This window comes from Tasmannia lanceolata, unplaced genomic scaffold, assembly GCF_043159265.1.
Source record: "Tasmannia lanceolata isolate RefF3 unplaced genomic scaffold, GAP_Taslan_0.1 ptg000020l, whole genome shotgun sequence".
NCBI classification, from domain to species: domain Eukaryota; kingdom Viridiplantae; phylum Streptophyta; class Magnoliopsida; order Canellales; family Winteraceae; genus Tasmannia; species Tasmannia lanceolata.
The window spans coordinates 30463430-30535518 of NW_027518697.1; the positions used below are offsets into that span (position 1 = coordinate 30463430).

General features: G+C 41.3%; 3 protein-coding genes across 6 annotated transcripts; 1 reads left to right on the forward strand and 2 right to left on the reverse strand.

The window, feature by feature from the left end:
• Window positions 1-2283: 2283 nt before the first annotated feature.
• On the reverse strand, window positions 2284-18637 carry LOC143854167 (aldehyde dehydrogenase family 3 member F1-like). 2 transcript variants are annotated; one of them, XM_077363998.1, is made up of 10 exons: window positions 18374-18637; window positions 17548-17616; window positions 15388-15484; window positions 13205-13411; window positions 8293-8417; window positions 6590-6694; window positions 6119-6291; window positions 4732-4822; window positions 4174-4323; window positions 2284-2749 (listed from the first exon to the last, which is right to left on the reverse strand). In XM_077363998.1, exons 1-10 carry the CDS (start codon window positions 18566-18568, stop codon window positions 2516-2518), a joined length of 1446 nt encoding a protein of 481 aa, XP_077220113.1. In that variant the 5' UTR covers window positions 18569-18637; the 3' UTR covers window positions 2284-2515. The 2 variants fall into 2 exon arrangements, with proteins under 2 accessions (XP_077220113.1, XP_077220114.1); XM_077363999.1 differs by having other exon boundaries at window positions 17548-17635; window positions 18374-18479.
• A 7705-nt stretch (window positions 18638-26342) lies between these two features.
• On the forward strand, window positions 26343-58797 carry LOC143853710 (heat shock 70 kDa protein 17-like). Of its 3 annotated transcripts, XM_077363431.1 has the most exons (15): window positions 26345-27355; window positions 38428-38660; window positions 39356-39515; window positions 46631-46876; window positions 46990-47126; window positions 47536-47875; window positions 47958-48119; window positions 48689-48763; window positions 48948-49048; window positions 49129-49198; window positions 49511-49567; window positions 49698-49759; window positions 58011-58083; window positions 58185-58260; window positions 58327-58797. In XM_077363431.1, exons 1-15 carry the CDS (start codon window positions 26597-26599, stop codon window positions 58389-58391), a joined length of 2616 nt encoding a protein of 871 aa, XP_077219546.1. In that variant the 5' UTR covers window positions 26345-26596; the 3' UTR covers window positions 58392-58797. The 3 variants fall into 3 exon arrangements, 2 of the variants coding, with proteins under 2 accessions (XP_077219546.1, XP_077219545.1); XM_077363430.1 differs by having other exon boundaries at window positions 26346-27355; window positions 58185-58797; XR_013237281.1 differs by lacking the exons at window positions 49511-49567; window positions 49698-49759; window positions 58011-58083; window positions 58185-58260; window positions 58327-58797 and having other exon boundaries at window positions 26343-27355; window positions 48941-49048.
• Window positions 58798-69050: 10253 nt separating this feature from the next.
• LOC143853952 (uncharacterized) lies at window positions 69051-70202 on the reverse strand. The gene has a single exon (XM_077363647.1). The coding sequence runs from the start codon at window positions 70200-70202 to the stop codon at window positions 69051-69053; it is 1152 nt and encodes a 383-aa protein (XP_077219762.1).
• Window positions 70203-72089: the final 1887 nt, after the last annotated feature.

Here is a 72089-nt window from a genome sequence, read left to right on the forward strand (position 1 = left end):
TGAATTCGACCCGTATTTACACGATCCGTGCACTTGCGGTTATTTAATATCTCTAACAGTTTGAATTAGAGTTTGTAGCTGTAATGGTGAAAGAAAAAGGAAACAAAAGTAACAGAAGCTAGCAAAAGGGAAAAAACAAGTTGATTAAGGTGAGAATCCGACCGAAGATTGGCCGGAATCCGGTTGGATTGATCGGAGAAGAAGAATGGGAGCTACGGTTTGAGAAAAAGAAATGGGGAAGAAGACTCTCTCGGGGAATTTCTCAGATCTGGACCTTTTTTTCCGATGGATTCTTTTTATAATGAAGTGATAAATTCGACCTCTTTTTCTTATTTGGGCAACCACCTTTCGGATAATCCACCCCCTTTTGCGCATTTACACTACAGTACCGTCTTAGCTCGTTCGCTAGGCAAACGCACTCGGATTTCGACGAAATTTTGCGAGGAGCTAGATGGGACCCTAACCTAGCTAAGGGTAAAGTTTGGGACCCTAGCTCATTGATTTGACGGGGTTTTGCTCAAACAAGAGAGATTTAGGGCATGGTCAAAATGGGGTGTCTACAGTTAATATTGGGGTATATCTTCCTACTTGAAGGAGGCACCATTTTGTGAAAAAGCATAAAGCAAAATAGATAGCTTTTTCACTATGGAGGCATAGTTTATTGCATGCAATAAGGTAACTATGCGGGCGTTACAGTATTCTTATCTAACATGGAGTTTTTTAAAGTTAGAATTTTTTGAATCATCGAGTGACTACTAAGCACATTCTACTTTACAGTTGACAGTGGATTCCATGACTAAGAATTTCCGCCTAAGTTGTATGTGGAACATGTTGATCATATGGGTCTTGTAGTTTCCGGTGCTTAATTACATTGATGTCACTTTTGGTCGCAACATAAAGTTGATGATTCTGTTTATATGTTTTTACATATATTCTATCTTATATAAAGAGTATATACATCAAGGTTTTATAAGACGGACTGTCCATGAGGGTAAATAAAGTTGGACCCGAATAAGCATTTGTGGGCTTATTCAATAAAGTTTTAAACCACACATAAAGTGTACATTAGTGTGAATCGGTGTATGTGATACATAGAAGGTAACATTTTCGGTTGGAGGTGTATGCCGCTATGATTCGTACATTTGAGACATACTATAAGGGTGTACAATAAAGATAGAGTTAAGGATATTTTGATTGATGTTTTTCCAAAACAATGGCCATAAAGTTTTCAAGCTTAATATCTTAAGACTCTAAGTTACTTTGTGAATATATACCAATGTGGACCAAGTGGGAGAATGTTAGCTTTTTTTGGTGTGGCCCACATTGGTGGGACCCACTTTAAGTTAAAAACGTTGGCTTTTCTATTCCAAGATGTGTTCTATTCACAAAGGGAGTCTTAGGATAAATCCCAAGTGTTTGAAACTCTAAAACACTAAGGTGTTTGAAGTGTGGAATGACACAAATTCGTTTGTGTCAAAATCTATAAATATGGGTTGTGTTTGATGGTAACAACACTCATACGTTATAGTTAAAGTTCCATCATGAAGAGGGTCCCTAATCTGAGAGGAAAATTGTGCCTGCGATTCCATCGATCGAGCCCTAAGGTCTTCTACAGATTAGAAGAACACTCTTCCATTGTCAGAGGTGCAGTGGTGATCGTGTTCGTGGTTCGACAAAGCTCGAGAGTTTGGTGATCTTTGATTCCAATCGCCATGGCCGGAGGTATGTTCCGCATTAATTTAGAATTAAATAAAGTCTAACACTTACAAGATAAGCATCGAGAGATAAGTTTAAAATAGGAAAAGATAATCCTAACCTAACAAGCTTTTTAAGCACCAAATCTAACTTCCTAGACCGGACTGTCAGATTCACTAGATCTGATATACTCTAATTAGGTGCATGTGAACTAGCCCATGTGTAAAATACGAGATAAAGAGGACCCATAGCTCAAGACACAGCGCGATTTGAGTGGGAATAGAGGGTTCATGACTTTTTGCCCAAACGATTAAGGTGATCGTGGAATGTTGAAAATCAAAGTTTTTAAACTGAAATTGTTGAATTACATAAACAAAGAACAATACATCTTTTTTTATCAGTAAGCCGGGGTTAGGCGGACCCCTACCAATATTGATTAAAGAAAGATGATACAATAAAAGAAACATGACGTACCATACCCCAATCCTTAGAAAAAAATTGTAAGGAAGAGGCAGAACAACCAAGGACATGATACTCTTAATATCGAAACGCAAAACAAGCAAGAGAAAAGAGAATACACGTGATCTCTAGGGACAACCCCCGACCTTAGTGATCCAAATGTGTCTCATCTTCTGGCTAAACAACAATACATCATTTGCATAGGGGAAGCTCAAGTAATCCATAATGTGTCTTTTTTCATGAGATTACACAGTTGAAAATAAAAACTACATAGAAATAGCAGCTGATTGTTAGCTTTCCAGGCACATCAATGCCAAAATGTTTTCCTCATCGACCACTAACATTTTGGTCACGTATTTTATCATTTCTTCAAGCCCAAAAACAGAAGAAATAGTTTGAAGTAGTCCAAATTGTAAACAGAACGGAGGAACTGCAGCTTGTTATTGTTCCAGGGTGGGTACCTAAAATTAAAGTCCAAAAAGGGTCTTCTCATAACTGCCTTTTCATGGCTGAATGTGTCGAAAGAGAACTTCCCGTGGTACCTTCCAAAACCGCTTTGGCCAATGCCTCCAAAGGGTAAGGTATCACACACGTACTGCATGAACAAAAATAAGATTGATTAATGACTCTAAAGCTTACCTTAGGCAGTGCTTGGATTGCCAGAATTTTCTGAAGAAGAAAGGGAAAATATTTCTAAAATTTGGAGTCAAGAATTTTCTAAAAAAGTTGGGAAAGGAAAAATATTTCTAATGGTTTTATGCACAAGGTAAAAAAATATAACCTGAACCAACCCTATTCAATTTTTACTTACAGGGATCTTCAATTTAGGAAAAAATACAGATACACGCCCCACCTATTGCCAAATTCCACTTCTAACCCCGAGTTTCAAAGTTACCAAAGACACCCACTAAATTATCCCGGGGTTTTTTTTAACGTGACGGAGGGGATGGAGAGGAGGAAATGACTATAATGCCCTCGTCTTCCCCAACTAAAAATTAGGGTTCTCATACCTGAAAACTGAAAATTAGGGTTTGATTCAAACCCTTGTTTATTTATCAGCACAAACCCTTGATGTAGGAATTTTATCTGTTTTCATTCACATCATTATCATGCTTTGCACAGAAACCCTAATATTTTAGATTTTTTTTGTTTTTATCAGTGTTTTTTTCTTGAAATGTGGGGTTGATGTAGCCATGGAGTGGGGTTTCATTGTCTGTGGTGGAGGTGACGGCGGTGGCCGGACATGGCAACGGTGGCGGTGGGAAATGGCGTAACCCAAATCCCTCTGCAAATGGCTTAAAACCAGTGACGAGGGTATCTCTATCCTCAAAATATTAGCCATGGTTAGTTTTAGTCATTCCTTCAGGTTAAACTAACGGACCATCAACGGAGGGGGTCTACTTAAAATGTCAAAAAGTTAAGGCATCTTTCGTAAATTCGAAACCAAGGGGGTTAGAAGTGGAATTTGGCCATAGTTGAGGGTGTGTATCTGTCCTTCAATTTATGATGATATAGGAATGTTTGGATTGCAAGAAAAACATTTTCGATGTAAATTTTTTTACGATAAGTATTTTTACATATTTGCAGGGAATGAATTGATTTTGGTTCATTTAGAGGGATATCATCATAAATTTAAGGTCCCTCTAAATATAAATTGAGTAGGGTTGGTCCAAATTATCTTTTAAAAAGTTGGAACTTGTAGAAAAAAACTTCCTTCCCAATCTTTCCTACAAAAATTTTGCAACGCAAAAAAGACCTAAGGGAATGTTTGGATCACGGTTTATGGAAAAAAATATTCCATGATACAAAAAACACAGGACCCAGTACGAATAGATTTCTTAGAAAACAAGGGAACCTTTTTATTGGGGAAATCCAAACAAATGAATTAGCCAAACGTTCAAAAACACTTTTTGTGTAGAAAAGTTTTTCAAGGAAAAATTTCACCCAAGATCCAAACAGGTCCTAAGATTAAGGCTGATCAAAAGAACAGAGAAAGAGAATTGATTAATGAAACATTACTTGAATAACGGCATCATTAACTGTTACGCTTCCTGATGATGTTTCTGATATCACCCGTTTTTTTAGTGTTTCATCTCTGGTGAAGATGTATACAGCGAGAGCCTTTGGCTTTGAGTTTATGAATCCAATGCTGTCTTCAATTTTCTTCAGCTGTGAATTAACGCATGAATAAGTAAACTATAAATGCCGAAGTGCCCATAAAGAGAAAGGACCATACATGCACAGATATGGAAAAGTATATAAGAAATTAGGGTTCAGACTGTTAAAGTATAAAAGATGATAAATAACGCCTTTCTCCAACAGCTTAAGCTTTTGGAGAAGTTGGCAAGTTAACACGGTATCAGAGCCAAAGGTCTCAAGTTCAAACCTCCTAAATAGCAAAAATCCACATGGGTCGGCCTAAGGTGGGACCACATGTGCCATGTGTTTACCAAGTGGGCCACACGTACGGGGGAGTGTTAAAGTATAAAAGATAAATAACCCCTTTCTCCAACAGCTTAAGCTTTTGGAGAAGTTGGTAATTTGGTAAGTTAACACAGACAATGGATGATTTCTCACAGTGATTATTGGAAGCAAGGGACCAAAGATTTCTTCGATCATGATCTCCGCATCAAGCGGCGGATCCACCATGATCGTTGGCTCGATGTACCTAACAAAAGATTAGAGATCAGAAATTTCATTAACTCGTGCGCTCCCAGGCAATTTAAAACCTTATAAATATAAAGTCTCCTTTGACTATGAAATACATTATAAATATGATAAAAGTGTTTCTGCGCATGTGCGCATGGAGCTCCCTGCGCACAAGTGGCTTAAAAAGCCACCGTTTGATTTTAATGGCGGGTCCACCTCTGCGGGGTCCACAAAAAGCGACCAACCGGTGGCTTTTTAAGCCACTTGTGCGTAGAAACACTTTCCTCTCTCTCTCTCTCTCTCTCTCTCTCTCTCTCTCTCTATATATATATATATATATATATATATATCTATATATATATATATATATATATATATATATATTTATTTTTTTATTTTTTTATTTTTATTTTTAATTTTTTTAAATCTTGGTATACTTTTAAAAAAATTTATGTTCGAGATTATATTGGAAAAAATTGGAAAAAAATAAAATATATAATTTAAGAAAAAATTAGGATAAAAAATAGTATTGCCAATTTATCGTGATATTTTGTGGTAAAAAATAAAATATGAAAATATCTCGATGATATTTTAGAATCTCATAATCATTTACTAATTTTATCATTTTACACAAAATCATAAAATATCACAATATTTTAGAAATATAGTTGGGGCCCTAATAATTAATGCTCCATAAGTTTATAATAGCTTATATCTTACTGCGTAGACCACAAGCCAGCATTGCTCCGGTGTTGATAATTTATACTCTCTTATTTCTATTCCTTAGTACAAAAATCTAGTGATATAAGACATGAGTACCTTGTTAGCGAACATTGTTCAAAGTACATACATATGAACAACAATTCTATTCTAATTGCACATTATAGGTACGTACTTACAATATGGGTACGATCAAGGCAACGAGTTGAACTTTTTCCAAGTACAACGTGGCTAGGGGTAAGGGAGTTGTACAAACACATATCTAATAGTTAATACTCTATAATAGCTTATGTAAAATGAGGCAACCAACAATATTAATTATTAGAGCCCCAACTGTATCAGATATATTTGTGACTAAGTTTCTTTAAAGCTATTAAATATCTTATACAGATCAATTTTAAAAGTAAAGTTATTATCATAGCAATTATTTTATTTAGGTGCCATTTTCATGTTCTGATAATGCAGTTCCTACAACTGTGCTTCTTCCATTGGATAGAAACTATATGGGAGGGCCATTAACAATTTGGCTCACAGAGGATGCAAGAGCAATTTCCCCTTTTAAATAATGGAGTAAAGGTTTAGAAAAGTTACATACAGCTTGTCATCATCCACTACACCTCCATGAGCGATAGAAGCTGCAACCCCAGGGTCATTTAGGAGTCCCTTCAATCTCATGAAATGTTGCTTGTTCACAATCCTCGACAGGCTGTTGGACTCTCGAGGGTTTTCTCCATAGAACCTCTTTAAGGTGCTCTTCAACAAATCTACCTGAAATCACCAAAAAAAAAAAACAATTCAGATCAAGAGCACTAACTACTGAGCTGGATGTATATTGATGCACGATACATGGCTCTATCTAAACCGTATATGTAACGTAAGATGAATATAGGATGAATCTGACCATACATCTAAGCTGTTCTATGGTGTATGAAACAATGCCACACAACATTTGGACAATCTTCTCCAACGTACCCAGCTAGCATATTGCGTTTTTTTTTTTTTTCATTATTTAAATTAACAAAGGAGCAATCAAAGTGATTATTGAGATATGATAAAAGTTCCATACCATCGCTGTTGCGAATTTCTCCTCAACAAGTAGATAATCAATTGCGATACACCCTTGGCCATTGCAGGGTACCCATTTTCCCCCAATTATACGTTTTGCCACAACCTGATGATGAAGCCAAAGACGAATTAGAAGAGATATTAAATTTAGGCCCATTTTGTTTTGGATTTTGTATCCAAAACTGATTGTTGGACTCAAAATTAATTCCCTGTTCATATTAGATTTTGAAAACTGAGTGTGAGTCCTAAACCGATTAGTGGAATCAAAATCAAGAGTAATTTTGAGTCCAATAATCGGTTTTGGACTGACTATCGGTTGTCTAAATCTAGAATGAACAGGATCTAAACATAATTTTATGTCCAATTATAAGTTTTGAGCTCACAATCGGTTCTCAAAATGTGAAGGCCTTATTTGTTTTGGACTTTGAGAACCGATTGTTAGTCCAAAACTGATTATTAAACTCAAAATTAAGGTCCAATTTGTTTTAGATTTGAAAACCAATAGTGAGTCTGAAACTGATTAATGGTATAGAAATTAAATGTAAATTTGAGCCAATAACCAATTTTCGACTGACAATCGGTTCTCAAACTGGTCCATCGTAATTATGGATCCAATAATCAGTTTTAGATTCACAATCAGATCTCAAAATCAAAATTGATTGTCAGTCCAAAACCAATTGTTGCCGTCAAAATTAAATTAAATTTTCTGTACAATAATCAGTTTTGGACTCACAATCGGTTCTCAAAATCCTAAACAAACAGGGCAATGGAAAGTATATAATCATGTATTGTAGTACCAGGATGGAGTTACGTATTGTAGTACCAGGATGGAGTTCACAAGATGAATGCTCTAAATCACGCACACATGTTCCACTTTTAAGAGATCAAGTATACTATAAAAAGCATCTAACACTAGTGTTTAATTATAAAAGATTAAATAACACCTTCTCCAACAGGTCAAGCTTTTGGTGTAACTGGTAGTTTCACATGGTATCAAAGCAAATGCCTGGGTTCAAACCTCCTTGATAGCAAAATTGATATGTAATGGCCAAACCCAAAAGTGGGACCACATGTGCCAAGGTAGGCCAACCCAAAGAAAGAGGGGCCACACATGAGGGGGAGTGTCAAAGTATAAAAGACTTTTGGGCCACAAGTGCCAAGGTAGGCCAAAGAAATAGGGGCCACACGTGAGGGGGAGTGTTAAAAAGTATAAAAGATTCAATAATGCCAGCCTTCTCCAACAGCTTAAGCTTTTGGAGTAACTAGTAGTTTCACACTAAATATTTGAAATTGTTTTAGGAAGAGAAAACAGAGAATTTATATAATGGGCGGCCGTGAAAACACGTGAAGTATAAAAAAGTAGGTACGGCCCACTTTTTTTTAATGATCCAAACCGTTCATCTGTTTGGGAACGTAAATAGGTTGTGCCCCAAGAATCATTTCCATAGGATGATCCTAACCCTCCGATCTGAGCTGATCTGAATATGGAGATTTCCAAAAATCATATATGGAATCTTCTACAGATCGGAGGGTTAGGATCATCCTATCGAAATGATTTTTGGGGCACAACCTATTTACGTTGTGCCCAAACAGATTAACAGTTTGGATCATCAAAAAATGTGGGCCGTACCTACTTTTTTTAGACTTCACGTGTTTTCACGGCCACCCATCATATAAATTCTCGAGAAAACAAAGTGAGCTTACCTCTCTATCCTTTGAGCTTGTGAGGGTATCGACTATTGCAGGACATTTTCCGCCCAACTCGAGAGTTACAGGGGTGAGATGCTTCACAGCAGAAGACATGATGATACGGCCTATACGTGGACTCCCTGTTGTAAAGAAATAGTTTTTTGTACTTAAACTTTCGGTGGAAAATGTTCACTGTGATTTATAGTTTTTTGTACTTAAACTTTCGGTGGAAAATGTTCACTGTGATTTAAATTATAAGTAAATTTCATATTTGGCATTTGGCAACCACACAAAAAAATTCCATTAAATATTTGTTTACCCCGTCTAAGACAGGGACATAGAGAGCTGGTGGGAATGAAACCTGAGAGGGATGGTTGAGAGAGCCTGGGACAGGAACATATATAGGAGAAAAAGAAATACTTGTTTAGAATAGGCTTTTTATTTTTCCCCTTTTCCAGCCCATCACATGCTCTTATCACTCACCACCATCTCAAATCTCTCTAGAAAAATCAGGATTCTATGAATTTGTTTTTATAGTTGCCAAACATTAAGGGGTGGTTTGGATACACGGATTTTAGAATGTTGGATTTCCTCAAAACTGTAGATGGGAGATGAGAAAAGAAAGAGACCAACTGTTAGGGCTGCAACAGGGTCGGGTTGGGTCGGGTTTTTCAAAACCCTAGCCTAATCCTGGATCCCATTATCTCGACCCTGACCCGCCCTGACCCTGAGTCAGGGCCGAAAAACCTCAACCCATTGCCCTCCATACAGGGCTCAGCACGGCCTTGGCCCGCCCTGATTGGCCCTGATTGGGCCGGGCTGGCCCTGATTGACCCTAGTGCAAATACCTGTTAAGAGTGGCAAAAATAAAGCAACCACATATCATATAGAACAAAATGATCAATAAACAGAGAAAGGGAACAAAATAAGACAATATGAATTTAACAACATAACGGGCAACAGAGACAACTAATAATAATAATCTAAAGAAACATCAATCCAATATAATAGAAAACATTAGCAAAAGTAACATGCACAGATGGTTCAATTCTATAATTGAAAACTTAGGGTCGGGCCGGGTCGGGTTGAGCCGAGGTATCAACCCTGAACCCGACCCTGAGTCAGGGCCTAAAAAATGAACCCTGACCCGTCCTCAGGGTTGGAAAATCCAGCCCAGACCCTGTTCGGGCTCAGGGTGGGTCAGGGCTGACAGGGCCAAACTTGCACCCCTACCAGCTGTCGTTTTATGATTTCTTGCCCTTCTTTCCGACAGAAAGAGAGCAGGAAATCGTCCAATCCTGAGATTTCTAGAACTTGGATTTCTTACTTAAAATCCAAGAAACATTGTCAGGACAGCATACAATAGCTTGATCATGAACCCTGAACGATCCCACATCGGAAAGGGAGGAAAAGTTATTGGGCTATATATGTGGATTTTCCCTTTCCATATGTAGACGCGTTTTCTGCAAAAAAACAAAACCAGGGAGGGTTGTGACCCAGAACCGGACAATATCTACGCAGCGGGGCAAGGGCATGACATAATGGTATCAAAGCGGGACCTCCCATCCAATACGGTGTGCCAGCGAGGACGCTGGGCCCTAAGGGGGTGGACTGTGAGATCCCACATCGGAAAGGGAGGAGAAGTTCATGTGCTATATATGTGGATTCGCTCGCACCCTGTGTAGATGCGTTTTCAGCATCTCAAGGGGCAGCCCCGCGGAGTGGGTCGGGCACGGTTAGTACTGCAGGAAAACAAAACCGGGGAGAGTAGATGACCTAGAATCGGACAATATCTACACAGTGGGGTCGGGGTGTGACATAATGGTATCAGAGCGGGACCTCCCATCTAGTACGGTGTGTCAGCGAGGATGTTGGGCCCTAAGGGGGTAGATTGAAAGATCCCACATCGGAAAGGGAGGAAACGTTCCTGGGCTATATATGTGGATTTCTCCTCTCCTTATGTAGACCCGTTTTCAGCATCTCCAAGGGGCGGGCCCTGCGGAGTGGGTCGAGCACGGTTAGTGCGGCTGGAAAACAAAACCGGGGAAGGTCGATGACCCAGAACCGGACAATATCTACACAGTGGGGTCGGGGAGTGACATAATGGTATCAGAGCGGGACCTCCCATCCAGTACGGTGTGCTAGCGTGGACGTTGGACCCTAAGGGGGTGGATTGAAAGATCCCACATCGGAAAGGGAGGAAAAGTTCTTGGGCTATATATGTGGATTCCCACTCTCTCTATGTATACGCGTTTTCTGCAGAAAAACAAAACTGGGGAGGGTTGTGACCTAGAACCGGACAATATCTACACAACGGGGCAGGGGCGTGACATAACGGTATCAGAGCGGGACCTCACATCCAATACGGTGTACCAGCAAGGACGCTAGGCCCCAAGGGGGGTGGATTGAAAGATCCCACATCGAAAACGGAGGAAAAGTTACTGGGCTATATATGTGGATTTCCCCTCTCCTTCTGTAGACGCGTTTTCTGCAGAAAAACAAAACCGGGGAGGGTTGTGACCTGGAACCAGACAATATCTTCACAGCGGAGCAGGGGCGTGACATAATGGTATCAGAGCGGGACCTCCCATCCAGTACGGTGTGCCAGCGAGGGCGCTGGGCCCTAAGGGGGTGGATTGTGAGATCCCACATCGGAAAGGGAGGAGAAGTTCCTGGGCTATATATGTGGATTCCCCCTCTCCCTGTGTAGACGCATTTTCTTCATGAAAAACAAAACCAGGGAGGGCTACGGCCTAGAATCGGACAATATCTACACGGTTGCGTCGGGGCGTTACAAATATGGTATCAGAGCCGTACCTCATTTAGTATGATGTGCCAACGAGGACGTTGGGCTCTTTAAGCGGGGTTGATTGTAATAGTCCCACATCAGAAGGGGTGAGAGAAAGTTCGTGGGTTATATGTTATAGACCCACATTCCTTGTGTAGACGCGGTTTCTGCAGAAAAACAAAACCGGGGAGGGTTGTGACCCAGAACCGGACAATATCTACACAGCGGGGCAGGGGCGTGACATAATGGTATCAGAGCAGGACTTCCATCCAGTACGGTGTGCCAGCGAGGACGCTGGGCCCTAAGGGGGGTGGATTGAAAGATCCCACATCGGAAAGGGAGGAAAAATTATTGGGCTATATATGTGGATTTCCCCATTCCCTGTGAAGACGTATTTTCTGCAGAAAAACAAAACCGGGGAGGGTTGTGACCCAAAACCGGACAATATCTATACAGCAGGACAGGGGCGTGACATAATGGTATCAGAGCGGGACCTCCCATCCAGTACGGTGTGCCAGCGAGGACGCTGGGCCCTAAGGGGGGTGGATTGAAAGATCCTACATCGGAAAGGAAGGAAAAGTTACTGGGCTATATATGTGGATTTCCCCTCTCCTTATGTAGACGCGTTTTCTGCAGAAAAACAAAACCGGGGAGGGTTGTGACCCAGAACCGTACAATATCTACACAGCGGGGCAGGGGCGTGACATAATGGTATCAGAGCTGGACCTCCCATCCAGTACGGTGTGCCAGCGAGGACGCTGGGCCCTAAGGGGGGTGGATTGTGAGATCCCACATCGGAAAGGGAGGAAAAGTTTCTGGGCTATATATGTGGATTCCCTCTCTCCCTGTGTAGATGCGTTTTCAGCATCTCCAAGGGACGGGTCCGTGGAGTGGGTCGGGCATGATTAGTGCTGCTAGAAAACAAAACCAGGGAGAGTAGATGACCCAGAACCGGACAACATCTACACAGTGGGGTCGGGGTGTGACAAACCCTCTTTTACACTATTTTCAAACTATAACCTGAATTTTAAAATCAGTGTATCCATACAGCCCCTAAAAGTCCCTAACGTTTGGATTGCAAGAATCAGGTGCTGAAATCGGCATCTTATTTTGATTTTGTTCTATTCCAGCATTTGATTGAAAGAAAGGACAAGAATTAATGAAGGTATGTAACTGACAACGAGCCAGAATTGAGGTGGAAAATTTCAGGAATTTATTTTCTGGCACAAGAGGTGGTATTATGATTCTGTCCACGTCAGAATGTTTTTTTATTAGGATTGTTTAATTAAATTTTTTATTTTAATTATCTTTTCGATCGGTTTACAGGGGAATTGAACATGAATCGGAATAGGATGCCGATTCCGACTGCTGATTCCGGCAATCCAGTTGCAGCCTTAAGGCATTCAATTTCAAATTTAGAGCAAAATTTACTCAAAATTTAGAGTCAAATTCTCTTTTAAACTCAAGCAAAATCAGCACATTCAATTTCAAACTCCCCAAAATGTAGCGAGATGGAGTATAATTTGATCGGTTGACAAAAACTCGGCTAAGGTTACTCAACTCGGCAGAAAATCAACTGAGTAATGGATCAACAAGATGGGAAAATGATTTGAAGAAACATGATGGGAAAGCCTCGTGCTGCCAACCGAGCCAGAAAACACCTTCACGGTCTTGCCCATATGCAGGGCACACAGCCACACCGCCAGGGGTCGACCGGTCCTGGTCTCGGAAGCTTCACTTTCTGATAATTAGTTATTGGGTTTTGCTAATGAAGGGCCCTCGTTAAAGTGCGTTGGAAACATATTTTACACATGTTTTGAGCAAAACATGTTTAAAATGATTTGTAAACAATGTTTCCAATGCACCTAGGGCACTCTTTAGCAAAATCCTTAGTTATTAAAGTACGTATTTTTGACATAGAATTAGTCCTATTGGCCATGGATTTTGTTCGTTGCCAATTGGGCCCTGTTCGTTTGGGATTATGACAACCGATTGTTAGCCTCAAACCTATTATTGGCCTCAAAATTACACTTAAATTTGAGCCCAATAATATGTTTAGGGCTACAATTGGTTGTCATAATCTGAAACAGACAGGGCCTTAATGTATTTCTTGTATTGTGTAAAATTATTTGCATGTACCTGTGAAGAAAATTTTGTCCCATCTAATGTCCAAGAGTCGTTGGGCGACTGGCGCACCACCTTCAATCACCATCACGGCTTTGTTATCCAAGTAGAAGGGGACGAGTATTGTGAGTAAAGAAGAGGAAGCAGGAGCCAGCTCGGAAGGTTTTAGAACCGATGTGTTTCCGGCAGATATGGCTCCGATCAATGGCTCTAAGGCTAGCCCTGTGAATGAAATTAACACATTCAAATCATGCTCATCAATGAGCTAATGTAAAAGTTACATCAATAGTGGATTCCTCGTTTTGTGTAAGGTAAATGATTTCCGCGCTCCAATGTTTTGATAAAGATGCGTTTTGTGTAAGGGAAATGATTTCCACGCTCCAATGTTTTGATAAAGACGTGTGGAGCATCTTGTTGTGTAGTATTTAAAGGGCTCATAAAGCTTTTTGAGAACTGTATTAAATGCTATATGACAAGATGCCTCCGCATCTTTATCAAACATGGGAGCGCTGAAATCATTTCCGTTTGTGTAATCATATGACCGTGGATCTAATGGACCATTGATTGTTGATTAGACTACACTGAGAACAAACTTCAGTAATTCTTTCTATATATGCACAGCATCATTCCTATGTTCAAAGGGAAATAGTATTTCCACCTTTTTTTTTTTTTTTTTTGAAATGAGTATTTCCACCTTTTCTAGCCAGCTTCAGTAATGCTTCTTTACACAGGATCGTTCGAACGTTCATGCACATAATGTGGTACAACCATGGTTTTAAATTTAATCCGAAATCTGAGATTTCGGTTGGACCGGAAACCGAAATTTCTCCAATTACCAAATTTCAAAATTTAAGACCGAAATTTCAGCCAAAATTTTGAAAAATTACATGGTGCCCGACCATGAAGTAGACTCAAGGGGGTACTTCAAAAGTGCCCCTTGATATTTAATCCAACAGCAGCCTCTTAAAAAGTGGGCTGTTGTTGGATCAAATATCAAGGGCGGTAGCTTTTTGACACTATTTGACGGTCAGGCATCATATAAAAACTCGGAAAAGTAATAGGGTCTTTTTTCCCTCGGGAACAGAAAAATATCTGAAATTTCCGAAGCAACAGACCATAAAATAAGGTTACAAAAAAGGCGCTCCGCACTAAAAAAGAGAAACCAAAAGTCAAAAATGCCCTAAGCCCTTTTCACCTGTTTCATCTCTCATTATCAATGTCTAACTAAGGGTTATCAGGTCTAACCTGCGGTTATTAGGTCCAACCATAGGTTTTCAAGGTCCAACCATGGGTTATTCAATTCTAACCTGGGGTTATCAGGTCTAAACTGGGTTATCAAGGTCTAACCCGGGCTGATGAATTCCAACCAGAGGTTATCAAGGTCCAACCAGGGGTTATCAAATCTAACCTTGGGTTATCACGTCTAACCTAGGGTTATGAATGTCTAACCTGCGATTATTAGGTCTAATCAGCGGTTATCAAGGTCTAACTAGGGGTTATCAAGTTTAACCCAGCGTTATCAAGCTCTAACCCGGGGTTATCAAGGTCTAACTAGGGCTAGACTTGATAAACCCTAGTTAGACCTTGATAACCCCGGGCTAGAACTTGGTAACCCTTGGTTAGACCTAATAACGCCAGGTTAGACGTTAGTAACCACAGACTAGACTTGATAACCTCAGGTTAGACGTTAGTAACCACAGACTAGACTTGATAACCCCGGTTTAGACTTTTTTTTGGGTGCATATTTGACTTTTGGTTTCTCTATTTTAGTGCATAGCGCTTTTTTTGTCCCCTTAATGAAAAAGGGCGCATTTATCATTTCCCTTTTAGGGTCTGTCTCATCAGAAATTTCAGATATTCTTTAGCTCCCGAGGGAAAAAGATTCAAAGTGATATCGCAGGATGCTGTGGTAAGTCACTTACACAAAAACATGTGCAATGTGCATGTGTTGGTTGGGTTGTGCAATGGGATTAGTCTCGGTATATTTACTGATAACCTATTGTGTAATATGAATCAGAGTAATTATATGATGCCCGACTGTCAAGTCCCTTGAAGGTGGTACCTCAAAAGTACAACCCTTATATTTAATCCAACAACAGCTTCTTAAAAAGTGGCCTGCTGTTGGGTCAAATATCATGTGTGGTACCTTTTTTATGGTACTTGACGGTCGGGCACTGTCCTAGAAGGTCTTTACTCACCGACTGGGAAATTCCAAGAGGAGAATATGAGAACAAGGCCTAGTGGTTCGGGCACAATTTCACCCGTTGTTGGGAATGCCATCAATGGCATGTCAACCTGCCACGAACACTCAATCTTATTAGAATAAAAATAGGGAAAGGGCAACATTAATTCGCACCACCTGTAGGATAATTCGGCCCCCGTGAAAGTGAATTGCCATTAACAAGCGTTAAAGTCTACGGTCTGCCACATGCCCTCCTTTAAAGGGGAGTAAATTATCCTACAACCTGTGTGAATTTATCATCGCCAATAAGGAAATTGGGTTTTGTTAACGAGGCACTCGTTAAGGTGCTTTGGAAAAGAAATTTTGTAATCAATTTTCATGTTGTTTGAGACTTCTACAAATGTTTTTCGGATTTTCTATCAAAAGATGTGTAAAATTTCTTTTCCAAAGCAGGGCACTCGTTAACAAAATCCAAGGAAATTATATTAGCACAACTATGTTTGGAGATCTCCCCAAACTAATGCATCTTGTCTTTTAGCATTTAAAGAGCTGTCAAAAGGTTATTATAGTTCCCAAAAAGCTCTCACAGGCCATATAAAGGAAAATGATTGTGAGCTTGAACCTCATATAGCTTATATGAGCTTGAGGGCCCAAACACATGGGTCCCACATTTTTTGTGGTGATCCAAACCATACATTTGCAAGGCCTCATCATAGATAGGGTGTGTACCAAAAATCAACTCTATTGGATCATCTTAACCCCTCCAAAAGCGGAGGGCAAAAATGGGCAGATTTGTGACAAACGGTGTCTGTCCATTTTGCCCTCCACTTTTGGATGGGTTAGGATGATCCTATAGAGCTGATTTTTTGTACACATCCTATCTATGTAAGGGCCTTTCAAATGAATGCTTTGGATCATCCTAACAATATGGGCCCACATGTGTTTGGGCCCTCAAGCTCATATAAGCCATATGAGCTTCAAGCTCACAATCAGTTTCCTCATATATATATATATATATATAACAAAACAAATGTGGTTATGTTGATAACATTTCCCAAGAAATAATGACACAACTTCATCCTACGGAAATCATCTTTCCACCTCATTGATTTGTCTTTTATTAGAAACGACTGCATTACCCCTTTGATTTGTCGTTTCTTAGAAATGTCTTCATTTTGTTCATCTTTTCTAGAATTGAGGAAAAAACCTTGGGACTGATGATAAAGGGGTGGAAATACCCTTTTCTCCAAAATGTTTACTCTCTCCTCAGAAACAGAGTTATATGCAGCAATTCCCTCAGCGAACAGAGGATAACTATTAAGTACCTTTTAAATGTAAATCTCCTCATAATTATTTAATTTAATATCTTATAAATGTAAAGTTGTCTATAGGTATTAAACACTTCATAGATGTAAATCTCATTATAAATGTTGGGGGCAAAATTTGGCACCCAATCGAGAGCAGACACGTGGCCACACGTGGCTCCCAGATATTCAATGGTTGGTTAAGGTAAACGGGTAACTTCGCTATTCATAGAAACCTTAAAATCCCAAAGATGTGGATAAAGTTGAAAACCGAGATTCCGAGAAACTCCCCTAATTAGGCAAGACTAGAGAAGTCAACCTTCCTTTATTGGTCTCTGCCATGCCAATACTGCATCTGATGAGAGTCTAGTCGGTCTTCTGGCAGCCGAAATACCGATCCAAGGTCTATGTAGATTTTGGATTGGTTTTCTAGTGGTCGGAAGACCCATTGCCAATCGGGGTCTCCTCTGACACTGGATTAGTGTGGCCTAGAGCATATACCTACATTTGTCCTTCTTAGTCACCTAAGATCCATAGATAATATTCAACTCAACTAAGCCTGTGTCCCAAACTAGTTGGGGTTGGCTATTCATTTCATAGAAGAGTGGCAAAGTTTACGGCCGGCTGCCAACCTAACGCCAACCCTCTTCCTTTATTATCCATAGATAATAACATATAGAAAACTTAATTGACTATTTAACCCTAATGAACTTGGGCTCTCTTGTCTTTTTATACAGGTGTTCCTATCATATGCTTGCTGCTGTTTAATTTATTTTTTTAACAAAACAGTTTCCTGCTAGCAATTCTCTAAATAAAATAAGACAAATTAACTTGCTTGCATATATGCCTAAAAATAACATAAATAGACTCACCCTTTTGTTGGCCATCCACTTCTCTAAACATTCCAAACAGAGTTTAACGGATTTTATTAGAATTCCCACCTACACACAAAATGAAACACTAGATCAAATAATATGAAGTTAACATAAAGTTTAATAAATGGGATTTGCTAGGGACCATCGCATATGCCATTTCGCGTAGCGAATCTTGCATGAGAGAGCAGCCGCCTTGGAAGAAATAAATGAAAAAAACAAAATTTGAGCCTACGTGGCTGCTCTCTCATGCAACAGTCACTCCGTAAAATGCCTTAGTCGATGGTCCCTAGCAAATCCCTTAATAAATATTTAAGAAAAAAAAAATCTCTCTGGTTAATTCACATTTCATCTATCGGAAATAGGAGATTTTATATGGGGGTAAGAGTATGTTCCAATAGTTTTCAAAAAGTACTGCACGGCTTACACTATAGGATGAGGCATTGATGGGCCACAACGTAAATAGGTTGTAGCCAAAATATTATTTCCATAGGATGATCCTAGCCCTATGATCTATAGGGGAACTGCATATAAAGGAAACCTCATACTTGTGGCCAAAATATCATTTTCATAGGATGATCCTAGCCCTACGATCCATAGAGGAACTGCATGTGATGGAAACCTCAATAGATCAGAGGGTCGGGATCATCGTATGGGAATGATTTTTGGGGCACAGCATATTTACGTTGTGGTCCATCAAATGGACGGTTTGGATCATCCTATAATGTCAGCAGTACAGTAGTTTTGAAAAAATACTGAACTATATGCAACTTACACCATATAAAAACTCAATATATCTATCAATCTATCTATCTATATCTCTAACCTCGTCTCTGTAAGCTTCCACGCGGTGTTTGCCCAGATCCTTCCCAAGGGCCTTGAAAATATCCTCTTCATTCTCTTCAAGGAGGTTGAGAATCCCCGTTAATTGAGATCTTCTCCACTTAGCACTCCTCGTCTTCCCGCTCTGGAAAGTCTCCCTCAGCTCCTCCACTCTCTCTTCTAAACCCACAACATCCATAGCTATTCAAAGAAATGAAAGATCACTTTCAATTCCCAGCATCTTCTTCTTCATCATCGTCACTTTTTATCCTCTCTCCTCCACATGGAGTTAGTTGAATTCATTAAAGTTTACTGCCAAAAAATAAATGTAGCCAGCCACATGATAGCGACATTTTGCTAACCAGAAATATAGAAAGACTGCTATTCTCAGACGCGAGGTCTCCAAATGCACCTCAAACTCGCACACACGTCTCTGTTCGGTTAACAGTTAAGGTGTTCTGAACGATTTACAAACCGAAAATAGATTCAATTTAGTATTTCTTCCGACCTTGCCGGATAGAAATGATATATTCGCCCTCCCTTTCTTCCGGGAAAACCGCTTGTAAGTGCAAAAAGAGTAGTCATAAAATACACCAGAGTGGGTAGCTCGGGAAAGAAAAGATGCGAATGTATAGCTAATATATCATGAACCATTGGTATTACCATATTAGCGACCCACTAAATTGGGTCGCTAATACTAAAATACTGTCGCTAATAGTAATAGTGACCATTTTTTTGAGTCGTGTGTTCGCTAATTCGATGGTCGCTACTAGTCTTGAGCGACACATCAAGCCGTTGCTAATGACATCATACAACCATAGCCAGGGGCGGAGCCAGGAATTTACACGTACGGGAGGGGGAGGTGGGCGCTTACCATTACTGGCATTCAGGAACACCCGTACATGTATTTCTTATTTTTGAACGCCACTAAAACCCTTTTTGGGTTGTAATCATAAAAGGAATTTTGCAAGTCTTTGGAGGGAGGGGGGCCATGGCCACCCCCACGCTATATGTGACTCCGCCCCTGACCGTAGCTAAAGGTTTGTAGGCAACCAAAAAAGACAACCATATTAAGCATTAGCAACGGTTGGAGCGGTCGCTAATATACTTGTAGCGACGTAATATGTTGCTCGCTAATAGTGATTATTAACGATAAGAATAAATTCGCAACGCTAAAATTCTATTAGCAACCGACATATTGTGTCGATATTATGTTGGTATTGATTCTTAAAGATGGCCTAATGGAAATAGATGGCGGGATCAGTTCTTTAAGACAAGAGTTTGTTTAATAACAAACTGTTATGCCTAATAAGTTTAAGACTAAACTCATGCCTTTATAACAAACTTTGTAGGTATTAAGTTTGTTGAAGATGATAAACGTGACTTGAAAATAAAGAACGGTAATTAAGAGATAGGGATGGAGAGAGACACGATGCGGAGTCTCTCACCCCTCTCCCAAACTCTATAAATAGAGCCTTCCCGGGTCCCTCCTTATGCACATAAAAAACACATCAAGTTCTTGGTTTCTCTTATCATCCGCGTGAAGAGAAACATTGGTCCCTGATGGGACATAAATACGGCGTTGCCCTCAGATCTCGCCACGTGTCGTCCATGCATCAATAAAGCCTAACCATCATAAAGAAAGGTGTTGGGAAATGACAAGACCACACGATCACGACGCGTGTCGCTCTCTCGCCGTCTATGCCTCATCATCACAAGTTATGGAAGGAAATATCCGGCAAAGCCACGCGCGCCGGCGGAGCAGGGGAACACCCCAATCCTGCAAAGGAAGGTTTTCTCTCTATAATGATGAAAATGTCCGCGCGCCTCCCTTTAAAAGGAAGGGAAGGGAAGAAGAGAGGGATCCATGACGTCTTTTGAAAGACATCCTTTTTCTCAGCTCCCGCATAACAACCGGAAAAAGAGGCGAGGCAACAACAGAGGAGATTAGGAACTTGATCCTACTCTCCCTGCTAGTCCCCTCCGACCCACTCATCCGCACACCCAGAAAAGAACCCGCGCCTTGGTCCTGGTAACCCTGATCAAACCCCCCTCATCTTCTCACTGTCTTTTATACTGATTTGTCGAAGGATCTGACTTGGGTGTCGAAGTGGTCGTCCGGGACCCACCCCGGACCCCCTGACCCCCTTTGTTTGTGATTGCAGATCCCGCAGAGGCCCTCTACCGACCGCGCGATCGCAGACCCGGATTCAGACGCCATCATATTGGCGCCATCCGTGGCCTCGTCGAGTACTGAACGCCTTATGGCGATGAGAAACCACACCCAACAGCAAGAAATAGGGGTAATGACCAGGAGCCAGGCTCAACGCGCGCAAACCCACACCTCAAGCTCCCGGGAGCCCAACTCACCGCTCACGGGCTGACACCAGCCCTCCTCCAGCACACCGCAGATGGTCCCCACCATGAAAATGTTCAACGAACTCCGCCGAGAACTACTCCAACGCTTGCCCCGCCGGAACCTTCCGCCCCGGGGAGGCCCCTGACAACACAGGACCAGACGGAAGCCTACGACGAAGGTGACGAGGAACAGCCGGGGGAGAGTCATCCCCGGCGAAGACGAGCACCGGCCCGCCGGACGCCGTCCCCATCGGCAAATAGCCCTTTGCCCCCCACAGCTAGGGGACACCAGCGAGACGACGGAAAGCAAGCTACGCTAAGCCGCGCTCCCCCTGCCCGAGCTGCTCGTTTCCAGGAACCGCCCCCAATTCGGGCGGAGGAAGTAGCAACCTCGGCGCAACCCCCCAGTATGGATCCGATAGCCGACCTGCAAAGGCAAATTCGAGAAGTAAAACTGGAAATGAAAAAGCCCTACGCCCACGGCATCCTCGACGAATGGGAGAGGGAAACGGCATCCCTGTTCACCTCGGAGGTCTTAAAAACCCCAGTGGAAGCGGGAATAAACCTCTCCCGTTTCGGTCTGTACGATGGAAGCACAGACCCCCTCGAGTTCCTCCAAACTTTCAAAAGGGTAATGACGCTCCGGGGCACGTCGGACGGTTTATGTGCAGAGCCTTTGCCTCCCTACTAAGAAAGACAGCTAACAACTGGTACATGAGATTGGAGCCCGACTCCATCGCATCCTTCCACGAATTCGGAAGGAAGTTTAGCGCAAGGTTCGCCAATAACCGCCTCCGCCACGATCCAGCGGACGCCCTCTTAGCCCTCCGACAAGGAAGAAACGAGACCTTAAGAGACTTCATGTTAAAATTCAACGCCGAATTGGCCCAGCTTTCTAACATGGACGTCCAAATAGCGGTCGCAACACTGAAGCATGCCACCACCGACCCGAATCTCAAGCTGCATCTTACCCTCAAGCCACCATGGGACCTACAGAAACTTGAATCCAAGCTTGACAAGTTCGTACGAGCAGAAGAAGCCTGCGCCCGAGAACAGGGCCAGGCCGGCCCCGATGAAAGAAAGAGCAACGACGGCCGAAGGGCCATAAGGCCACAGGCCGAGGAAAAACAGGCGAGCCGGAACCCCGTCCCCGTCTTCTAAAGACTGGGAAGCGCCCCACTGAAGTTTCTCCTCTCCCATGTCCTGCTAGCTATCAGAGATCAGGGTCTCCTGACCCCCCCAAGAGAATGGCCACGGACCCAAAGAAGCGGTCCGCAAAGAAGTTCTGCGAATTCCACGGGGACCACGGCCACGAAACTAACCATTGTTTCCACCTCCGCCTCCAGCTAGAAAAGCTGACCGAGGAAGGGCACCTAAATCAATATCTCAGGAGCCCTAGCGAAAACTTGCGCGAGGCCCAACATTCGCCCGACGAGCCCAGAGGCAGGCGTCAGTCACACAGTAGGCGCCGGTCCAGCAACCGTCGTCGATCCACAAGCCGACACCGATCCCCGAGCAGGCATCGCTCCCGAAGCAGACGCCGATCCCGCAGCAGACACGACACACGCCGCCACCAGCACCCCAAGAAAGAAGAGCCCCCCGAATAAGGATGCCCTTCCACCTTTACAATGACTCTCCTTCTCCGCCGAGTTCTAAGCGCTTCACCCAAGGGAATTCAAAACAACGGATGCCCTTGCCACCGATCGAATAAAGAAGAAGAAGAAGTTAAAAGCTTTGCCTCTATGTAGGCTACAATGCAAGTTGAAGCTCCAAGGATGCTCTCAAGAATAAACAAGTTTAAGCCTAAACCAATCTCAAATGATTTTCTCAAATCAAGGCACAAGAGGTTGGTGAGAGAAATTATCCAAAAATAGTTCACAAATGATTTTCTAGGATTTTTTGAAGTTGGACAGTGTTCATCTTGTGTTTTGGACCCTTTGAATGGGTATATATGAAGTCTGAACTCCATGTGACCGTTTGAGGGGTAAAACAGTCAAAACTCGGTCAAATATTCAACTAGTCGTTGGACCACAACGGCTATATTTTTTTGAACAAAAACATTTCTCGGAGTTCCGAGCAAATTCTCGGAGTTCCGAGAATTCAAACAGAGCTTTTATTTTTAGAACCTGGAGCATTTCTCGGAGTTCCGATAATTTTCTTGGAGCTCCGATAATTTTCTCGGAGTTCCGAGACTGGATTTTCAGCAAACAGTGTACCATTTGAAAAATTCATATCTCCTTCGTTTCTCATCGGATTTCAATGTTCTTATACTCTACGAATATGAGAAAAATGAGAGCTATCTGTTAAAAATATTTTCAAAAATATTTGAAAATCGTTTAAACAACTTTTGATAGGATTTAGTTGCTGGTCCACATTGTTGCTTCGGAACTCTGTTTTGTTCATTCTTGTGCTGAATGCCATATGGGTCCCAACATGTTGGTACACCACCATGGCCATTCACTTATCCATTTAAGTCCTTAAAGGGTGTGTTGGTCTCTTTAAAAAATATATTTTTAGGGATTTTAAGATGTGCCTTGATAAGAGAAAACACAAGAGAGATAGGTGATACAATCTACCATTTTTACCACTCTCTTGAATGAACTCTTGAGGTAGCCATTGCTTGATATTCTCTTTGAGTGCATGGCTTGCTTTGGGATCTTCAAGGTTGAGCTTCTTTGCTTAACACCTTCCAAGGATGATGCCACTATTTGGTTCCAGCTCCTTTGCAAGTTGTTGATCCACAAGCTTTGGCCTGCATTGATCTTCCTTTGTTTGTTCAATGCTTTGAGATGGTTGATGATGAGCTTCTCCTTGGTTCCTCCAAGGTGTGATTGGTCCAAGTCTGTTCCAAGCTCCTTTGCCATTGTGTTTGGTTCATCTTCAAGCATAGACCAATAAGGTGCGTGCTAGTATAATTTGACTTGTGTAGGACCTGTCTAAAGCACAACACTCAAGGCAAATGATCAGTCCATAAATGACTAATCAATTTGCGTTTGTTAATCATCAAAACAAGATGATTGAATGAACCCATGGAGAACCCTTGGGCTTACAAAGATATACTCTTCGGCTCCAGTCATGAGGTCCGCTAAGAAGTGCAGATTCTAGCGGGCTACTGTTTGTTGGAATTCGTTAGACTTTGCTCCTGAGAGGAGCGCATTCATGGCGGCCGAGGGGTCCAGATTCGGGACTTGAAGTGCTTCTCTGTTAAATTGGCTAACAAAGGCCTTTAATGATTCACCATCTTCCTACCTTAGAGCCATCAGGGAGGCTGTGGTTTTTCGAGGTCTTCGACTACTCATGAAGCGACGAATCATATCTTCCCTGAATTCTTCAAAGGTATCCACAGAGTTTGGTTTTAAACGCGAGTAACAATCTCGTGCTGCCCCAGTTAGGGTGGTCGGGAAGGCTCTGCGAAGGAAACCGTCTGAGGCACATTGGAGGAGCATCAGAGTTCTGAACATCTCCAAATGGTCCACGGGGTCGGTTGTCCCGTCATACTGGGGAATGTAGGGCATTTTGAATCCTCTGGGTGTTGGCGCGTCCAATACTCTATCAATGAAAGGAGGTCTGCTCGTAAACGGTCTCAGGGTGGGTCGATTGTGATCCTTGGCTAGTTCCTCGATTCGATGATCTAATTCTTCGAATCTTCGCCGCACGGGATCAGGACTCTTCTCCATCCGGCTAGTCGGTTTGTTCTTTCTTTGCATAGTGGGGCTCGCTGCAGAACCTAAATGACTCTCAGAGCTTCTCCGCTGATGCCGGGACGTTGCTTGGTTGGCACGGTCATCCCTCAGTCGGTGTCTGTGTGCTGATCGTGACCGAGATAGACTTCAGTGGTGGGGTTCTGTTCGCCCAGGCCTTACTGCGGGGTGATGGATGTGCCTGGAGGAGGAGTGATGAGTTTGGTTGCCGCTGGAAGGTACAGGCTCCTCCACTCGGTGGTTTGACCTTTCCGGCGGGTGTTGAGGCACCTCTTGAGGGTGTTGCTGCGGGGCCTGTTGTATCAAGCTCCTATATTGATCTGCGAGTGTGGTCATCTGTTGGAAGAGTGTTTGCATTTGCTCAGGTGTAGGAGTCAAGGTGGGAGTTGGATTTTCCGTATGGGCTGAGCTCCGCTCCACTGTATCTGGCGGAATGATTATTTGTGAAGCGATTCGTCCGCTTCGAGGTGTGGGATTTGATGCTGGCTGCACTGCTCGACCAGAGGTTACTCGAGCGCTCTTCCACCCTGCCATTTTTATGAAGGACTAGAACGGTTTTTAGTTCAAAGTCCCACGGATGACGCCAATCTGTTATGCCCGAAATCGGTAACAGATAGGACAGTGACGGGAGAGTTGAGCTGGCAACTTTCGATTGCTAGACTGGTTAAGACAATATGCCTTGCATGGATGAACACCCGGTCAGAAGACCAACTCGGAGCCGTAACTCCGGATAGGCCCTTCGACACTCAAGTCAGTATTGGGCACAAATAAGGAAATCGAAGCTATTAATAGTAATTTTTTTGGGATTCGGTCGTTTATGTTGTCTTTATGAGGGCTATTTATAGTGTATGTTTGGGTATAAGATTACATTTTTACCCCTTGGGACAGGTGTCAACCTGTTGTTAGGCAGGGTTTGTTTCTGGAAGCTTCTTTGGAGAGGAGATTACATTTTTACCCCTAGTCTCCATTGAGGGATGATTGCCCTGTTTGCCCCCCACCAGCTGTCGCTTTGTGAATGGGTAGTTTATTTTCTCCCCTATCAATTAATAAAAACATTCTCGAAGGTTAATATATTTAGGGATTTGTTAAGGACCATCACAAAAGGCATTTTTGAGGGTCAGAATTTAGGTGACCCGTGCGGCCCGCGGGTGGGCCGGATCAACCCGCGGGTCACCTGCAAATTCAAACAGTTGTTTATTTTGGAAAATGTTATTATCACTGGATTTTGATGAGGGGGTATGGCCGGCACCGTGGGATGATCCAAACCGTCCATTAGATGGCCCACAGCCTAAATAGGTTGTGCCCCAAAAATCATTTCAATAGGTTGATCCTAACCCTCCGATCTATAGAGGGTTAGGATCAAGTGATCAGCCCTCTAACATTCAAATTGGAGGGTTGGGATCAACCTATGGTGCTAGCCACAACTGATTTATATTCTATGGTGCCAGCCATAACCTATTCAGGCATCAAACCCTTAAAAAATAGATTAGCATGACAAAATCACCATCCTTGGCATTAGAAAAAAAAGCCATCTAACTAGATTAGCATAACAAAATCACCACCCTTAAAAAAGCCAAGTGACTTGCGGGTGCCCGCGGGTTGACCCGACCCGACCCGTGTTTTTGCGGGTTGAGTCACCCGCGGGTTAGTTTTGACGGGTCACTAAAACTCAGACCCGTACCCGCAAATTTGCAGGTGGGTCGGGTCGACCCGCGGGCACGGGTACGGGGTCCCTTTTGCCTGGTCTACATGTGCTGAGAATCCTAAAATACAGACAATCCATCAACGACTCCTGTGAGCACAACACAACCGACCCCTAACAGACGGCCACATGTAACTTTATACACGCGGCTACTCTTCATTGGTCCTTATTTCCCTCCATTTTCCACATACGGCCTTTAAAAGACCCTATAACGACTCCAATTCCCGAGTCTTCCCTACGATTCTCGAACGCTCCATTGCCTTTTCTTTTCCAGAGAGAACTCGAAACCCACATTCCTCAACGAACCCCTTTATTTCTAGCTCTAAAACATAGCCGAATTCCTCTCTATGTTTTCAACACACAGATCTGAAACATAGTTCCACCTTCAAAATCCCTCTAGATTTCGCATCTCTAGATCGAACTTCATATCCTAGGGTTTGTTGTCCCCTCAGAGATCCGATCTAGAATGTCGATTTGGTTTAAATTAGGCTTCCTTGTTTCAATTCTTTCCCTCCTTGTAATTCCATCAGAATCCGCAGTTGCGAGCATAGATCTAGGTTCAGAATGGATGAAAGTGGCCGTAGTAAATCTAAAACCCGGCCAAAGTCCCATTTCCATCGCCATTAACGAAATGTCAAAGAGGAAATCCCCAGCCCTAGTTGCATTCCATGGTGGAAATCGCCTATTAGGCGAAGAAGCATCTGGAATCATTGCAAGGTATCCTGATAAGGTCTATTCGCAAGTTCGCGATATGATTGGGAAACCCTTCAAACATGTGAAGGCTATTTTTGATTCGCTTTATTTACCCTATGATTTGGTGGAGGATTCTAGAGGTAGGGCGGGTATTAGGATTGATGATGGTGTTACTATTTACTCAGCGGAGGAGTTGGTGGCAATGATTCTTGGTTATGCTATGAATTTGGCAGAGTTTCATTCCAAAATTCCAATTAAGGATGCTGTGATTACTGTTCCACCTTATTTTGGGCAGGCGGAGAGAAAGGGGTTGATGCAGGTGGCGCATCTGGCGGGGATTAATGTTTTGTCACTTATTAATGAACACTCTGGGGCAGCTTTACAGTATGGGATTGATAAGGATTTTACAAATGCGTCTAGGCATGTTATATTTTATGATATGGGTTCGAGTAGTACTTATGCTGCTCTGGTTTTCTTCTCGTCTTATAAGGCCAAGGAGTATGGGAAGAGTGTCTCATTTAACCAATTCCAGGTAATTGTCAACTTGATCATCTTATCCATGTTTTAGCTTATAAAATCCAGGTTTTAGCTTGTGAAATCAAGATTTTACAAGCTAAAACCTGGATTTTATAAGCTAAAACCTGGATTTTATAAGCTAAAACATGGATTTTGTAAGCTAAAACCTGAATTTGACAATAGTGGATTATAAAATCCACGTATCCAAACTGCCCCATATGTCCAATGTTTAAGCACCAGAACAGCAAAGGGGTTCTCTTTTAGAGCTGTTCTCTATTGGGATATCGGGCATGGGTTTATTTTTATCATTGGATATGTCGAGAACTTCTCGATGTGTAGGGTGTGAACTGTGTACTCTACACATATAACATCCAATCCCTCGGGTCTCTATTCAAGATGAAATTATACAAACAGGGTAGGCAATCCCTGTAACTGCTTATCCAAGGATTTCTATGCAAATGGAGAGCAGCCCCTTTATGTTTATTTGGCAGTTTTAGTTTCCAAACTTTACTGGAAAAGCTACATATTTTGTTTCTGATCCTCTTAAACCAAATAATCATGCCATGTTTGCAGGTTCTCTACTTTAAGTTTTTAAATGATAAGAGTTATGTGAGTTTTGACTGATTAATTGGCCCCTTAATGACATTTTATTTAATTAGTAAACTTTTCATCTATGTGTATATAGACACACACAATTGGTTGTGGAGCTTGAGTTATAACCTCCACACACACACACACACACACACACACACACACACACAATTGGTTGTGGAGCTTGAGTTATAACCTCCAAAAAATCTTTTAGATTCTTTCTTTCTTTTTACCTTATCTTTCTCCCTTCATTTCTTCTTCTTCTCCTTCTTCCATAGGAATTGGATGTATGTGGATTATTTAATTGACTCACATGGCATCAACATATGGTTGATTTTGAAAAATACTTAAGATGTATATTCATCAATCAAATCATTGAGTCTCCATTCTCTATTTTCATCTTATGGATCTCGCTTCTACTATTGGATCTGAGGCCTTAGACTTATTACCATCTTTCAGATATGAGGCCTTATACTTATTACCTTCTTTTCTATTGGAGTTAAAACATCATGGATCTTGTTTCTAATTCAAAACCATAGTCATACTCGTAGCTCTTTTCAAACCCTAATCCCCTTCCTATCCTATCCAAAACCCTAGCTCCATCCCTCAACCATTTGAGTACCTAACCCTAGACACATCCACATTTGAATTTTTAATCCTAGCCATAAACATATTCAAACCCTAATACCTTTACAACCCTAGCCAATCCTATTCAAAATCCTAGCCCTAATTCTATTCGACACCCTAGTCCTAGTCCTATTCTTAATCATTTTTTTTAATGATTAGTCCTATTTGTAAGGGCGATGATATTTTCACCCCCCTGCAGTACGCATTTGCACCCCTTATAATGTGAACAGTGGGCTACTTTAACGCTTTTTGACGTCAAATCACGTTAAAAGGGGGGCGAATGCGTACTGCAGGGGGTGGATATCATTGCCCTTTTGTAATCATACCCTTAACTTCTATGTAAAACCCTATTCGTGATCCTATTTGAAACCCATTCATCTAATTCAAAACCTTAATCATAACTCTAACCATACCATTTGATGGGGACATCGACCATGGAAAGGGATTCAAGGTCTACAAGCGTCGAAAAAGCCACTTTTGATGATGGGGATGATCGTGATTGTTGATGATGATGGAGATGATCTTGATATGAGCGTGGATCATAGCATATGACGTTTATGCTAGTATTCCACCATGAGTGGGACGTTTTTTTATTTTATTATTATTATTATTGTTTTATTTCATTAAGTTGCACGTCATTTTATTGTTATTACTGGATGGTAATTAATGGTATTAGAGTTGTGATAGATTAGGAAACATATTACTTAGTGGTTAAGTATTCACTTAAAGCCGTGTGGGCCTACTTAGAGTGGGATATTCACGCGTGAATTCTCTCCTCATATATGTATTTGACGTTTTTTTTTGGGGAAAATAGAATACAATTGTTTATCGTATATTGCCGTGGATAGTTTCCTCTCTCTCTGCAGGTTTGGAACCGACCCTTTTACCTTCCCTACTTCCTCTCTTCTACTTCTTTCTCATCTCTCGAATCAACTGGAATCAAAGGTAAGATCGAAATCCTTCAACAAACAGTACTTTCTTAGTCCAACCGATTGAAACCCCAATTCGTATGCTTTTTTTGCCTTTAAATTAAGCCCTAGCTTTAAGGAACCATTGTTTAACCTTATCTAATCTTAGATAGCCATTACTGATTTCAGTTTTGCATACAATATCAGACTATTCTTTTGGACCATTAATCTGACCTAGTTTTCTAAAACTTTTATTGGCTGCTGGATTTGTTCTTTGCCAAGCATCATTGAATATTATTGGTTTCCTAATTAGTTGGATTTTAATTCATAGGGATACACAGTTCTTTGTTATTTTAATCGATCTTGCCTGCTAGAGTCTAGTTTTGGTTTGATTTTACTATTATCAGTTAATTCTAGAACCTATAGCTTGTGGATTCAATTGCATAGAATTATCTGTTTCATATAAGTTGTGATCTCTCTAACTTATAACTGCATATTTAACTCTTACTGCTGTCCGTAGAGATTATATAGTCAAGTCAGCCCCTACTTAGTTAATTTCTGTATTATTTTGCCTCCTAAGTAAGTCTAAATATTTCCTAAATCCATTATCCCATTTGGAGTGCAGGATTTTCCCTATTCTAGGTATTGTCCTGCATCAACTTGGTATCAAAGCTTAGGGTTAGTCTTGGAAATTTTAGGATGTTAGATTAGTGTCTAGTATTCACTTGCATGCCCACTAGGAGTGGTAGAGATTACCACGCGATGACTTCTAGCAATCCTATATCCAATGATGAGTTAGCTCAACTCATTAGAGATACTAGAACGGATTTGAATCTTAGTCGAGAAGAGGTACGGCTTAGTAGAGTGGATCGTGAAGCTCACAGTCGAGAACTACAAGCCCTTAGTAATGAGATTCAAGCCGTCTAGAGAAGAGTCGCTGCTTTAGAAGGTCTTAGGCAAATTAATCCGGAACAACGAACTGTCCAGGATGATCAGCCTAGACAGAGGATCCAAGGAAACCGAAACCATCCACCTGAAGCCGAAATATCATTACATAATCAAGATCTAGGTGGCCAAGATCGGAATAGTATAGGGGACAACTTTGAGCGTGACCAGCCATTAGATCATCACCAGATGGGGAACTGGAATGCTCTAGGTGGTCGAGGAAGATACTGAGGGGGTCATCAAGGGTACAAAGCTCCTTATCGCCAGCAGAGTTAGGTTTGCTAACCTAAAATTAACTGGTCCAGCCTGAACCTGTTGGATTGACTTCGAACGTCAACTTACTAGGAGAGGGGAGGATGACATCTGGACCTAGACGGAGATGAAGGCCAAACTCAAAGAAAAGTATTTGCCAATCACCTACAAACAACGGTTGATAAGCCATATGCATAGGCTTAGACAAAATAATTTATATGTTGGCAAATACATGAATCAATTCGATGAGGCCAAAATCCATAGCGAAGTCCGAGAAAAGCCTGAGCAAACTCTCACCAGATTCCTGGATGGACTTAAGCCAGAAATCAGGAGGGAAATGAGAGCACATATTTTGGGAGACATTGATTAAGCTTTTCAAGAGGCTTGTGAAATTGAAAGGCACCAAAAGATGTTCTTTCCAAAGAAGTTCAGCGGCCAAACTGGGGAGGGCTCCTATAAAAGGCCTCAGCAAGCAAATCCCAACTACCCTAAGTCCAATAACAATTTCCCACCTTTGAGGGACTTTAAGGGTAAAGGAATTTTGGGAGAAGGTCCTTAGAAAGGGCAGTGCTTTAAGTGCAAAGGTTATGGACATTACGCTCGTGACTGTACAAACCGAGTGACTTATGTGGAACCGCAGCAAAATGAGGGAGACGACTATCAGGAGACCAATGAGGCAGAGAATGATGATGAAAATTATGCGCCTGATGGTTACATTACTGAGGAAGATGAGTTCGTGGAGGAAGAAAATCCAAACAAGGTTAGCGTGATGAGATGCATGATTGCGCAACCAAAAGTGGATGAAGACTGGAGAAGAAACAATATTTTTTACACTTTCACTAAACATAATGGCAAGAATTGCCGCGTTATAATTGATAGTGGGAGTTGTATGAATGTAGTTTCTCCCAGTGGAGTTAGTCGCATGGGACTCAAGCCTGAGCCACATCCAAATTCCTGTAAGGCTGCTTGGGTTGACCAGTCAACCATCCCGGTTACCCAGAGATGTCGTGTGCCCCTTCAATTCTTATCATACATCGACACCATCTGGTGTGATGTGGTTGAGATGACTGTTGCTCACGTTTTGCTTGGGCAACCGTGGTTGTATGACAGAGATGTCGTGCATTACGGGAAATTCAACACATATTCATTTGAGCACAAAGGCAAGAAAATTACTTTGCAGCCATGCCCACTGCAACCATTCAAAGTGGCTGAGAAGAAGGACGTTGCTTCCACCAGCAAGTCCAAGAAACCTTTAGGTATTCTTAATCGAAAGGATTTTGAAAGAGAGTGTAAAGATTCTGAAAAGATTTACGCTCTAGTGGTAAGAGAGGATTATGTCCTCCAAAATGAGGCTGTGATTGAAATATCTCCTGAGGTGAAACCATTAATGAAAGAATATGAGGAATTATTTCCTGAGGAACTACCGGATAAATTACCTCCTATGCGAGACATTCAACATGCCATTGATCTAGTTCCGGGATCCTCTTTACCGAACTTGCCCCATTATCACATGAACCCCGAAGAACATGCTGAGTTAAAGAGGCAAGTAGATGAACTCTTGAGCAAAGGCTTGATTCGAGAAAGCCTGAGTCCATGTGCGGTACCCGCCTTGCTTACGCCGAAGAAGGATGGAAGTTGGCGCATGTGCGTTGATAGTCGAGCGATAAATAAGATCACTGTCAAGTATCGATTTCCAATTCCTAGACTTGATGGTATGCTTAACATGATGGCAGGTTCCACCGTCTTCTCCAAGATCGATCTTAAAAGCGGGTATCACCAAATTAGAGTTCGAGTTGGTGATGAGTGGAAGACCGCATTTAAGACAAAGGATGGTCTATATGAATAGTTAGTTATGCCTTCTGGCTTAACAAATGCACCAAGCACATTCATGAGAATAATAACACAAGTTATTAGACCATTTATTGTCAAGTTTTTGGTTGTTTACTTTGATGATATCTTAATTTATAGCAAAACCAAAATTGCCCACTTGTCACATCTTCTACAAGTATTTGAAATACTCAAGAGAGAGAAACTGTATGCAAACCTGAAGAAATGCACGTTCTTCAGCCATCAAGTTATATTTCTTGGGTTTGTTGTCTCAGTTAAGGGCGTAGAAGTTGATCCTGAGAAGGTTAGAGCAATTGTTGAGTGGGCAGAACCCACTAATATTCATGAGGTTCGAAGCTTCCATGGATTGGCAACATTCTATCGAAGGTTCATTAGAGGGTTCAGTTCCATTATGGCTCCCGTGATGGATTGTATAAAAAAAAGGGAGTTCAAGTGGACCAAAAGTGCCACGAAGGCATTTCACGAAATCAAGAGACTCATGACTGCGGCTCCCGTATTGCGTTCACCTGATTTTTCTAAAGTATTTTAGGTCGCATGTGATGCATCTGGAGTCGGACTTGGTGGTGTTCTTAGTCAAGAAGGACACTCAGTTGCCTATTTTAGCGAAAAACTTAATGAGGCTAGGCAAAAGTATACCACATACGAGAAAGAATTTTATGCAGTAGTCCAGGCATTACGCGATTGGAGACACTACCTGCTATCTCAAGAATTTGTGTTATACTCCGACCATCAAGTTCTCAAATACCTTAATTCTCAAAAGAAGTTGAAACCAATGCATGCGAGGTGGGTAGAGTATCTGCAAGAGTACACTTTCGGCCTTAAACACCGTCCTAGTGTTGAGAATACAGCAGCAGATGCCCTCAGTTGTGTCACGCTTTCTATGTCTCTTAAGACCTTTGAGGAGGTCAATGCCTCATGTGAATTTCATGCGTGGAGTCATGTTAGAAGTTTGTTAAATTCCATGAGTATAGAAGTCATTGGGTTTGAGAAGATCAAGGACTAGTATATCACTTGCCCAGACTTTGGAAGTGTTTATAGTGCCTTGAATGAGGAGAATCCCGAGTTGAGATCTGATTATTTATTACGGGATGGCTATTCGTTCAGAGGTACTAAGTTATGTCTGCCACGTACGTCCTTAAGAGATTTTATGGTTTGGGAATTACTTGCTGGAGGAACCGCAGGACACTTTGGTCGAGATAAGACCATATCATTGGTTGAAGATAGGTTCTATTGGCTTGGATTAAAAATAGATGTTGCTAGGATTATTAGCCATTTTCAAACTGGTCAGACAACCAAGATGCATAACCAGAACACGGGATTATATACTCCATTGCCAGTACCATATGCCCCATGGGAGGATGTGAGTATGGATTTTGTTTTAGGTCTTCTGAGAACTCAAAGGAGACATGATTCGATATTTGTAGTCGTAGGTAAGTTCTCGAAAATGGCCCATTTTATTCCATGTGCTAAAACTTCTGATGCTTTTGCTATTGCTCGGATATTTTTCTTTGAGGTTGTGAAACACCATGGTCTCCCAAAGACAATTGTGTCTGATCGTGATGTTAAGTTCACTAGTCACTTCTGGAGAACCCTGTGGAAAATGTTGGGAACTGAATTGAAGTTTTCTAGTGCGTACCACCCATAAACAGATGGTCAGACAGAAGTCATTAATAGAAGTCTAGGAAATCTCCTTAGATGTCTAGTTGGTGACCACATTTCTAGTTGGGATAGAGTCTTACCTCAGGCTGAGTTTGCCTATAATAGTTCTGTGAACCGTAGTACAGGTTTTTCCCCTTTTCAGATTATCACAGGCTATTCTCCGAGGAAACCAGTTGACCTTATTCCTGCTGTAGCTAGTGCGAGTTCTAGAGTTTCTGAGTCTGCCGAGTCCTTTGAGCAGCATATTCGAGACTTACATGCAGAAATAAGAAGGAATATTACAATTAACAATGAAACATATAAATTTTATGCAGATGTACATCGCAGGTTATAGGAATTCCAAGAAGGTGACATGGTAATGGTAAGGATTAGGGCCAGAACGCTCTGGTAAGCACGCAGTTCACAAACTATATGCTCGTGGTGCAGGTCCTTTTAAAATAATTAAAAGGATTAGTGCTAATGCCTATGTTTTAGATTTCCCATCTGATATGGGAATTAGTAGTACATTCATTGTTGAAGATCTTGCCCCATACCATGAGCCGTTTTCTGCCATTGAAAATTCTAAATATGTTTCATTACCACCCATCCCACAGTGCTACCCTATTCTACCGCACCTTTGCCCAGATTTGAGAAAAGAAAAGAGGAAGTAGAAGACATATTGGATGAGAAGGTTGTCTCCACTCATACCGGTGGAGTCAGAAAGTTCCTAGTTCGATGGCGAGGACGACTACAGAGCGATGATTTTGGATTACAGTTGACGAGCTTCAGGAGCTTAATCCAGGATTGTGGGAACAGTACGAGCAGTTTTATTCAACCAGAGGTGAATCTTTCCAAGCTGGGGAGAAATGATGGGGACATCGACCATGGAAAGAGATTCAAGGTCTACAAGCGTCGAAAAAGCCACTTTTGATGATGGGGATGATCGTGATCGTTGATGATGGTGGAGATGATCTTGATATGAGCGTGGATCATAGCATATGGTATTTATGCTAGTATTCCACCATGAGTGGGACGTTTCTTTTGATTTATTTTTATTATTATTGTTTTATTTCATTGAGTTGCACGTTATTTTATTGCTATTACTGGGTGGTAATTAATGGTATTAGAGTTGTGATAGATTAGGAAACATATTACTTAGTGGTTAAGTATTCACTTAAAGCCGTGTGGGCCTACTTAGAGTGGGATATTCACACATGATTTCTCTCCTTATATATGTATTTGACGTTATTTTTTTTGGGGAAAATAGAATACAATTGTTTATCGTATATTGCCGTGGATAGCTTCCTCTCTCTCTGCAGGTTTGGAACCGACCCTTCTACCTTCCCTACTTCCTCTCTTCTACTTCTTTCTTATCTCTCGAATCAACTGGAATCAAAGGTAAGATCGAAATCCTTCAACAAATAGTACTTTCTTAGTCCAACCGATTGAAACCCCAATTCGTATGCTCTTTTTGCCTTTAAATTTAAGCCCTAGCTTTGAGGAACCATTGTTTAACCTTATCTAATCCTAGATAGCCATTACTGATTTCAGTTTTGCATACACTACCAGACTATTCTTTTGGACCATTAATCTGACCTAGTTTTCTAAAACTTTTATGGACTGCTGAATTTGTTCTTTGCCAAGCATCATTGAATTCTATTCATTTCCTAAGTAGTTGGATTTTAATTCATAGGGTTACACAGTTTTTTTGTATTTTAATCGATCTTGCCTGCTAGAGCCTAGTTTTGGTTTGATTTTACTATTATCAGTTAGTTCTAGAACCTATAGCTTGTGGATTCAATTGCATAGAATTATCTATTTCATATAAGTTGTGATCTCTCTAACTTATAACTGCATATTTAAGTCTTACTGCTGTCTGTAGAGATTATATAGTCGAGTCAGCCCCTACTTAGTTAATTTCTGTATTATTTTGTCTCCTAAGTAAGTCTAAATATTTCCTAAACCCATTATCCCATTTGGAGTGTAGGATTTTCCCTATTCTAGGTATTGTCCTGCATCACCATTCCATCTACTTCTTTCCTTCTTCTCGAAACACTAGGGCTCTCTCTTCTAATTTTTTGTCCATATGAAACCCATTGGCTGCTCTGCGTTTGTTGTGCCTTGAATTATTCTAATCAATATGTTGCTCTTTGGTGCTAATTCAAGGAGTATACATTGTAATGGAGTTGTTTTTATGAACCTTGAATTGTCGTTTTGTATTGAGGTGTGGACTGTTGTGCCTTTGTCTAAATCTTTTCATGCCTTTGTATGGTGGCCGTGAATTTATGTGGAGACTCTTCTTCCTTTCTTTTTGTGAGCTATTATTTTTGCATGAGAAGGAATATTCTTTTCCTGTGTGATGTTATCCCTTCGTATGGATTCATGTGCCTAAGTGGTCTATTCACTATTGTGCTAAATGTGACGCTAACATTCCTTCATATGGACCGTAGTGCCCTTTCTTCTACTGTTCTGCCTTCGTCTAGATTGTGGTGTCCTAATGTAAATTGCGCTTCCTTTGTGTGCACTGCTGTATTATTCTTGAATTGTCGTGCTCTATATCGGGGTTTTTGTGCCACATTTGTATTGCTATACCTTGTGGACTGATGTGTCCTTCTAGCAGCTCAACCCTCGCGTGAAGGTTCTTGTAACCTTCTGTGGCTGATTTATTTTATGTATTGGTGTAATTCTTATCTTTTTTAATCAAATTATCATGCCAGCTTTGCAGGTTCACTACTTTAGCTTTGTAAATATTAAGAGTTTAATTTAGGCAGATTTATATTTATTTTTTTGTGTAATTTTGGCATGTAACATGATGTTTATTTACACTAGTTAGATGTATCCCATCACAATTGTCTCCTTAGTGTTATTTGGTGTAATTTTTAATGTTATATCTATATATACAATTGGTCGTGGCGATTCCCTTAATGTGATCAGGTGGCTGAGTGGGACTCATGTCTACCCTTGGCGATTTGCCTCATTCTTTGACAAAATTCAAGACATTGTGGGTTCCGCATCGCTATGTTTCGACCATGTTCTTAAATACGCTAATGGCTCTGCGGATAATTTAGGTTGACGTGGTGTCAACTTGCAAGCATTGGAGCTTTACGATTTCCTTCTGCTTTGATTTTTGCTTTATTTTATCCTTTTTTGTTGTTCTTGGTTTATTTTTGTTTCTCTTGATTTGTTGTATTGGATCATCTCGGTCTTTATATTAACGAATGTCTCGACCATTCAAAAAATAAAAATAAAAATGGGCATAGGGTTGGAGTTAGAACAACCACAAAATCCATGATCTATAGAGGGCCGTGTTATTGAGTTCTCGCACGTTTGGTGATTGACATTTAAAAATGTCAAAAGGAGCGTCGACACACATGTCATGTTAGACACGACACGACACGTGTGTCAGAAATAAATTCAAAGTGTCGGCTAAATCATAGATTCTTGGCCATTTAAACATTAAATTTGTTGTCTCTAAGAGTCCCATTCTACATACAATTTCTTGTTCCTATTTTTTTATACTTCATTGTTACCTGTGATGCATGGATTCGGATTCGCGTGTCAGGATCCGACAGGGATTCAAGGTGTTGGATTTGGAAACCCCCAAAGTAGGATTCGTGGATTTGGTAATTTTATTAAATAAATGAAAAAATAAAAATAAAAAATTAAAATTATATATATATATATATATATATATATATATATATATATTTATAAACATGTGTGTATATATTCATGAAAATTTTGAGGGTAGAGGTTTGAGATGTTAAGGTTTTTACTAAGAGAGTCAAAGGGGGGATGGGGTCGATGTTCGAAGGCCGAGGGTCGAGGCGCTAAGGTTTTTATTAAGAGAGGACGGGCTGTGCTTTTATAAAATAAAGTTACGCGTTTAAACGGAAAATATACAGCATTCCCATTTAAAGAGAACAACAATGTGCCGGATTCACCCGAAAACAAGATTCATGCCGGACACGGCTACGACAAGAATCCGGCTGTCCTCCACTTGAATCCCTGTTCGATTCGCATAAGAAGGCAAAGAATCCATGCAACACGGATATTTACCCATTGCAAATCTATTATAGTTTTTTTTTTCTGCTTGCCTTCTTTTATACTATTTTGCTACCCTTCTCATATCTATAGTAGATTTTTCTTTGCTTGCCTGGTTTTATGCTACTTTGTTACCCATTTCATATCTATTATAGATTTATTTTTACTTCGTGGCTACTGCCCTGAATTTGTTAGCTTTGCTCTGACAGGTTACTTACTCCGGAATCTGTTGCAGGTCAAAGATGTCAGATGGGATACAGAACTTGGTGGTCAGAATATGGAATTACGTTTACTGGAGTATTTTGCAGATGAATTTAACACTAAGGTTGGGAATGGGATAGACGTGAGGAATTCTCCCAAGGCAATGGCAAAATTGAAGAAGCAGGTTAAACGTACTAAAGAAATTTTAAGTGCGAACACTGTGGCTCCAATATCAGTTGAATCTATCTATGATGATCGTGATTTTAGGTAGGCAGACTTTTCAGTTCTTTCTACAATTCTCTGTGATAAAATGTCAATCAATTATTTATTTATTTTTTGAATGGAAGCAAATTTCATTCATCAGAGAATGACCAAGGAGGTCCCCGAAAATACAAGAGGAGCATACAATAACAGGAAGCAACATGAAATACAATCAAAGCCATCCATCATGGGGGCAAAAAATCAAACAACATCAATCCATGCTTGTCAACACCTTCCCTAGCTAGATGGTCTGCCACACTATTAGCAAATCTTTTGACATGCAAGAATATAATTGACGATCCAATTATTTTATCCTGGCATCAAAGAGATGGGCGAATCTCCAAGGAGGCAGAAGAGATCCTCTAAACCACTAGATGTATTAAGAGAATCTCCCTCAACAATTACCCGATTCAAATGTCAATCTATTTTTAGATACATAAAATTTATCATTTGACTGCAATTATTATATAATATTTCTGCATGTCTAAAACTCACACAGAGTCCCTAATTATTATATGATACGACACGGGTGTCCACAATAAATTCAAAGTGTCGGCTGAATCATAGCATATTTTCTTTTAGTTATTTTATGAATTTGAACTTATGCATGTTTTGCATGTCATTAATATTTTCTTTACGCTTAACCAATTCACAATAGTATATCATATTGTCATAGATCTACTTTATTTGCTTTCCTCCAGGAGCACTATAACTCGTGAGAAATTTGAAGAACTCTGTGCTGACTTGTGGAAGCAATCTCTTATTCCCGTGAAAGAACTGCTCAAACATTCCAATTTGAAGGTTGATGATATACATGCAGTAGAGCTGATAGGTGGTGCTACTCGCGTTCCAAAATTGCAGGTCAATATCATCACTTTTCATTCACATATCCTGTCACAAATATTGTTCTCGGGCATTTCATGGCAAGGGAAAATCTCGGGATATATTATTGTTTTGATTTTTTCATGTTTTTATCGAGAAAAGAAGATAAAATTAATTTATTTAAAAATATATAATTTAAGAAAAATATAAAAATAAAAATCTCGTAAAGGTATTGCAATATTTACACGGTAAATGATTAAAATGAAAATTTCACTATATTTTTTATAATCTCAGGATAATCTTGGGATTTTGTCGTTTTATTAAAAAATGTCACAAACATTCGCGATATGTTTAAAATCTCGGAGATATTTGTGACATAGCACATACCTCAAAGATGAAATAATATGAACCAGACGCTGCATGATTACATGTCCTGAGCCATATAAATATGATTATTGTGTTTGTTCAATCACTGGATCTATCTAGTCAAATATTTACAGCTTATCCCAGTATCTTCTTCAAACTTGTCAGGGTCACAAACATATATGAATTTACATTACCGGTGCATTTGTTTCTTTGGGTTTTTACTTGGTGCTCCTCTTAAAGCACCAAACTTCAATAGCATTCCCGCCATTCAAAAATATAAAAGGTTCAATAACATCCCTTCTATAAACTGAATTACAACAACTTCATTGCATTATTAAATACATTTTACAAAAGTCCCTCTCATGTACTAAGCCATGATATGTATTGTTAGTTCCTAAAATGCCCTTTTAGTTAACCTTATTTTTTCAAAGTATTGAAACTCTATTTTAGAGGGTGAGCCTTGGCGCAACAGTAAGGTGGCTCCATTGTGAGCCTCGTGCACTGGGCCGCCCTTTTTATTGAAACTCTCTTTTACAGCCCCCGATGTTAGACTGCCATCTCTGTCTCCATCTTCCTCCCATAAATACCCATCTCCCTATTAAAACTTAGCCAAAAAACTTAGGAAAATAACAAGAAACTACCTAAGAAGGATCCTCAAAAAAGACACAATCGGCATCTATCATCAAATAACAACAGATCCATCAGTTACTGTGGAGGTGCTGACTTCCGCCCGTGTCTCCATCCTTGATAGCTTGTGAAGTTCTCCAATCAACAGATTTGTTACCTTCTCTAACAGTGAGCACATTCACATGAGCAACACACCTCAATGCCAAAAGATTACCACGAACTATGCAGAATTTCCTTTCAAAGGAACAACACAAATTGCCAGGAATGCACAACATTACCAAAACTGACATGGCTTGCTATGTTTGGTTTTTCTCAGAAAGATAAAATCAGGGAAAAGCGTACCTGAGCTCTTTAAAAAATCAGGTGAGAATGGGGAAGAACTAGGTGATGTCTTCTAGCGGAATGCTGTGTGTTGTGTTTTTCTTGAGTTATGGGTTGTTGAACTCATTGTGAGGAGAACAAAAACAAGTTTACATGAATTCTTTTATTCCCACAGATAAAATTGTCTAGTTCTCGGAAAATCATATCAACAAAACAATGTACACAATTCTTGCACAATACATCGCTAAATCATCTTCCAAACCGTCTGAGCTAAACTTCCTAAGCAACCGATTGAGTCCAAACCTATTTACATGGATTCTTCTGAATCGGTGACGTACTCGTATCAGACGCATGACGGATTCCAATACTTTAGGATTCACTGTGACACTTCCAGATCTCTTTAATCTATTTTTTTTCTACACAACAAAATTACAATTATCACACGTTTTGTGTTTTATCTATCCCAATAGTAAGGTTATTTATCTGGAAATAAAACATTATATTTACTTAACCAACCAAAATTCTCAGTATATAACCAAGAATTAATTAAAATTCGCCGAATCCACGAATCCTGGCTTTTTTATGTTAGCTGAATTCGACACTTGATAGCCGTGTCGGACTTCGACACTCGATACCAGTGTCGGATTCCGACACTCATATCCGTTCTCGTGCAACATAGGTCCAAACCCTAACTGTACTGTAAAGAGCAAAAAAAGGAAAAAAAAGAAGACATGTATTTATTTTAAGCATTGCCTGTTCGAAAGGAAAGGACCCAATGAATCGAACAACTTAGCAGGGCTAAGATACGGAGGAACCGTAAACAACGGTGATTGCTTGATCGCCAAACTAAACAGATGGTTTAGCTTAGACATCAACCTCATACTGCTTCACCATGACCATATTCCCTATCCACGGTCGAATTCTTTGTGGAGGTGTACGTCCGAGCGGGGAGAGCGATGGATGAGCCATGTTGCCGACAATGAGTGTAGGGAGGACTGGCAATCGGAATTGGGATGGTTGTTGGAGACTGATGAGACAAGCATCGTGCTATGATACTTGGATACTTGGGGAGGCCCATTGTACCGTCTTCGAGATGATATGACACCGATACTCGTACTCAGATACTTGGATACTTCATAGATATTTCTGTTATAATTATAAGATTTGAAATACTTCACTCTTCCGATTAACTATAATGCTTTTTGCTTGTGTCATATATTTGCAATTATATTTTTGAGCATGTGAATCGACTCTCTTTTAAATTTACTATGAGTTCCATCTTCCAAGTTAAATCTGGTTTAGTTTTTATGGTATTTTATATGTATTTGTATTGTGTCATATCTCATGGTATTAGACACATCCGTTTTCATTTCCTAAAATTTGGAAATTGTCGTTCCGTATCTGTTCTTGTGTTGGTTTTCGTATCTGTATTTGTATTTAGGTAGCATAGGCGTCATGGGGCTGGGCTGATGTCATCACCCTAGTCATCTTTGTACCGTCTCTCTCCTTCATAAGAGAAACCTGTTGTTTTTGGACCTCTTGTTCTCTGCTGTTTTTGGACCTCTTTTCTAAAGCAGAAGAGGAAGCGAGAAAATGCAGGTTTCCGTTGTTTATTTTAGGGCTATTACTGTAGTTTTGTTTGTATATGGAGTGCAACTTTAGTAATGTAAGGAGGCGGGGCGAGGATGTAGTAAATATGATTGGACAGGAGGTACCTAAGAGGGATATCTTTCGCTATCTTGGTTCAATCCTACATAAGGAAGGAGAGATTGAAGAGGATCTTAACCACATAATAAGAGCAGGTTGGTTGAAGTGGAAGCATGCTTCAGAAGTTTTGTGTGACCGTAAAATACCTACCAAGTTGAAGGGAAAGTTTTATAAGACAGTTGTGAGGCCAACCATGCTATATGGCTTAGATTGTTGGGCCACCAAGAAGCAGCATGTCCATAAGATGAGTGTAGCGGAGATGCGAATGCTTAGATGGATGTGCGGCCACACTCTGTTAGATCGAATTAAAAATGAAGACATTCGTAAAAAGGTGGGGGTGGGCACCAATTGAAGAGAAGGTGAGAGAGCACCGCTTAAGATGGTTTGGGCATATCTAACGTAGGCCTTTGGATGCTCCAGTGAGAAGAAGTGACTCGTGCCGAGTTGATAGAGTAAAAAGAGGCAGGGGCAAACCGAAAACAACTTGGGCAGAAACAACGAGGAAAGACTTGAGGGCTAGGAACATAACAGAGAACATGACCTCGGATAGGAGAGAGTGGAAGAAAATGATCCATGTAGATGAACCCAACTAGTGTCAGGATTGGACTTAGTCAATTTGAGCCGGGTAGATCCTTTCACCTTCTTCATGAAAATTTTCTAAAGGATTCATTAGCCGACCCCAATTAGTTTGGAACAAAGGCTTAGTTGAGTTGAGTTGAGTTGTACTGTAGTTTTATTTCTTTAGAAGGGCATCATGTAAAATCCCCTGTTGTATTCTCCCGTTGAAAATTGTAATCAAACTTTAACAACACATTTACCAAAAATCTGGCTTACATTTCTCTGCCTCTATCTCTCTATGTGTGGGGTGCATTGTTGCATGCCTTTTTGATATGTGTGTGTCATATATATATATATATATATATATATGAGGAAAATGATTGTGAGCTTGAAGCTCATATAGCTTATATGAGCTTGAGGGCCCAAACACATGGGTCCCACATTTTTTGTGATGATCCAAACCATTCATTTTCAAGGCCCCATCATAGATAGGGTGTGTACCAAAAATCAGATCCATTGGATAATCCTAACCCTTCCAAAATCGGAGGGAAAAATGGGTAGATTTGTGGCAAACGGTGTCTGTCCATTTTGCCCTCCACATTTGGATGGGTTAGGATGATCCTATGAAGCTGATTTTTTGTACACATCCTATCTATGTAAGGGCCTTTCAAATGAATGCTTTGGATCATCCTAACAATGTGGGCCCACATGTGTTTGGGCCCTCAAGCTCATATAAGCTATATGAGCTTCAAGCTCACAATCATTTTCCTCTAAAAGTGATTGTACTCGGTCGAGTAGATAAGCTTTTCTACTCGGTCGGGCAAAAAACAGTGGGGGCCCACATTATTTGGGTGATCCAAACCATTCATTTGAAAGGCCCTTACCTGCATAGGGTGTCCACCAAAAATCAGATCCATAGGATCATCCTAACCCATCCAAATGTGAAGGCAAAAATGGGGAAAAATGGACAGACACTGTTTGTCCACAAATCTACCCATTTTTCCCTCCACATTTGGATGGGTTAGGATGATCCTATGGATCTGATTTTTTGTGGAAACCCTATCTAGGTAAGGGCCTTTCAAATGAACGGTTTGGATCACCCAAACAATGTGGGCCCCACTGTTTTTTGTCCGACCGAGTAGATAAGCTTATCTACTCGACCGAGTACAATCACTTTATATATATATATATATGGTGGAGGCATCCGCATACTCACAGCAAAAATACACTGAAGCCCACAATATTGGGTGATCTAAACCATTCATTTGTTGGACCCTGATGTATATAGGCCATGTTCTAAAAATCTTCTCCATAGGATGATCCTAATCATTCGATCTGTGGAGGTTTATAAAATGTAGGAAAACACTTGAAAACGGGATTCCGTTTGGAAAATAAAAACGGGGCTGAAATGACCGTTGATTTGACCCTTTGCAATATGTATTTAATGCTTTTACGGGATTTGAGCTACCTCCATTTGTCTTTTAGTGGACGTGGCTCTAATGATTGAAGCCCGTTTTTCTTCCGAAGACGGAATCCTATTTTCCTAGCAGTGCTCTAAAATGTATAACACGGTATAGAGACCACCACAGATTGGTGGTTAGGATCATCACATGGATAAGATTTTCAGGGCACGACCTATCTATGTCTTGAACAAACAAATGAATGGTTTAGATCACCCAATAAAGTGGGCCCCAATGTATTTTGTGCTACACGTGCATGCACGTCTGTCTGCCATATAAAAACTCATATATATATATATATATATATATATATATATATATATATATATATATCTGTGTGTGTATAATATATATTGTGAGCCCCAATGATTAAACTATTGCTTCTCTTCTTTATTAAGACTTGTTTAGCCTTGTCAATCAATGTGTGAATGTGTACCTGAGAGCCCCGACACGACTTTGTATGTGTGATGTGTGCGTGGGAATCAATGTGTGTGAACTATTGCTTTTCTTCTTCATTAGTACATGTGAGAAGCTATGGAATAGATAGTTAGAATCTAAAATTGGGGTTGATATATTTTCCCCTTGTTGCTACCGTGGCAGCCCCTACTTATTAAATGCTTGGTTGAAGTTAGTCAATCAACTCCCTCCCTCCCTCTCTCTCTCTCTCTCATCCATATTCTCTCCTATCTGGTTCACCTAAACAGTGTATTGTCTCTAAATTTCCCATAACCCTCCACACTTCCCCACTCCATCTGGTTCGTCCATGATGATCAAGGCAATTGTTAGCCAATTATCTTTTGCAATATGGGAACTGCAAGACAGCGTCAATCTCAGGATGAGATCTCACCGTCGACTGGAAATCACTGAGGAGGTGGTGGGCAAGTCTTGGCAATCTGACATTGGAATCTTATGTCAAGGTGGAGGCCATGGTATAATTTCATTGTATCGGCATTCACAATTTTGTATGGTGAACAACACAAACAACACTCGATATTGATGGCGCAGTAGGATGGAGTAATGCGATTTTCTAGTGCTGGTGGTGCCATTGTAACAACTGGCTTCTCCTTGCAAGAGCAAGAGAAGAGTGTTTATTGAGAGAGAAAAAGAGATTTTTTTATTTTGTGTTTATTTTTTTGTGAGGAAGGGGTGGGGGATAGACTTATCCGATTTTTGACTTTGTCTGGTCATAGATGGAATGGGGGAATAAAGGGAGTTGACCAACTTTATCCGTTCATTTATAGAATGGAGGTTCATCACAGTTTATAAACAAATCAGTTCCCACGAAACTCTAAGGGATTAGGTGTAGAATCCTAATACTACATGCATGTTGCTAATAAAAACCTTGTAGAAAGATGTGCCACATGGTATTGACTAATTCAAACCATATTACTTGACTCTTCACCCTACTACCGGGACCCTTAGACCAACTAATACTATAACTCCTGTGATGCTACTTCCCCTTAGACCAACTAATACTATAACTCCTGCTATACTACTTCCCCTTAGACCAACTAATACTATAAATCCTTATACTACTTCTCCTATATACGCATGGAATCTTGTAAGTTGTGAGGACCAGACCACATTTCTAATAAATCTCCTAAGCAACTAAGACTTTCTTTTGTTGGAAGGTGGGCCATGACTAAAGTGACATGATGTTATATAACCTTAAGTGAATAACAACACAAATGACATAAGTGCCCCTCCTAATAATTTTTTTAGTTTACATGTGGGGCCCATTCAAAACACTCATAACTTAATGAACTTAAGTGGTTTAAGTGTGAAAAGAAACTAGTACTACCACTATTCCACCCCCCCCGCCCCCACCTCCTCGCCGAAATAACTTAAAAGACTTAAATGGCGCTTAAAACAATAAGTAAGGACCCCGGGATGGTCCCAACTACAGGCCCAATGCAATTCTGGGGACTTACTAGCCTCAGTTTCACATGCTGTAAGTTAAGAGTCCCCTATGTATATGTTTCTATATATATAGTTATGTACAGGCTCGCATGTGTTGTGGGGAAATTCTGACTTTACTCTAGGATTTTTTTCTTTCATCAATTGTTACATGATGATCATGGGGGCATATTTCTTACGTTCTATATCTTTTTACAGGCTAAGCTCCAGGAATTTCTTGGGAGGAAGGATTTGGACAGGCACCTTGATGCTGATGAAGCTATAGTTCTTGGTTCAGCACTTCATGCTGCAAATCTAAGTGATGGAATTAAGTTGAATCGAAAGCTTGGGATGATTGATGGTTCTTGTTATGGCATATTGATTGAATTAAACGGTCCTGATCTTTTGAAAGACCAGAGCAGTAAACAAGTACTTGTACCAAGAATGAAGAAACTCCCCAGCAAGGTAATAACAAAATTATTTGAATTTCTTTTATCAGAAGTTAAAAAAAAAAGTGTCAAAAATGGAGCTTAGTTTACATTAAGCTTCTCACTGAACCAGTTTATATCTCTGTACAGATGTTCAGGTCTATTACGCATAACAAAGATTTTGAAGTTTCACTTAGCTATGAGAGTGCAGATGCATTGCCACCAGGGATTTCTTCTGATAAGTTTGCTCAGTATTCAGTGTCTGGTTTGACTGAAACTAGTGAGAAGTAAGCAACTAACAACTTTTTGAATGATAGAGCTGAATATTGTCTAAAATTTCTATAAACATAGAAAAGAGGAATGCTAGACTAACAGGCTCCTTTGCAAAAAGGGGGCAAAAGACGCCCCCATTGGTCAAATTCCATTTACGATGGCACAGAAAATTACTATCATAACTGTCTTAAATGGAGTTTGACCAATGGGGGCGCCCTTTACCCCTTTTTTGCAGGGCGCCTGTGAGTCTAGCATTCTTCCATAGAAAAACATGCTTAAAAATGCTCCTTTAAAAAGGTTTAAATATTCTTCTTGGGAAAAACGCTTAAAGTTTGTCAACTATTTCTTCTGTATTGGAATTGCATTAGTAAATCATATCTAAATGAAATCTACTCATGATGTTTTACTTTATGTTTCTTCTAGGTATTCTTCACGCAATCTCTCGTCTCCCATGAAGGCAAATCTTCATTTCTCTACGAGTAGAAGTGGAATCATTTCTGTTGATCGAGCAGAAGCTGTTATTGAGATTTCAGATTGGGTAGAAGTTCCTATTAAAAATTTTACTCCGCAGAATTCAACTACGGTTACTTCTAACAGCTCAGTTGAAGCAAGTCCGGGGAACAGTTCAGATGGGAGCAATGAGAACTTGAACATTGAGGGTGGGCTTAATAATTCACATAGCCTTAATTTAGAAGAGAAAACTAGTGCGAATGTTGTTACTGAAAAGAAATTGAAGAAGCGAACCTTTAGGGTTCCACTGAAGGTGAAAACTAAATTATTTGCCATCATTTGGATTTATTAATCTATCGTTGCATTTGGTTAACTTTCTCACATGTTTAATGTAGATAGTGGAGATTATGGTTGGACCTGGAATTTCTCTTTCGGAAGAATCTCTTTCCGAAGCTAAAACTAGATTGGAAATACTGGATAAAAAAGATGCAGAGAGAAGGCGAACTGCAGAGCTAAAAAATAACCTGGAAGGATACATATATGCTACCAGAGAAAAGGTTTGAAGTTGTGTGAAACTTATTGCTTCCTAAAAAGATCATGTTACTGTTTTCCAATCAACCAGTCTGGCAATCTGTTCCATACTCAATAGTCTAATGACTCTGGTTTTTGTTGAGTTTGTCATACTTCTCATTCCATAATTAATTCGATCGTATTTAAGTTATGAGGTGTGGAGTTTTTCTCTCTTTCTTTGTAATAAGTCTTGCTTTAAACTGAATTTCTAAAATTTCTGCTGAATGCATTTTAGCATTTGCCGGGTCCTGGGCTTATATCTCATTTTTTAACTTTTTTTTTTTTTGGGCTAGGAGGGAACTGTTAAGATAAAGGAAATATTCACCATTTTATCAAGATTTTAAAAATATCATAACATATACCATTTTATGGGTTCTGGAATAATATTTCTTGTATTTCCTTCTTTCACATTAGTAGCTTATTAAGCTGTCCATCGCTGTATTCATTTTCTTTGTAGTTTTGGTGCTGACATGCTAGTCTTTACTGTTAGAAATTTTTGTTTCATCAAGACTTCTCTTGATTTTTCTTCTGCTATTGGCATTGTTACTTATGTTAGCTAGAAGCTTCGGGGGAGATTGAGAAAATTTCTACTGAGCAGGAACGTCAGTCCTTCATAAATAAACTTGATGAGGTAAGCACCAATCATGTGCCTTAGAGGGCTTAGACCATAATTACGTTGGAGTATCCCCTTGTTTTGCGATTTTCTTTAATTTCTGACTTTTCCTTGCAAATTATTTACTTTCTCCTCATCAATGAACTTATATTACGTATCAAGCATAAAACTTCGTTGATTCTACTATACTCAAAGGTTTCAGGTTCAAGAATGGCTATATACTGATGGTGAGGATGCTCCTGCAAGTGAGTTTGAAAAACACCTAAGCTCACTAAAAGCTATTGGTGACCCCATATTTTTCAGGTCAGTTACTCTTTCAACTAGTTTAAGAGACCTGCTTTTGCGTTCTGGGAGACTTGTATAATGTTAAGTTATTTATGCAGGTTGAATGAGATAACTGCACGGCCAGCTGCATCTGAAAATGCTAAGAGATATCTAAGTGAGCTGCAAAAGGTACTTACACAGCAACTGCTAGCACATTGTTATAAGTAGTTGTTTGCCTGTGAATGTTATACATTTATTGCAGAAATGAAGCAGTGATTAATAATTTGCATGTTGTAAGAACAATTCTGTTGACATTTTATTTGTGGAAGGTTTTCATAGGTTTTTTTATCACACAAGATTTTTTTATACTATCTCATGCACTCAATATGACAACTCAGGAATTTGTTTCTGGCTTGAGTTCGTAATTTCGTGTCATACGTGGATTTTGAATGCAACAATGCAACTGGCGCAGTGACATCTACTTCTTGGGTCTTTTTGCAGATTGTAACTGGTTGGGAGAAGAGTAAATCTTGGATTCCCAAAGCTAGAATAGATGAGGTATGCCATGGATACTTTGTCAATTTCTACTATTTTTTGTTTATCGAATGGAATAATCTTTAGCTGGCACGTTACTTATTTTTGGCCTGACAAAGTTACCATTGAAACATATATACACATTTGCTTTCAGGTTTTGAGTGAGGCTGATAAGCTCAAGAATTGGTTAAAGGAGAAGGAGGCCCAACAAAAGAAGTATGTTAGGCTCTTAATTTCTATGATAATTACTTTGTTGGCTAGTCTTGTGCAAAAATGGTTTATAATTCATACTTATGATACATCAAAAGAGTATTCTTTTCAAGAAAATAAATGTCTGTTAGTAAGTTAACTTGTAACATTATATCTTCCTTGCATGTCACTTGGAACAATAGGTCAAACGTAAGAAGTTTCCGACCGGTTATGCTCCTTTCCACTCTTCATCTGAGTCCCCTCTCTTTCGGTTAGTTTAACAGAAATAAGCAATACAGATTACTAACACAGCCTACATTCTAAAACAAGATGAGGTGTGTGACCACTTCCAAGGGAAAATTCACCATTTCAGCTTATTATTAGTCTATCAGCCTCTTGGTCATGTTACTCTTAAGAATGCGGGTCCCATTGAGTTCTCAAATTTGGTGGCAATGGGACGTAAGTAGTTCCTTTTAGTAAGGCTGGGATGGCTATCATGACATGACAACCATGAATAGCTTCTTTAGAGGCTCATCTCTAACAATGTTCAGCACTTCTTCAAGGTCATATACTGGCATAGACAGTTCTGGTAATAGCGAGGGCAATGATTATTTCAGAGAAAGTTACTGGAAATGCAATGTTTACTTTGTCCTTTACACAGCTAAAGTGTCATCACATTGAAAATGTCAACGAATGCTCCTAGTGGACCCTATATATGCCTTCTCCATGTGTAAACTACTTTGATTTTTCCTGCTGCTAGCGGACTCAGTTTGAAAATGACTTGTAAGTCCAATGTCCTACCAAGCTATACATTCCTTCATGCACACCAAAAAGAATCTGATCCAAAAGACATTACCAATGCTATCTTTCAGACTAGAGAAGGATGACCTTTTTTAAATATGAGAATTGGTGTGCAGTGTGGCTAAATGTGTGACAAATAAACTAGTTGACAACAAGAATAGTAAGCCTCCCTCCCAGTCAATGGTTCATGCTTAAAATTTTGACACATGTCAAGGTAAAATCATATAGAATGTTGTGAATCAAGTCATCAGAGAAATGTAAGATTCATTATTAATAATTCTATTTCTCTGTATGGTAATGGTTGTCCTTGTACTTTACTTTTCTTTCCATTCCTACTTATCAAGTGATGCAAAAATCTTATTAACTAGAGCCAAAGATTTACAATAAAACACTTGCCTTGGTTTAGCAAGCTTCAAATTTGTTAGTTAGATATATAATCCCAACTCAAGTTTAGTATGTTGCTCACCAGTGTGTATCAACCTATGAATTCGCTTCAAGTATAGATGTGAAATTCATTCTTGTGCTCGATTTCCTATTATTTGGGAAAGGGTATCCAGTGTGTATCAACCTATGAATTCGCTTCAAGTATAGATGTGAAATTCATTCTTGTGCTCGATTTCCTATTATTTGGGAAAGGGTATCAAGAAGGGAAATTCTCCCTCCATTCAGCCATCATGCAACATTGAGCAAGTTACCCTCCATCTAGAGCTCTGCTGGTAGTACTTCTGCCAGTAAAATTCTCTCATTTCAAACAAAGAGCTCACCCTCACCCTCACCCTCACCCTTTTAGAAGTCCCTCTCGAAAACCTGCATGCATTGGGTTGCTTTTTCAACTACCGAAAACATAAAGTTTCATTCATTTAGGAGTGGCAACATAGTAAGACTTTTCTTAGTCCATTGTATGGGTACTAATCTTTTATAAACTAGTGGAGTCCATTGGTAGTTGAATCAATTACAACCAGGGATCAAAAACTTCGGTTTAGTGTGCTCCTTTGGTTTCTCCAAATCTGAATCACTATGTGATATGTCAGCCAAAGCATTTCGAAACAATCCTGAAGTATTTTGACACAAACCTAAAATCAAGGTTTTAAATTTCGGTTTTGATCACCAAGGAAATGGAAATGTTTCGGTTTCGGTTGGGAATTTCGATGGAAATCCTGTAAAGTCACGGAAACGTATGAAAACATACGCAAATGATAGAATTTAAGATGACACTTCAGGAAATGTTAAAATAATTACAAATACACACTCAGAAACCATCACATAAGCAAGACAACTATTCCTATAGGTTTAACAACATCAAACACGTAGTGTGTAATGCGTGTCTAATAATTTAGTACTTACCATATTTTACATGTAATTCATATAAATATGTATACATAATACGTATATTATATTTTACATACTCTTCATATAAATATAAATATGTGCATATGTAGCACATATTTATCTGGTATACGGTATAGTATACTGCTAATAGACTAAACGATTTTGATTTCGGTATATATTTTAATTTCGGTATCATTTTCGGTGGGGAGGGAAATGGAAACATTTCTGTTGTTTCGTGTCAGTTTCAGTGCAAATTTAAAACCTTGCCTAAAACATTGCATATGTCCTAATTCTAGGTTGGGTCAAAATCAAGTCGTTTCCTCCAACCAGGAGTAGATCCTACAAGAACAACCGCGATATAAATTAATTTATTCATCTTTTCAATGTCGCCCCAATACTTGTCATATTTTTCTTTCATTCTCCTCGCCATCATTACCAAGTTAAAGTCTTCGCTCTCAAGCCACTCTTGTAAAATGTTGTCAACCTCAACAATTTCAGGAAATAAAGTGTTGGATGTAACATATAATGATCCTGAAACCTGTATGGTGAGCTCATAGAAATTTGAAGCAAGGTCGCCATCCTCCTTACGTTTTCCCAATCTTCATGATATGGCTTTGTAATCCCATCCACATCACCTGAATCAAGTTCACTACTGAAAAAAAGGATTTTTATGTCAAACCTATCAAATGCTTTTTCAAATTTCACAGCTGCATTTAACATCAAGTATGTGGAGTTCCATCTAGTAGATACATCTAGGCATAACAAACTCTTGCTCTGAACCCTTTCGATCTCAACACATTTTTTGAATTGCTTCAACCTAGCCGGAGAACTCCTCACATATCTGACCGCCGCCCGAACACGATCAACTGAAATTTCCACTCCTTTTAATCCATCCAACTAGATTAATTATGTGTGCTACACACCTCACATGAAGGTATTTTCCTTGTAAAATGCTAGATCCCCAATTCATAAGTCTTCTCCTCAAGTATCCAACCGCAACATCATTTGAACTAGCATTGTCTACAGTAACAGTGAACACTCTATCATTCCCTCACTCAAGAAGACACTTCTTAATGGCCATACCAAGAGCCTCACCTCTATGACTAGAAATTGGACAAAAGTTTAGTATCTTTTTGTGCAATTTCCAATCATTTTCTATATAATGAGCCGTGAGACACATGTAGTTTACTCTTTGCATAGAGGACCATGTGTCTGTAGTGAGACAAATTCTTTGACATGATTGTTTAAAAAACTTCTTCAACCTTGACCTCTCTTCCATAAAGAATTGATAACAATCTTTGGCAACCGTCGAACGTGACGGGATATGAAAGCGAGAACATGCAACTGACATCAAATGTCGAAATCCTTCCTTCTCAACAGACTTAAATGGAAGCTCATCAATAATAATCATACGGGCTAACGCATTTGTAATGGCCTCTTGGTCAAACTTTCAAATAGAAAGGGTTCCACTACCATCCCCCTCTTGACCCTTGAAAGGTTGGTAATTCAACTGTGTCTGTGTTGTGTTCATATTGGCAGGGAACTTTTTGCATGTGGTGATGTGATTCTTAAGTGAGGAAGTTCCATTTTTCTTCGGATCACAACAAAACTCCCTCTCACAATACATACAACTAGCCTTATGTTCACCCACCTCACTAACAAATTTTGTAAAATGGTCCCACACATTTGACCTTGACTTCGTCGTCTTTCTCTTCCTTGTGGTTCCAACCGTTTGGTTTGAGTCTGTGGGGTTTGAAGATTGCTCTCTAGAAATAACATTACGAGCGTCTCCTTCTTTCAACATCTACAAAAATAATAGAAACAAGACACTAAGACACGCATTGCCCAACACATTATAAGCTACCCAATATAAAACAATATACGCAGCAAATGAGATTATGAGAATGACATGAGTCATAAGTGATTAAGTGTTATATTACCTTAGTACCAAATAGCAATATAGCAAATCCCAAATAGCCAAAGAAGATAGAATGATTCTAACAATGACAGTCCCTTGAGCAAATAATCTTTTACTTTGGAAAATAGACAAATCAGCAACAGGGGAATAATATAAATCTAATCAATGAAATGAGTCACTAAAGAAAGATATCAAGAGATCAAGAACCAAAACTAAAAAAAATCAAATGTTAAAGAACTAAAACAGTATAATGCAAGAATCAGGACATATAGATGAAATTGGAAGTAGAATCAAGAACGAAAAGAAAGATGCCAAAAATCATGGAAAAAAACAAAAACAAATCCCAAATTTACAGAGCCGAAAGTTCAAAAAGCCTAAAATCTTTCTAAAATTTCCTACTTTTTAACACATGAAAAGAGATAACTTGAACCAAGCCCTAATCAACTTTGACTTGGAGATCCCTAAAATTTATGGTAAAATAATTTCCCTCCAAATTAAGCATAGTAAAACAATTTCCCTCTAGGCCTTTATATCATGGAATGAAAAAATATTCTTAGGGAAAAACCGAAACCATAAAAAAGGTTGTTCTTGCAATCCAAAGTTCCAAACAGTAAATAAACATGTTACTGTCGTGTTCCTGAACATTAAAAAAAAACCTAAACAAGTTGTAAGTATTTAACTCTTCGCTAGTGAGAATCGGGCATAAGAAAGAGCCTGTGTGGCTATGTTTCTCATATATCATGTGTTACAAAACACTCTGAGATAGAAAATATCACAAAATCCTTTTTAACCCTAGTACCCTACATCATCTACTCAAGTAACAGCAAGCAATCATATATTCATCTACATGGATTCAATTTTAACACTCCATATATTAAACAAAAGATGCAATTTGCACAACTACAGAACCAATTCAGATTTAAAAAATTATATAGAATACAAAAGATTATCATGTCTATAAATGCTGGGAAAAAAAAAGTTCTTTGAAATGCTGGGAAAAAAAAAGTTCTTTGTTCTTCACCACTCTTTCTGCTACTGAGATGATAGATGCATAAGGAGGAAACCAAAAACCCTAGAAATGGAAAGAGAAAGATGAGATGAAAGGGGAAGAAAAGGGGAAATGAGATTTGGGACAACAAATCAACAATACAATCAAGAACATGAAATTAAAAACCCCAGAAGGAAGCTACGAATTCTAAAAAAAAAAACAAGAACTTACCTGCGAATCGAGGTCTCCACGGATTCGGAGATGGAGAGGCGGTGGCCGGGTGGAGTAAGAGATGAGGGGGAGGCCTCGGAGCCGGAGATGAGGCGGAGGCAGCCGCGGAGTCGGAGTCTTGGAGGAGGAGGAGAGGCGGCGGAGTTTAGACTTTAGAGTTTAGAGGAGAAGAAACCCTAGTTTTGGGGTTTCTTCTTTTCTCTGCTACGGTGACAACTGACAAATTAGAATGAAAAGAAAATATAGAGTATTTTTAGACTTTTAGTTTTTACTTGGTTTTAAAAAGTGGGGGTGGATATATCAACTATCAAGTGGTATATGATATATCAAACAAAATGTAAACCTCCTTAATGAAAATTTGGTTTTCGGTCAAACCGAATTTTTTTTTCTGTGGGAACTGAAACCGAAAGCCGATATTTACACTTTCAAAAACCGAAACCGAACCGACATACCTCAGAACCGAATCGAATTGACCGGCCAATTTCGGTTCAGTCGGTTAATTCGGTTTTAACCGATTAATGTGCACCCCTATGTTTCTTTACTAGGAAGGGGTGCCCAAGGAAAGAAAAGGGGTGGAAATCTGTTATGTAGGGATATAACGGGTGTCCAAGGTAATAAGTGAGGGGCGCTCTTTAGGAAATAGTGTCGAAAAGGTAAGTTACTTTTTCTTCTGACTTTTGGTGACTACCGAGAGAAACAGCAAAGTGAAAAAAAAGACACTTTTTCTATAGCAAGTTGGAGACTGACTTGTTGTGCAAGCCACCGGATAATCAGGCTGACAATACTCCCATGTGCAGTAACCCTTTTTTTGTTTAGAAAGTAACTTTTCTCTTTTGTGATACTTGGTGTGCAACACAACGAATATTAGAGGCTGTACGGTGAGGAGAGTGACATAGATACGTATGTACTAAAGTTAGAAACTTGCCTCTTTTTACAGCAAACTACGTACTATTGTAGGTTACAGCTGTAGTAGTTGTAGGTTACAGGGAACATAAGAATCTGGAAAATGGAAATAAGACCCACTTACCTAATCACGCACTGCACTTGATAAGTGTGGCTTATCTTAAAAGCAAGAAAATCCAACGAAACAGGAAACCCACAAAGTTGAGATTGTGCAAGATAAGTAGCCTTCTTATCAGCTTCTAAAACTACCAATAGCCAAAAATGCCCTATCTAACCGTGATCCGTACAATTTCTCCTAATCATATGGTGGTCTATCACCTTCCCAAATACACCCAAAGACTGGGTTTGGTTGCTAAACCTGAAAATCCGAAACTGAAACCCTTCACCCTTGGGGTTGACTCCTTCGGTTGCCTGCGATGACGATGGTGGGGAAGGAGGCTGCAGTGAAATTAAAGAAGAGGAAGTCAATAGAAGATGGGGATTTTGTCCAAACTGCTGAAACCCTAACTGATTTGGGATTTGAATCAGGTGCTTGTTTATGGGGGATATGGGACTGAGTTGGGGATCAAAACTGAGGGTGTGGGTTAGGGTTTCTAATGAAAACAGTACGTTGGGCTGTTGGCTTGATGGGGGTAGAGTGTGTGGGGTTGTGGGCTGATGTATGGCTGAACAGAGAAGGGAAGATGGGTGAAAAAAAATTCGGCTGTGATTTCCGCTGGGATCAATTCGTCGCTAACTTGGATCTTTTGCTTTGATACCAAATTGATGCAGCACCGTGAAGAAAAAATGAGGAAAGGGGAGAGAAATAGACGAAAGGGGAGAGAATTGAAGAATGTGGGAAGAAGAGACGAATTTAGAGAGAAGAAGAAGAATAGAGGAGAAAGAGGAGATGAAGAATTGGGGAAGAAGAAGAGAGGAAATTAGAAGGGAGAATCTCAATTCATTCAATTAATCATCAAAGTTACAACATAAGCTGTAAAGAGGCCTATATATAGGCAAATAAACAACCTAGGAAATAGTAACCTACTAAAACATGAACTCTTAAAGAAGCCTACTAAAATAAGAACTCTAAATAACCAAATGACTAAAATACTAATTGGCAAATATGCCACTTATTTAGGCCTAATATTTGCATCACCCAGTCAATTGCTATCTCAATGTTATTCCCTTCGTTTTGTTTTTCCCACTAAAGTATGAAACAAATTTCTTAAAGCGATCACCAACCTCATCAGTCCTAGCACTTATGAGTGAAATGCCATGATAGGATGTCTACGCCACCTGTCATATGTTCCTTAATGGAGTGATATATTGTGCTGCTTGTTTGTTAGTGTTATATATTTGGAATTTAATGTTGGTGTGCAAGTCTTGTAGATGCTATAATCAATGTTAATTTCTTTTATTAAGATAACTCTAGTTTTATATTTTTTATTTATATATCTGTCTCTGTGTATCCTCTCTCGTCTTGGATTTCTAGAAGTTCAGATTTGAATCTTTGCTCATGTATCCATGTCCATATCCTTATTTGTATCTCGGTATCATTGGATGTATGTGAGAAAAGTCTGATATCTCACATTGATGTGAGCAACAATTTGTCCTTATTGCCCATTTTGTTATTGAGTATAATATGCCTCAGACCGAAATTTTTTTAAGTTTCTTCATAGATAGAGTACTAGCAAATGGATGCATCTACTTTGTTCCAAATTTGTCCGTAGTAAGAAATATGTTTGGACTCGTGCTAATTTGCTAAGGCCCTGTTCGTTTCAGATTGTGACAACCGATGATGAGGGCCCAATTGGCCCAAAATTAAACATAATTTTGGGCCAATAATCGGTTGGGGCCCTCACCATTGGTTGTCACAATCTGAAACGATCAGGGCTTAATAAACTGAAGCCAACTGATTCCAAGACAGATTGACAACCTTGTACACTTCTTTTTCCACATTCACTTCCAAATAAAATAAAATGAACATGTGTGACGCTTTCCTAGTGTAAAATCCTTGAATTATCCAAATTTCGCTGCTTCTTCAATTCCAATGGACTATTTTCCTTTTTAAGTTTGACACGGATCTACCAATTGTATATGATTTGGTAATTTCCATTCTTTTACAGGACTTCTGCGTTCACCAATCCCATTTTTACTTCAGAAGAAGTGTATGACATGGTACTGGATCTCCAAGACAAGGTAATGCAGATTCCCAAGCCCAAGAAATGATTATATTAAAAATTCATTTCATCTAATTCTTCATTATTCACTTACCAAAATGAATATGCATATTTATATAGGTTGCCAAAGTTAATAGAATTCCCAAGCCAAAGCCAAAGATTGAGAAACCACAGAAGGAAGAAAATGCGACTGGAGGTGAGAATACAGCCTCGCCGAACTCGAATTCTGAAAGTAGTTCTTACCAAACTGAACAACCTACAGGAGACCCTGTTGGTTCATCAAACAACGAAACAGATCAAGAATCTGAGCCCCATGATGAGTTGTGATACTCAAATGAGGTAAAGGCTCGAAGTTATGGGGATTTTTTTTTGTCCCAGAAAAGAGAATCTCCCCGGGGCTGACCGCAATAGATAAAGTTGTGGTTATGTCAAGGAGATAGCAGATGGTGTCCTGTTAGGGATGGTTGAAAAGATATGCAGAGGTGGTAGCTGTGCGGCGGACAGTTTTGTTATGTAGTAGTCTTACTGAGTCCTCATCTGAAAGGTTTAGGATTTTTGATCTGTTCACACTTAAAATCTCTTTCAATGGCCCAAGTAATGACTCACATTTGCATCAATTGTGTTAACTATGTGAGGTTGTTATCATACTATATATGACATGATTATCCCCACTAATCAACGATTATTGAGTTATATAATGGCTAGTGATATTGGCACTATCATGTTTTGATAATTTCACTAGCTCATCTTGTCTTTTAATTATACGACAGCTGTCAATGGTTATTGCAAAAAGCTCTAAGAAGACAACAGAAAAAAAGAAAAGCTGTGTAAGGGAAATGATATCTCCCCCCCCCCCTCCCCCGCCAACCCCAACATTATCTAATAACTTTCTTAAGGTAAGAAAAAACGTGACAGGGGGTGAATTTATCCTCAAGTAGTGAACCATTCTCACGAAAACGTTAAAGGGAGGATTTTATCCGTCAAAGGGCGGGAAAATATCATTCCTCTGTATATTTACTAAATCACGCAAAATCAGTAGCCTATACAAATTGACGTATTGATAATCTCTCTCCCTCACTCACCAAGTACCCCTATGGAGTGTGTGTATATATATTTTAAGGTAGTGTGTAGGTAACTTACCTACACAAGTGTGTAGGAAATGTTCTCTCTCTCTCTCTCTATATATATATATATATATATATATATATATATATATATATAGCTAGAGAAAAAAGACATTTCTTTTCTTTTTTTATGAGAATTACATGTCAGCATTAATATTTATATTTCGTGCCATCCCCAAATTTTCTCCCCTATACTTTTTATCAGGTAGACACGTATTTCTCTCTCTAAGTATTCCTCTCTCTCTCTCTCTCTCTCTATCCTTGGCTCTCTGTCTTCTCCATCGAGATCCAGCTCTTCTTCTCAAAACCTTAATACCCACCTCTGTCTTCCTCTCTCTCAACCTCTCCATTGCCACCATTATTGGCCAACCCCTTTTTTTTATCTCATCTGCGAAAAATCTCTCCCCAACCATCTCAGTTCATAACCCGTGCTTCCAATAGCAAGGGTTCCTTCTCCCTCTTCCCTGTTCTAACTCCCAAGATGCATGGATTTGCAGAAGATCTCTAACCTAAGGTTTTAGGGGTTTCTTGGAGGCAACCGGATCAGTCTGCTCTCTCAGGTACTCTCTGCTTTTGAAAGATTTTGGTTTTCTATTTAGGTTGCTTGCTTTTTTTTTACCACCAGCTTTTTTTTACCAAACCCACTTCCCGTCTAGATTGCTTGATTTTTTAAATTTTACGGTAATCACTTCTATGAATCATATTAGGTTGGGAACAGATTGTGAGTCCAAGCCTTCATTGATTCATGGCACCGGCCAGAAGCAGAGCTGCTCTTCACCTCTTCTGCTTCTTGCGATTTGCTCTCGTTTCCCTATCCACTTTTAAAGCATTTTATAGAGTATCATTGGATTTTGTTTGGGGGATCTAAAGAATAGCCCTATAAAGGATGGCTTATTATAGTTTGAAAGGCATGAGAAAAAACTTTTGATTTTCCATTTATGTTTCATGTACAGAGAAAGTGCTCGATGAAACGCCTTTAAGAAAAACTGATTTTTTTCCTACCTTTTGTGCAATGTTAGGTTTTAGATCCAATGTTCGGCATGACCAATCGACCTCCTCAGTCCTCACGTTCCTACAAAAACCATATTTTTCATGTAATTGGGTATTTATGTTGGTACATTTTGGCATTTTTTTCATGTTGCCATTTTATTTTCTATTAGCCTCCTCACTGCCCTTCAAAAACCATTTTTTCATGGCACTGTGTATTTAAGTTGGTACATCCTGGCATTGGATAGTCTTTTCATGGCGCTGTGTATTTAGGTTGGTACATCCTGGCATTGGATAGTGCCAACTTGGTGTCCAAATCCTATGCAGCACTTGGAAATTCAAAAGGTTTACTAATGTACCCCATTTCATCGGTTTGCTAATGTGGAAATGAAATCTTTTTTTTTTAAAGAAAACACAGATAAATGCTATTCCAAATTCTAGAGATAGTGGTGGAGATATCATTTCTTCATTTCTTTTTGCTATTTTGTTAAATTTTTTGGTTTAGATATGCATTATTTATATTTTGCTTTTTAATGGATTAGATAATTTTCGTTCAGATGTGTTTTCAGTATAAACATTTTTCTTTTGTTCTTTTTGTAGGTTGTTGGATGAGGTTCTCATTGTGATTCCGTTAATTGAATTGCAATACAAAAATTTCTGACAAATTTTGAATTGAGAACTTAAAAATTTAGTTATCTTTGTCATATTCTGCAATTTCGATTTTCTTTTTTCTATCCTCCCTACTGTTATTGTCAGTATCTTAACTCTGTATTGAAATTTTGCAATTTGTGTTAAATCCCTGCAGTTTGATTTGTCATTACTTTGCATTTCTTAATTCATTTAGTTTTTGTACATTTACAGATAATTCATTTAATGTTAGTACATTTACGGATAATTCATTAAATTTTTCTTTCCCTCGTGCATCGCACAGGCGTGTCTCTCTCCGTTTCTCACTCACACATGTAGACCGACCCTTTCGCCACCGAATACCCTCTCCCATTCACTCATACGCCCTCTCTTCAAGTGTCTCCACCTCCGTTTTATGAGCATGACCTTGCTCTGTCTTTTCTCCTTTTCGCTCTCCCACCCTTGAGATTCCTTCTCCTTTCCAAAACCCAAAATCAACTACTTCTCTTCTAGCAGTTTTTGTCTTCATTTTTTTTTTCGAGTTTTTGTCTCCTGGTCACAAAATCAGGGGTTTTCATCCCTAGCTCATGAATCTCTCTCTGCTCTCAGAGAATTGATTTTTATATTCATCTATGCATTGTTATTCTAGAATTATTGGTCAAATATCCTTGTTCAGCTAATTTTTACCAATGTATGAGCAATTATATCACCCATTTATTTTTTAACATTTTCAATCATTTTTTAATCATTTAAATGCATATTTTTATTATTCGTTTAATTTTTGTTTGTCATCCCGTGCATCGCACGAGGGCTTTTACTAGCATCTACTACTATTATATAGCAGAAGAGAAAATGAGAGAATTATTTGAATTTCTCCCAAAATTCTATGAGAATTACACATCACTTTTTTTGACTTTTTTTAACAAAGGCACCCATTCAACCCACATATTTTTAATCCTACCCCCTCCTTTATGCTTTTTAACAAAGGCACCCATTGAAGCCACATAATTTCAATCCTACCCCCCTCCTTTATGCTTTTTTAATTATGGAAACCTCTATTGATTGGAGGGCTAGGATCAGCCTATGAAAATGATTTTACAGGCACAACCGATTGATGTTGTCTTCCATCACATGGACGGTTTGGATCAACCTATGATGTGGTCCGTACAGTTCTTTGTCGGCCCGTTCAATCCTACGCCCCTCCTTTAAGCTTTTTGAATAAAAAAAGTGGGCAAAGGCAATAATAATCACTACGTACTAAAGTTTTGGAGGAAAATTACGGAAAGAGTGCTTGAAAGTCGTAAAATTAGGGAAAAAAGTACCGAAACAGGTACCTGTATATGACAATTACAGAAAAAACAACAACGATGAGGTATCGTTATATGACAATTAATAAAAAATTACTTTTCCTTATGAATTTTTTGAGGATATTATGAATTCTGGACACCTGTAAACATATTTACGAATTCCGGGCACCTGAAGAGGAACAACAGATTATGGAAACCTCTGTAGATTGGAGGGTTAGGATAAGCCTATGGAAATGATTTTACGGGCATAACCTATTTCTGTTGTGTTCCATCACATGGATGGTTTGGATCAACTTATGATGTGGTCCGTACAATTCTTTGTCGGCCCGTGCATCGCACGGGGTTTTTTACTAGTATATATATATATATATATATATATATATATATATATATATATATATATATATATATATGAGGAAAAGGATTGTACGCTCAAGCGTACCAAAATTATGGTACGCTCGTACCAAACTTATGGTATGCTCGAGTGCCCAATCACATGTGGGCCCCCTTTGCTAGGATGATCCAAAGCACTCATTTGAAAGGCCCTTACATAGATGGGATGTGTACCAAAAATCATCTCCATAGGATATCCTAACCCATCCATTTGTGGAGGTCAAAATGGACAGACACTGTTTGTCCACAAATCTGCCCATTTTTTCCCTCCAGGGTTAGGATGATTCAATGGAGCTGATTTTTGGTAAACACCCTATCTATGATAGGGCCTTGCAAATGAATGCTTTGGATCACCACAAAAAATGTGGGACCCATGTGATTGGGCACTAGACCGTACCATAAGCTTGGTACTCTCGAGCGTACAATCCTTTCTCTCTTTCTCTCTCTCTCTCTCTATATATATATATATATATATAGCAAAAGGGCTCTTCATTGGATCCACGTCATTTTCAGTTACATTTTAAAATCGGTTGAAAAAGTCAAATCAGTTACATTTGATGACGTGTGTTAGGCCCGAAATCGGTTAACAGATATGACAGTGACGTAAGAGCCGAGCTGGAGGGCCCGAGGAGCTGAAGTGAAGGAAATAGAGTCCGGACGAACTGTGTTCTGCACAGAAGAGAACGAGGTCAGAATGACCGACCCGGAGTGTACTCCGGACAGGCCCTTCGACACTCAAGTCAGTATGAGCCGGAATGAAGAGGGAGTTTTAAGAGTGGTGGGTGAGAATTCAATACCCTAAATTATGAGCTTTGGAAGCCCTTTTATAGAGGAAATTTGGGGTAGGTGGGGAGTTAATGCTCCAAGGCAGGTGTCCACCAGCTATAGGTTCGGGCTCACCTACTCTGTGGTAATTACCGAACTACCCTTGCTGACGCAGGGTCTGCAGTGGGTCCCTCTCAAGACACGTGTTGATAGCTAATAGGCTGGTCTGTAGGGGGCCCTCCTCTAACCACGTGTCGGCAGCCAATAGGCTGCTGTTTTTACACCCCATCAGTTGCCCCCCAGTTCTCCAAGTTGACGGTGACTTGGGAAAATGTGGTAGAGTACATCTCTGATTGGCAGTGGTCGAGGCCCGGCCTGCGAGGCAGTCCAGAATTTGGAGCAGTCCGGAAATTGGAGCAGTCCGGAATCTGGGGCAGTCCAGAAATTGGAGCAGTCCGGAATCTGGAGCAGTTCGGAAATTGGAGCAGTCCGGAAATTGGAGCAGTCCGGAATCTGGGGCAGTCCGGAAATTGGAGCAGTCCGGAATCTGGAGCAGTCCGGAAATTGGAGCAGTCCGGAATCTGGAGCAGTTCGAAAATTGGAGCAGTCCGAAAATTGGAGCAGTCCGGAATTGGAGCAGTCCGGAATCTGGGGCAGTCCGGAATTGGAGCAGTCCGGAATCTTGGGCAGTCCGGAAATTGGAGCAGTCCGGAATCTGGAGCAGTTCGGAAATTGGAGCAGTCCGGAAATTGGAGCAGTCCGAATTTTATTAGTCCGGCTTGGGCCGGACTCCTTTTTGTCGTTTTGCGAGACGCGTCATATCCAGTCCGGCTTGGGCCGGACTGTTTTTTGTCGTTTTGCAAGACGCGTTATATCCAGTCCGGCTTGGGCCGGACTGTTTTTTGTCGTTTAGCTATCCAGTCCGGCTTGGGCCGGACTGCTTTTTGTCATTTTGTGACACGCGTCATATCCAGTCCGGCTTGGGCCGGACTGTTTTTGTCGTTTAGCTATCCAGTCCGGCTTGGGCCGGACTGCTTTTTGTCGTTCTGTGACACGCGTCATATCCAGTCCGGCCCAAGCCGGACTGTTTTTTGTCGTTTAGCTATCCAGTCCGGCTTGGGCCAGACTGCTTTTTGTCGTTTTGTGACACGCGTCATATCCAATCCGGCTTGGGCATGACTGTTTTTTGTCGTTTTGCGACACGCATCATATCCAGTCCGGCTTGGGCCGGACTGCTTACGAGTACGGTTAGGACCGGACTGATGCATGAACACTTTGACGGGTGCCCTTAATTCCTTGGAGATACGCTCGTTTTCACTTGCGCCTTCGCCTCGATGCGTGTGTCCATCATTTATGATAAGACACGTGGCACCAGTAAGACGCCATCGAAGTGTGTGCCCTTCATTAAATGCACACCGCCTCAGGCAAAATTTATAAAAGGAGGTTTTTACCTTCTCATTTTTTACTTTTACTTCTCCTTTTCCTCCTCTTCTTTTCTCTGCCAGTTCGGCGAAGGCCAGTTCGGCTCGTGTAGTTTTGCAGTTGTGAACGGCCGCGGATTCGGAAGCTTCCAGTTCGGTACCTTGAGATCAGTTTAGACCGGTAATTTTCTTCAGCGCGTCTCATTCGTTTCTTTTCCTGCTTTCATGTCTAGTAGCTCTAGTTCTGAGTCCGGTTCGGGGGAGTCGTCTTCTAGTAGTTCAGGGTCTAGATCGTCGATTAGAACCGAGGACAGGCCTACCTGGTCACCAACCCCGAAAATGGCAAATCCCGATGTCAGTGTGGATGTCATATGGAGTGACGAGGAAGTGGAGGACGAAGTGATTTTGGACTTGAACGCCGTTCCGCTTCTGACAGATAGTTACATCCCACTGGAGGGGAGTGTTGGTAGTGACGCCGGCGAGGCGTCCACAACGTTAATCCCTGGCCAGGCCGTTGAGGTCGTGGCGAGGGCCCGGATGGATGCCAATCCCAAATACAACATACAGGCTCTCAACGAGGAGAATCACCTGGACGAGTCCATGTTGGTGGCGGTTAGGGATAAATACTGTATTCCATCCAGGTTTGGGCTGAGGGAGGCGACGGAGGGGGATAGGGCTTGTAACGAGAGTTCTGATGTTTGCATATATGATGAGTCGTTGAGAGCCGGACTCAGATTTCCTATGCACCCATTCTTCGCCTCGGTGCTTCAATACTACGGGCTGGCTCCGGCTCAAGTAGCGCCTAACTCATGGAGGCTACTGATAGGGTTCGTATACCTCATTCAGGGCCGGCTTCAGAGGAACCTGTCCGTGCTCTTGTTCCGCGCGTGTGCGTAATTGAAGAGGCACAAGGGCGGGGGTTGGATTTACATTAGCCAGCGCCCGGAGGTAAAAATGATTACTGGCATCCCTTCCTCTATACACTTGTGGAGAAACAGTTCTTTTACGTCGAGGACAGGGAGTCCAGCGAGCCCTGGCCGGTCCCTTTGAAATGGGGAACCCCGGATGCGGTCGCGATGAGTCGCAAACCGCTCCTTGAGGGCGAGGATGCGAGGACGCTGGCCTTACTTCGGGTGGTGTTGGATCGCGAGGGACCTATTGATTGTTCGAACTTCCAAGGGGAAGAGGTTCTGGTTGGGTTCGGCCTTAGTACCGCGACCCGGGCACGTACGTGGATAGTCTTGTTTAAAACTTATCTTTCCCCTTTTTCCTTGTTTTTGACTGGTTTTGTTTGTCTGCCGATTTTCAGAGATGCAGCAACAGTCTTTGGTAGACAAAATGAGGAAGGGAGCATTTGGGAAGGCCCAACAGGGCCAGAAAAGGAAGGCCGTAGAAATGGCGAGTCCGGCGCCCTCCCAGGCTACGACACCGCCTGCTACGGCACCGCCTGCTAAGGCACCGCCTGCCAAAGCCAAGACAATGGTCAAGCTGGTGGGCGCCCATAGCCGTGGCCTGGAATCTTCCAAGTCAGGGGGGACATCAGCGGGAGCGCGTCCTCCCGCGGTGAGGACTGGAGACAATGTTTTCCGGCCCAACTGGGCTGTCCAGAAGAACGACACCGGTCTGAGTGAGACCCGAGTGGCTAAGGAGCTTCTTAGCAAAGTCCTCCTTAGCAGTGACAAGCAGCAGGTTCTCCACGAACCTCCTGCCGCGGCCGAAGAGGCCATTTTCTCATCAACCTACCAGGTGAAGTGGCTTTCAAGTTCTTATTTATTTTTGCTCAGTCCTTCACTCTCCTGTGCTTAACAGTGGTTGATCTGCTTGCAGATTTTGTTGTACTTTAATGATTTCAATCAGAAGAGTCAGAAGTTCTCAGAGGCGATAACGAAATCCGAGGAGGAGAACGGCAAGCTGATCCAAGAGGTGAAAGAGCTCCAGAAGACCGCTGAAAAATCGACTGAGGAAAACAAGCGGCTGAAAGAAGAAAACAAGCGGATCAAAGAAGACTTCGCCGCTCAGCTGACTGCGCAGAAGGAGGAAGCACTGGAACCCCTGAACGCCCAGAGGGACAGAGCCCGAGAGATGCAAGAAGTGGCCGTCCAGAGAAAGGAGGATGAACTCGTCTCCCTATCTAGCGAGGGGTACAAGATTGGGTTCTATGACTGCCTCGAGCAGGTCAAGGAATCCGACCCGGGTGTTGATTTGTCCAAGATGGTTCTTCCTGACCCACCGACAATTACTGGTGATGAGCCGGCCACAGCGGACGCACTCTTGGCCCCAGGGGCAGATCCCGTGCCGGACGGCGGCAACGAGGCATCTTGAGCTCTCCTTCTGACCTTTTTGGTGATTTATGGATTTCTTTTTGTAATGGTCCTCTAAGGCCCAACTTTTTATAACAGCCCGTTGAGGCGTTCTTTTTGTAATGGTCTTCTGAGGCCCTAACATATGAATAGAAAGCAAACTTTTTTATTGTCTACCTCTTCTCCGCTTGCCCGTCTCTAGTTTATACTATTTCTTCGCATACTGTGTAGCTATTGTTTTAGGCAGGTGGCATGAGCTCAGGTCGATGCTGAGGTGCTTGGTTTCTCAGGAGCTTGGGTCTTTACGGAGACGAGCTGTGGCGAACCAAGCGTCGAGTACCCTAGTTTTAGTGAACTGGGTTTCCGAGGAGCTTTTGGTTTTTTTTTTGTTGCATCCGGGCTGGTTCCAGACCAGGAGTGGGCTCCCGGTCTTTGCAGAGACGAGCCGTGGCGAACCAAGCGTCGAGTACCCTAGTTTTAGTGAACTGGGTTTCCGAGGAGCTTTTGGTTTTTTTGCATCCGGGCTGGTTCCGGACCAGGAGTGGGCTCCCGGTCTTTGCGGAGACGAGCCGTGGCGAACCAAGCGTCGAGTACCCTAGTTTTAGTGAACTGGGTTTCCGAGGAGCTTTTGGTTTTTTGCATCCGGGCTGGTTCCGGACCAGGAGTGGGCTCCCGGTCTTTGCGGAGACGAGCCGTGGCGAACCAAGCGTCGAGTACCCTAGTTTTAGTGAACTGGGTTTCCAATTTGATGAGTACGAAGAGATTTGTAAAAGAGCTTCCTTCATTCATATTCAGTATATATTTACAAAGTCATTTTTGCGCCGGGTAGCCGGCTACTGATGGTATTTGCGAAGGTTCTTTGAGTTCCAGGCATGGGGTAGTAGCTGTTTATCGAGTGTTTCCAGTTTATAACTCCCCGGACGCACCGTCTCTTTTACTCGGTAAGGCCCTTCCCAGGTTGGGGAGAGTTTTTCGACCTTCCTGGGCTGGGAGACAGTAGCTTTCCTTAAGACCAGATCCCCTACTTGGAATTCTCTGGGGCGTACTTTGGAGTCATGGTAGCGGGACACCTTCTACTTATAGGTAGCGACTCTTATTAGGGATTCTTCTCTGGCCTCCTCCAATAAGTCGAGATTCGCGCGGAGCCCGTCACCGTTGAGCTGTTCGTTGAAGTTGGTGATTCTAGCGGACGGGGTGCCTACATCGACAGGTATTACTGCCTCTGTTCCAAAGGACAGGTTGAATGGTGATTCACCCGTTGGTGTGCGCGGGGTGGTGCGATACGCCCATAGGACATGATAGAGCTCATCTGCCCATCGGCCAGCCTTTTCATCCAATCTTTTCTTTATCCCTTGAAGCAGGATCCGGTTTGTGACTTCTGTCTGCCCGTTGGTCTGTGGGTGTGCTACTGAGGTGAATCTCTGCTCAATTTTCAGGTCGGAGCAAAACTTCCGAAAGTTTCGGCAGTCGAACTGTTTGCCGTTATCTATTATCAAAACGCGAGGAATCCCGAATCTGCAAACCACTGATTTCCAGAAGAAGTTCTGCACATTCTGCTCGGTGATCTGGGCTAGAGGTTCGGCCTCCACCCATTTGGTAAAATAATCAATGGCCACCACTACGAAGGTGCGCCTTCCGGAGGCCGGTGGAAAGGGACCCAAGATATCCATCCCCCAGATCACAAAGGGTAGCGGGCTGATGATTGGAGCCATAGATACAACGGGCTGATGAATGGTAGGGGAGAACTTTTGGCATTTCTCACACCTCTTGACCAACGTCAGTGCGTCTTGTCTTAATGTCGGCCAGTACAGACCTCTCAGCAGAACTTTGATCGCCAGGGCCTTGCCCCCCAGATGCTCTCCGCAAATACCTTCGTGGCGTCGCTGGGCCAGAGACATTTTAAGTAGGGGAGGGTGTAGGATCTTTTGAACAAGTTCTCGCCATCGAGTGAAAAACGGGCTGCTCTTTGGATTACCTTGCGCGCTTCTCTCTTGGCCTTGGGCAGTCTCCCACTACGTAGGTAGTCGACGATCTCGTCCATCCAGCAGGACTCGTGTTCCACCTACATTATCTCAGCAGCCTTTCTTTCGATACTGGGTGCCTGTAAGAACTCCATGCGTATATTTCCGAGAGTCGTGTACCCGGATGCGCCCAGCTTAGACAGTACATCTGCCTTGGTGTTGTCCGTTCTGGGGATTCTGACGACCTCAAAACTTTTAAACTTGGAAGATAGCTGTCGGGCCTGGGAGAGGTATTTAATCATACGCTCGTCGCGGGCTTTGTATGTCCCTTGGATCTGGTTGGCGACCAACTGGGAGTCACAGTAGGCTTTCAATCTCTGGGCGCCAGTCTGGACTGCGAGATTCATTCTGGCGAGGAGGGCTTCATATTCAGCCTCATTGTTGGATGCACGGAATCCGAACCTCAAGGCGTAGTCTAGGGTGAAGCTGTTCGGCCCAGTTAAAACCAGACCGGCTCCGCAGCCAGCCTTGTTTGAAGATCCGTCCACGTGCACTTCCCAGAGTGATTCGGCGGTTGAAGGATCATGTTCAGCTGGTGGCACGGGGATGATTCCTGTTTCGGCTCCATCTTCTGCTGGCTCCCCGGCTGCGATTGCACTCTTCGCTGCTGAGGCTTGGGCGACTTCAGGTTCGGTGATCTGCTGGGGGATGGAGCATTCAGCTACGAAATCTGCCAATACTTGAGCCTTGATTGCGGGCCTGGGCATGTACCGGATGTCAAATTCGATCAGTTCCATGGCCCATTTAACGAGTCGTCCCGAGGTGTCCGGCTTATGGAGAACTTGTCTCAGCGGCTGGTCAGTTAGGACCTTTATCGTGTGAGCCTGAAAATACGGTCTCAATTTCCTGGCGGCCATCACCAGCACGTAAGCCAATTTCTCGACCTGCTGGTACCTTATTTCAGCATCGTGCAGGACTTTATTAACATAGTAGACCGGCTTTTGTTGGCGGTGCTCTTCACGAACCAGGACTGCTGCCAGAGCCAGGGGGCTTATAGATAGATACAAGAGTAGCTCCTCACCAGGCTCCGGTTTTGTCAATAGCGGTGGAGAGGACAAGTATTGCTTTAACTCTTCGAAGGCGGCTTGGCACTCCCTTGTCCAGGGCGCGGTCTTGAGTCCCTTGACTGCGTTGAAGAAAGGGAGACACCTCTCTGCAGATTTTGAGACGAAGCGCCCTAACGCGGCTATCATCCCTGTCAGTCGCTACACTTCTCTGATGGTTCTCGGCGGAGTGAGCTCCACCACGGCCTTGATTTTTTCCGGATTGGTCTCTATCCCTCTCTGGCTAACCATAAATCCAAGGAACTTCCCCGAGCTGACGCCAAAGGTGCACTTGGTGGGGTTGAGCTTCATCTTATGATTTCTCAGGATTTGAAATGATTCCTTCAAGTCGGAGACATGATCTTGCACGCTTCGACTTTTGACCAGCATGTCGTCGACATAGACTTCCATGTTGCGGCCGATCTGATTCAGGAAGAGTTTGTTTACGAGCCTCTGATACGTGGCCCCAGCGTTTTTCAGGCCGAAGGGCATGACGCGGTAGCAGTAGGTCCCCTGGTCCGTTACAAAGGAGGTCTTCGGGATATCTGACTCATACATTCTGATCTGATTATATCCGGAGAAGGCGTCCATGAAGCTTAGTAATTCGTGACCTGCAGTGGTGTCGATGAGTTGATCGATCTTCGGGAGTGGGTAGCTGTCCTTGGGACAGGCTTTGTTCAGATCAGTGAAGTCGACGCAGGTCCTCCATTTCCCATTTGCCTTTTTCACCAGGACTACATTTGCCAGCCAGTCCGGGTATTGGATTTTTCGAATGAAGTCGGCTTTCAAGAGCCTCTCCACTTCTTCTCTGATCGCCTGTCGCCTTTCCAGGGCGAAGTGTCTCATCTTCTGCTTCACCGGCCTGCAGGTCGGATCGACACCTAGTCTGTGCGTGCTGACCTCCGGGTTAATACCGGGCATGTCCGCGGGGGTCCATGCAAAGACATCTGCATTGTCCTGAAGAAATTGGGTGAGGCAGCGCCGGGTGTCGTTGTCTAGGGAGGAGCTGATATGAACGACCTTCTCATCATCGTTCTCGCACAGAGGGATGGAAATAAGGTCTTCAGTGGCCTGAGTTCCCTGAGCTTCATCCCTCAGGTCCAGTAGCTCGATCGAGAACGACTCCGTCGCATTTTTGCCCTTGAGTGCCATTGCATAGCACTCCTTAGAAAGCAGCTGGTCTCCCCTTACTTCTCCGACGCCATTTGGCGTAATAAATTTCATCTTCTGGTGGTAAGCAGACGCGACGGCGCGGATCAGGTTTTGGCCAGGCCGTCCTAAAATAGCGTTATAGACCGAAGTGGCCCTCACTACTAGGAAGTTGACCATGGTGAAAGCTTGGCAGGGTGGATCCCCGACGAGGACAGGAAGTTCGATTTGTCCCTCCACCTTGACGACCTCTCCAGAGAAGCCGAAAAGATTGAATTTGCCGGCCTTAAGTAGTCGTCACCTATCATCATCCTTTCGAAGGCGTGATAGTATAAGATGTCGGCTGAACTCCCATTGTCTACCAGGATTTTCTTCAACTCCCAGTTTGCGATGAGCATAGTTAGGACTAGGGCGTCGTCATGTGGCAATATCAGGCCGTCGAGGTCCGCGTCCGAGAAGGAGATCTCATTCTCCATCTTCGCCTTCTTGCTGCATGCGTGCACGACATTGACTCGGCGTGTGTACGCTTTCCGAGCAGCGGATGAGGTGCCTCCAGCTACCGGACCGCCCATGATTGTGCCAATGACTCCCCTTGGTTGGGAGCGGTGTGCCTCTGGTGGTGGACTAGGTGGCGGAGGAGATTGTCTTCGAGCTGGGGGCGGTTGAGACCGCCGAGGGCTTCAGCCCTGGGGACCTTTCTCCTTGGGGTCACTTCTGCGGGTGTCATTTCGGACATATTTTTTCAAGTAGCCCCTGCTGATCAACTGCTCGATTTCCTCCTTCAGCTGCCAGCAGTCGTCTGTATCATGGCCGTGGTCCCTGTGGAACCGGCAGTACTTTGACTTGTCTCTCCTGTTTCCCTTGGAGATCATTGGGGTTGGCCACTTT

What these genes read in the sequence shown, in the direction of transcription:
- LOC143854167 (XM_077363998.1), bottom strand. Translation starts at nt 18,568, where the DNA reads ATGGATGTTGTGGGTTTAGAAGAGAGAGTGGAGGAGCTGAGGGAGACT. An exon ending in CCTTGCTTCCAATAATCACT is followed by an intron (nt 4,324 to 4,731) that starts GTGAGAAATCAT and finishes GTTAATTCACAG; the next exon opens with CTGAAGAAAATTGAAGACAG. An exon ending in TTAATGATGCCGTTATTCAA is followed by an intron (nt 2,750 to 4,173) that starts GTAATGTTTCAT and finishes TTGTTCATGCAG; the next exon opens with TACGTGTGTGATACCTTACC.
- LOC143853710 (XM_077363430.1), top strand. Translation starts at nt 26,597, where the DNA reads ATGTCGATTTGGTTTAAATTAGGCTTCCTTGTTTCAATTCTTTCCCTC. An exon ending in CTCGCGTTCCAAAATTGCAG is followed by an intron (nt 39,516 to 46,630) that starts GTCAATATCATC and finishes ATCTTTTTACAG; the next exon opens with GCTAAGCTCCAGGAATTTCT. An exon ending in ATCTAAGTGAGCTGCAAAAG is followed by an intron (nt 49,199 to 49,510) that starts GTACTTACACAG and finishes GTCTTTTTGCAG; the next exon opens with ATTGTAACTGGTTGGGAGAA.
- LOC143853952 (XM_077363647.1), bottom strand. Translation starts at nt 70,202, where the DNA reads ATGATAGCCGCGTTAGGGCGCTTCGTCTCAAAATCTGCAGAGAGGTGT.